Raw genomic sequence first — 69,693 nt, 5'->3', positions numbered from 1 at the left:
TGCCCAATAAACGAATGTAGGAACACTACATCGAGCACTTGATACTCCATCGTGAATTCCACACGGTCCTATTGTTAGCTCCAACACAATATCTCCACTGTGTTTTTTCCTCGCCGTCAAATCCCCGTACGCAGATGCTGTTTTTATGAATTCTTTCCCTGTCAACTTGCAACTTTTCTAGAGTGGAAAGAGGGCAAATGTTGGCACTAGACCCATTATCAATTAACACCCACGTCACCACGGAATCTTCACACTTCAGTGTGAGGTACAAAGCTCTATTATGTTCAGTTCCTTCCAATGGTAACTCGTCATCAGAAAATGTCACCCTATTTACCTCAAAAATCTTATTCGCAATCTTCTCAAGATGATTCACAGTAATTTTATCTGGCACATGAGCTTCATTTAGAATCTTCATCAAGGCCCGGCGGTGTTCGTCCGAATGGATCAATAAAGACAATAATGAGATCTGTGCCGGGGTTTTCCTCAGTTGTTTCACAATCGAATAGTCCTGAGCCTTCATTCTTTTTCAGGAACTCTTCAGCTTCTTCTTCAGTAACGGCTTTCTTTATCGGTGCCGAATTGTCTTTAGCTGCTTTAACCCAAACCAAAAGTTATCAAATAGATAAATCTGACATAATGAGTTTAAATCTAGAACAAATATGGGGTTAAATGTTGCGGACAAACGCACACGCAAGTATACACGGTCGTCAAGTAATAAAGTGACTAAAAGTCGGATGTCGATCCCACGAGGACTTGTGATTAACTATTAACTAAATTAGACTATCCTAATTATCTAAACAAGAATTAAACCTAGAAGTATTTGATTCTAAACTAATTAAAATAAATAAAAACAAATAATGAACTTTTAACAGAGAGAAAGAGCAGATTTTTATGATATCAATGTAATGAAAACGATCTAGGGTTATGGGCTATCTAACATTCCTATTGTATTCTTCAATTTAATTGACTAACCAATTTATCTAGTTTATTGGTTGACAGGGTTAATATTGCTCATAAGAATCTGTCGAATTCTTACTCGCCTATTCAAGCTAACCTAACGCCTATATGTCTATGGAGTTAGAATCAACAAGAACGCATTTATAATTCCTGTAAATCAACCAAGCAAGGCAATTAGGTATATGCCTATCCTAACCGCGAATCCGTTCCCCGATGCCCAGGTTCAAGAACTTGCTCTATTCAATCCTATATGCAATCTAGAATTCCTACTTTCGAGTTCAATCGAGATTCGTAGATAGTATTCAATTGGTGATCAAGCAATCAAATAATTAAGTGCAGGATTAAATAAATAAACCAATATGATAAACTAAGAAATCAAAATCAATATCCGAATAACAATAGTCATGAAAGAACCACAACCCTAGAACGTGAAGTTTAGCTCCACATAGACATGGTAGCAAAACAACAAATCATACAAAGAAACATAAAAATTACTAAGTTTGGTGGAAGAAAAGATGAAACCCGGCCTCCACGGCGGCTCTGTGCTCTTCCTTGGTAAAAAATTCTCTCAAAAACGTTCTCCTATGTATATATACCAAGTAGGGTTGCGCCCAAACAATTATACCTTCTCCAATGTGAAAAAGGACACTTTTTCCGGGTGAGACGCGCGAGCTCGCGCGTCCTTCGCGCATTACTTCGCGCGTAATCCCTAACATTCTGCCTCCAGCTCTTAAACTCGCGCGACTTCGCGCATTAGCTCGCGCATGACTTCGCGCGTGTTTTTCACCCTGTTCGGTTTCGAATTTGGAAAAACGTGAAACATGAAAGTTGTAGACCTTTGAGTTAAATTTCCAACCATATATTGTAGAGCCAAAATGGAGTTCTGAGCAAAAAGTTATATCTATTTTACTAGACAGTGCGCAATCTGCCTACTGGATTCTTCGTTCGCTCTAACTATCATCCGTTGACCCCCAAACACGATCCCGGCTTAATTACTTGAACTTTTACTCAAACTTTAAAGCTCAAAATCACTTGAATTCATTCCATAACATCTACATAGCTCGGAATCACTCCTACAAGGCATAAAACACACCATTAGTGCAAGACACTAGCGATTAAAGCTCAAACTCAATTAAAGTGCAGTAAATTAGAGTGTAATAATCGACTAAAATACGTAATTATAGCATATCATCATTAAATAATAAGTGTTGGAAAAAGCATCTAAGATATAATATCACCCTATTCTTTAAAGAAAAAACTATTTTAACTTTGAGACTCATTCACATGTTAAGCACTTTTGTTCTTCAACAAATATTGGTATTTGCCTAACGTGAATTCAAATATTTTCTTACAATTAAAAACTTAAAACAGAGAAATACTCAAACAAATGTGAAACTGGGAATGCAAATCATACACACGACAAGGATTAAAAACGAGAGGAAACAAACACAAAACATTCACAGAAAAATGATAAAAGAGGAAAAGTTTAGAATCGGACCTCAATAATATTAATAAGAACTCGATTACAACAAACCACGGTGAAATGAATCTCACTGTAAAATAAAAACAGGGACTGAACCTTGAGCCGCGAACCTCGTGGGAAACCGCCGGAACCTCGAAACCTCGCCGAAAAACTCGAACAACAGACTCGAATTATGCTCAATCGAACTCCATTTTTAAGAACCAAAATCAGGGAGGAGAAGGGGCAAGACGACAGAGAAGGAGGAGCAGTAGCCGTCGCCGGTTTTTGGTTGAGCCTGTCGGCGATCAGGTGAGATGGAAAACAAGAGAGGCGGCTGAAGGTCTTTTGAGAAGAAAGGGCGTTGATGGCTGCCGTTCTTTCTTTTGTGAATTCCGGTTCACTTTTCTCTTCCTTTTTAGCGATTTTTAACACCTCTTTTGTGCACAGAAAATGTTCCTTCCGTTGTTCTCTCGTTCTAATGTCTAAAATGCTCTCTGTATTTTTTTATCCTTGCTTTTTGCTCTCTTCCCCTCTTTTCTATCTCTCTTTTATCTTTATTCCCAGATTTTTTGTTTTTTTCCCCTTCGTTCTTTGTGCCTCCTTTTCTTTTCACGTCCTTTTCTTCCTTTTTTTTTGTGAAGTGTACTATTATATAGATGTGTATTTGTGTTATAACTGATGTCAAGAAAGTGGAGAAGTGGGAATTGGGACGTGAGTGTGTGGGGTGGTTTTTTGGAAGATCATGGGTAGGTTGACTCACATTTGAAATTTGAATTTGTTATCAAACTTTTCAAAAGTCACGTAAATGCTTGTTATTTTTTTTTGTTTATTTTCTTTTATAAGTAGAATTTAATTAAACTATTAAGACAACAAATATTAATTAAGTAACTGTAGTCTAACACAATATATGTACATATAAGAAATTAAATATTTACATATACTTTAAGTAATACTAAGAAAGCCTCTATAGCTTACTTAATTTTTTTTTTTGTGATTTTCATTTTCTCTTTACAAATAGAAATAAAATATGTTCTATAACAATATACACACACACACACACACATTAAGATTAGACCTAAAGAAAATATTTACTAAAATAGTATATAGTTTGGGTGTGGTCAAAAATTAGTTGTTCACAGAAGGAACGAAAGGAACTATTCGATCAATGATCCAGAGTTGGTTACGTTATGAATGCACTTGCAATTTCAGAGTATACATATATGTTGATAATCATACATCCGTAGAAGACTCCAATATAAGTTAAAAAGGAAGAATTGAGTCCAAGTTATAGACAAAGAATCGAATTGTTAAAAGATTATATCCTGGATTTTCTATAGCGTCCATGAAGGACTAAAGTAATAGCTAATACCATGAGCTGCAGATCGGAAGATAGCTTACGCCTACACGAAGTTTTATCAAAGGGAAGAGGAAACTAAAGAATTACATCAACGAAGTAAATCAGGAGTCTGAATATTGGACCCAAAAAATTATAGAAATCATGATTAAGAATATTGCAGGATTACTCTTAGATATCAGAGGTACAAGAGAGACAATACAATAGCCATATTTTATAATGGCTCTACGATAAAGCCAGTTAGAAGTGTACCAGCCTCATAAGAAGTCAGTATGAAGCTCTCACCGAATCATGTAAAGAGGTGCAAGTATTTTAATAGAAGTTCAAGTTATGGATGTGAATTATACTATATGGAAGAGAGGTCATGAAAGAGATAGAAGATATGATGTGAGATTTTAAGGTAAGTAAGGTAAAGGTGAACAACGTACGAGATACTCAAATACAGAAGGTTGTGAATAGTCTGTACTTCGTACAAAAGGCTAGAGGTGCTGGGATTCAGTATCCAGGAATGATAGCGACAACATCAGTGGCATAGCATCCAGCCTATGGTTTCTAGGTATCGAGAGGACTAGTTAAGAGAGTAAAGAAGAGTTAGAGACGATGTGATGTCTCGCTTGATGTTCCAGAATAACATAAGGAAATTTATCGTACAAGCAAGTTGACGGAGGTTGTGAGTAGTATAAATGGATATGTGTAGGTCACAAGCTAAAGTATAGTAAAGCGACAAGGTTTTATGACAGGAGTAAGGATAAGAAAGGGTGAGTGAGGAGGTGACAAGAAATATATAAGTCCTCAAGATTAAGCCTATGAAAATAAGAGAGATAATGGTTTCTCTAAGTTACAGAAAGCTCGGTATATCCTGAATGAACTCAAAGGAGTCTAAGACTAGTAGCATTTATAAGAGATGGAATGCTACCCTGGTAGTAGAATGACGGTGTAATTGGGATAGATGAAGGATAACGTTTGGGCCTTCGACTGAGTATTGATTTGAAGAAAAAAAAGAGAAAGGAAGGGATTCATGAATTGTATGGAACTAAAATACCCACGTAAGGTGAATCACATTGGGATTCTATGAAATGTGGTTATGAAAGCATGGTATTGCCCCCAGGTTCGGGGCGTGACAAACCCATAGGTGGATTGGGAAAGTCACTTCAGATATCCCCCGATGAGACGTAAACCATAGTGGCAATATATTACGTAAGAAGTTTCAAGTTATTAGTGGTAGATTGTAGGTCAACATTGAGGTGAATCAACAATAGATGGATAAAAGTTACAAAGTATAAGATGAGATCAGGTCATCAGTCTTAAGATGAACAGCAATCAAGAAGTGTTAAAGGACTTAAATGTATACATATAGGATGAGCAACGAGAGTAACCTGGAGTTTTGTAGCAGACCTCAGTAACGATGAATCGAAGTAAGAATTATGGTATAGTATGACCTACCTAGATGTAGTAAGTCATGCGAACGGATAACCTGGTCTATGAAATAAGGTATAGCAATATTCGTAAGACAAAGTCCCGAGAGAAGAGCTTCAGTATACCTATAGATTCCCAGAGGGACATCTTATTAAGCCATGTATATGTTTACAAAATGAGGCCTAGAGATTGGCTAAAAGCTTGGGGAAAAGGAGAGAAGAGTCACATAGGCACACTTACAAAGTCAGAGTCGTACAGGCTGCATGATAAAAGGGTAGCAACAGTTATGAGAGTAGAAGGATTCCGGCCACAAGTCATGGTGTGAGAAAGAGGCCTAAAGGGGAGAACGCCCTGGCCTTTGGATTTATTCATAGAACAGTTGCCTAGATGGCAAGGAAAGTACTAAAGTATTCGCAAGAGCTATGGGTTATGAGAATGATAAGTGCATCGGTCAACATTCGAGGACGATGTCAAAGGGGGGATGACTCGAAGGGGGGGGGGATGATGTACACCCATNAGCCGAGTAAAAACAAGATAATTAGCAACCATTCCAGAATATCAACATTTTATGCATTCACTAGCTCGATCATCACCTAAATGGGAATGGACAAGATTTATATATGTCACAGCAACGGCGAGGATTCATATATAACTCTCTCGAGCAGATCTAAACTTCGTATTCTGAAAGACTGACAAACCAAGGATATATCCAATCTCCCTAAACAATTACCTTACGCTTCTTCTGTTGTTTGATTCCAGCGCTGCTGTTATCAAAGTTTGTTGATTGTTCAGAAGCATCCCCTAAAGGCAAACTTTTTATCTCGTCATAGAAACTATCTGTCAGCCCAAACAACCTAGCACAATTAAAGGGAAGAGCGATGAATCGAAGTAAGAATTATGGTATAGTATGACCTACCTAGATGTAGTAAGTCATGCGAACGGATAACCTGGTCTATGAAATAAGGTATAGCAATATTCGTAAGACAAAGTCCCGAGAGAAGAGCTTCAGTATACCTATAGATTCCCAGAGGGACATCTTATTAAGCCATGTATATGTTTACAAAATGAGGCCTAGAGATTGGCTAAAAGCTTGGGGAAAAGGAGAGAAGAGTCACATAGGCACACTTACAAAGTCAGAGTCGTACAGGCTGCATGATAAAAGGGTAGCAACAGTTATGAGAGTAGAAGGATTCCGGCCACAAGTCATGGTGTGAGAAAGAGGCCTAAAGGGGAGAACGCCCTGGCCTTTGGATTTATTCATAGAACAGTTGCCTAGATGGCAAGGAAAGTACTAAAGTATTCGCAAGAGCTATGGGTTATGAGAATGATAAGTGCATCGGTCAACATTCGAGGACGAATGTTCCAAAGGGGGGGGAATGACTTCCAAGGGGGGGGGGGGGGTAATGATGTTACACCCCATGTTTTCGTACGTGAAAGTACGCCATAAGTAAGTTGATGGAAGCTCGAAAATGATATGTCACATCCCGTATTTTTGTATATTAAAGTTTCGTCGTAAGTCGACGTAAGTTCGGGAATGAGGTTATTGTGAGATTATAAGCGTTATGCTATTTCAAACAAGATATGACTAAATTTGTGAAGGTGAGAGGGTAAGCAGATCGAAGAAAATGAGTTTCGTCGAAGTTTGTTAATTTGGGATAAAATGCGGTCTGAGCTATAATACCCGGTATCTACAGACTAGTACCATACAAGGTACTACATGACCATAATAGTAAGATGTACAAAGTGTGTTAAGAGTGAGTAGTATTTTAAGTAATTTGAGATAATTCCTAATTATGTGGATAATCGGGTGATTATTGGTTAATTATTAATTTTTAATGAGAGATTAACATGTAATTGGAAATTTATGGATAAAGTTTGTTGGATAAACTTGAGGAACCAACGTGGCAGCAAGGTTTAATGAGATGAGTAACTCTTTACTCACAAATTTAAGGTGGCACATCTAAATGGTTTTGAAGCTTAGTCACCCTAAAAGTGGTGCCCACTCTCTTTGATAAAAGAAACTATCTCCCTAATTCATTAAGGTCCATAATTAGCTAACGGATGGAATTCCCTTTCTCAAGGGGAATTCTTATAAACACTTACAATGTTACAGTAGCGTAAAATGCAATTCTAAGGAAGCCCGGTATAATCTTTCTCAAGAATATCATACGGAGTTTTCCCTATTCCGATCTTGCTGTCACGTGTTTTGTCGCAATTAGCGTGTGTTAGAGGGATTGTCAAGAGAATCAACTCAGGTATGTTAAGGCTATCCCTTCTTTCTTTTTGGCATGATCTATACGACACAAGAGAAACGAGCAAATGCACAACTTCCATAAATTACTCTATTCGTAGAAATGCTAGAGATGTGTATATTCTTATTCTCCCATGTGTCATATTATTCTATCATCTGTTCATGGGTCTCAAAAATACATAAGTTGGTAAAGTTTATTTCATGATATTAATCAGAGGCATAATGGTCAATGGTCTTATGACGTACCGAGAGATTTTATCGACGTATTTCATATGCATTTCATGCATTTATACATGCACATTGACCCATGACCAGATGGCGTTATATACGCGTATATATATATATATATATTATGTATATGGGATATGGGAGATATTATGGCGTTATATACGCACCACCACCTGATCAGCTGGTATACGCTGATGATTTTGCCCACAGTGGCCGAGATGATATGATGGGATGCCCTCAGAGGCTTGATGATGTTATGAACACATGTACCTATGCACGACATGATATTCATACGCATATGCATGACACTATAAGTACTTCATGATTTACCGAGTTATCCGAACTTACAGGTTGAGTCATTTACTCTATATTTCTTCCATGTCTTTTATGTACTTATTTATGTGCCCTACATACTCGGTACATTATTCGTACTGACGTCTCTTTTGCCTGGGGACGCTGCGTTTCATGCCCGCATGTCCTGATAGATAGGTCGAAAGTCCTCCAAGTAGGCCATCGCTCAGCGAAAGATGTTGGTGTGCTCCATTTGCTCCGGAGTTGCTTGTTTGGTCAGTATGATTTAGACGCGTATTGTTTGGTACGGCGGAGCCCTGTCTCGACCTTTATGATAAGTATGTATTCTTAGAGGCTTGTAGACAGATGTCATGTATACGGATTCTTGTATGGCGTTGCTGGCCTATGTTTTGAGTTCACAAATGATCATGTTGGCCTTATAGTCCCGTATGTCACATGTATGATTTTTTATATATCAGGTTGGGTCGTCCTATATTGAGTATTCCCCTATGTCTATTCTGGTTAGCCCATGATGGCTCGTTTGACCCATTTGCCAATGTAATTACAATAAGAAAGATATGTTATGTTGGTACTCAGTCAAGTAAGGTACCGAATGCCCGTCGTGGCCCATCGGTCTGGGTCGTGACATCCGGCTCCTATCCGGCTATAGATGATGTACGTGTTCTCGCCATCTGTGAGAGAACAAGAATGCAATGATTCAAACATCAATGATAGAACAAAATCGCACGAAAGAAAGAAGTGAAATTTTTCCTCAAGCTCCATAGCCTCTAGAATATAAGTACAGACGTTTCCGTACCGATCCTCCAGACACTACTAAGCTTGTTCATGACTCATGAGACCTAGACAACCTAGTGCTCTGATACCAACTTGTCGCGATGCGGAATTCCACCCTTGGGACCGTGATGGCGCCTAACATTTCACTTGCTAGGCAAGCCAATGTTAGCTAGATTATTTTAACCAATTCTTAACAGTTCAAATCAAAATGTTAACAATAACAACCGACTAGTCTGAAATAAGGTGATACACTACTGAACAATGTAATCTAAATACAATCCCAGCAACTAGAGTCACGAATACATGAGCGTCTAGAGTGCTTCAGACAAAGTCTAAATAAACACAACTGTTTGAATCTAGATAAACAGTAGAATAGATAAAGAAGGCGACTTCAAGGCTACGGACGTCGTGAAACCGTACCTCAAGTCTCCTGGATATAGATGGGTCCGAGCAGAAGACCTCTAAACGCCGTTAGGATTAGCACCAGTATCTGCACAATAAGTGCATAACTGTAGCATGAGTACAACCGACATAATGTACTCCGTAAATATCGAGCCTAACCTCGGCGAGGTAGTGACGAGGTTATAACAAGACAGCTACGTAAAATCCTATACAGACATATATACAAAGCAGCAAAATAACAAGTAGAACGATAAAATATTAACTGGGAGGGGACATGCAAAAGGGAAAAAATCATAAAAACAGAAAGTACGATATCACAAAATAACTTCCAAAATAAGCAACCCTATAACCAAGTAAATCACAAATCTGACAATTAAACAGGGTAATGAAATAAAGATGGCACGGTATCACCCTTCGTACTTTTACTCTCGTCCTCACCATGTGATATCATAAATAAAATAGCACGGCATCACTCTTCGTGCTTTTACTCTCCAATCTCTCAATATATGATAATGAATGCAAATAAGGCACGACAAAACCCTTCGAGCTTTTCACTCTTCCTTATCAATCAGAATACAAAAGCAAATAATAAATACAAGGTGGAAAACAATTTCACTTCAATTATATAGCTATGATAACATACTCAACTTTTAAAAGTTCCCAACATCTTCAAAATAAACGATAAATATGAGACGAATAATTAAAAGTAGTAATCTAACCTAAGCATGGAGAACAAGTCAAATAAACAACTTAGAACCAAGAAGTAATTTTTACCTGCATGCTTTAACCAATTACCAATGCATATGTACTCGTCAACTCACATATAGTACACGTAGAAAATAGACCAACAAGTCCTAGTCCTTCAAGTCAAGGTTATCCACAACACCTACCTCACTCCGCAACCCAAGCAATCAACCAACCACGGCTTTGCCTTTTGAATAAGACTCCAAACCAACCAAATCTAGCAAATTATCAATCAAATGGTTCAAAACTACTTTAAAAACTACCCATCAATGAAAAAGGTTAAATTTTGTTCATTTTTTAAAAAATCAACAAAAGTCAACTTCGGGCTCGCTTGGTCAAAACCCTAAGTTCGGATCAAACCCCGATTATCCATTCACCCCCGAGACCGGTTATGTAATTTGTTTTGAAATTCAACCTCAATTTTAGGTCTAGATCTCAATTTTACAAATTCCCTAATTTCTATCTGAATCCCTAGTTTCTACCATGAAAATCCTAGATTTGATACTGAAAACACATGGAAAGTAATGGGTAATTGAAAATAAATGGATTAAAGTTGCTTACCAATAATTTGGGGAAGAAAATTCTCTTGAAAAATCGCCTCTAGAGTGTTTAGGGTTGAGAAATAGTGTAAAATAAGCTAAGTTCCGATTTTTCCATCTTTTACCCAGCTGCAGATGCTGCAATTGTGATGTCTTGTTCGCAATTGCGACCATCGCAAATGTGAAACAAAGGTCGCAAATGCGAACCTTGTATCAGAAGCTCAGATGTCGCAAATGCGACAAAATGTTCGCAAATGCGAACTGCCCCACCTTCGCAAATGCGGATAAATCAAATGCAAAGATACCCAACTTAACACTGCATCGCAATTGCGATGCTAGAGTGTCACGCCCCAAATCTAGGGAGGCGTGGCTGGCACCCGGTGTCGTGCTGGCCCGAGCGAACCACTCTTTAACTCATGATCGTTTGACCAAAACTATAACATACATAGGTCGAGTTAGCTGAACTCATTCCTTTTGTAACTATCATGGGCCCACATGGCCACGACTCATAATGTACAACTGTAAGTGGGCAACACTGTATCAATAAGCTATCGTTCTTAAAACATGAATACGTATGGGCCGTCAAGGCCTCTGACATACTGTACAAACTGAACCTCTGTCTACAAAGCCTCTAAGATTATTTAACATCAAATGGGACAGGGTACCGGCCTACCCATAAGTCTGTAGCAAAACTCTGACACGATGACTCATAGACTTGGCTGCACTCCGAATGAGGTGGAGTCTTACCGATCCTTCGCTGAATGCCAATCTCGTCTACTATGAGGGCTCGTCAAAATGATTATCTATACCTGCAGGCATGGATGCAGCGTCCCCAACAAAAGGACGTCAGTACGAATAATGTACTGAGTATTTAAGGCAGAACTGAAACATAACAATAAGCCAACATTAATTAAAGACGTATAAGAATCAACCTGAATCTGTGAAGTGCCACGGTATATGCATACTTATTATACCATATATAATACTTCTCTTTGAGACTATTTCTGTTATCCATATCGTACGATGCATGACTGCCTAACTAATCAGTGGTAACTGCTCGAGCGGTCGTCGTATAGTGGTAAATGTATGACTGCCCAAGCGGTGGTAAATAACGATACATAACTGCCCGAGCGGTGGTAAATAACGATACATAACTGCCCAACCGGTGGTAACTGCCCGACCGGCCGTAGCCCGGTATGCATGTCTGCCCGACTGGCCGTAGCACGATAGTAAATGAATATACATGACTGCCCAACCAGCCGTAGCACGATGGTAAATATGTAACTGCCTAACCGGCCGTAGCACGGTGGTAAATGCATATGCATGAAGATGCATGTATTACTATATTATAAGTATTAACATCTTTATCAAATACCTCAATAGAGACTTAGGAACATACTTAGACATGCTTGAATATCACTTTACAGGAATGAATAACATAGACATCCTTAACTACTAAGAGTAGAACCACTTATGAAATAGCATTAAGTTTACGTATTGTTACTTGGATCATTCCAAAAGAAAGAAGGGATAGCCTTAACATACCTGAGCCGGTTCTCTTAACAATCCCTCTAACACACGTCAATTGTGACAACACATAACGGCGGATCGAAGTAGGAGAAAATCCGTATGATATTCTTGAGAAAGATGTACCGTACTCCCTTAGAATTAAAAATCCCGCCTTGCTATAATATTAAGCTATTTCATGTGAATTGATTAAGCAAATCACATTTGCAAGAAAATCACTCTAAATCACGTTGTTGGCTACAGAGATACATTATTATTTTATTAAAACATCCATGTAAAAATACATATATTTTTTCAATTTCTAATTTTCCTAATCTCATATGAAGAGTACAAATTTTCGTACGCCTAATTCTTAAAATGGTAAAAAGATAACCTTCTTTTCTTGTGAGAAAATAATTTCTATCTTTGCAATAAAGAAAATCTCATAAACTTTCTCATACTATGAGTATAATTTAAAGCATATTCGAAAGTAGTAATATTAATAATTACTATATAAAATCATATTTTTCAAACTTTTTTCTACAATAAATGTTCCACTCAAAATAAATACCATTTCAAGATGTATCTAACGGTATCAATGTTGTTAAACTTACGGAGTCTTACAATAACATAGTCGCAAATCCTCTATAACCTCATGAATTGTCTTAGTCTCTTTAAGCTCATGTGGATTACTACGACTCATCCTACTATTAAAGTACGGGATGTAACATAGAGTCACAAATGCAGATAGACCATCCATCGCAAATGTGACTCCTTCTTCGCAATTGCGAAGTCCCAGCCCATGCTCGCAAATGCGAACTATTGTTCGCAAAAGTGAGGCTCGCAATTGCGAGGTCTGACCTCGCAAGTGCGAGATCTGCAACTGAATACCAGAAACAAAAATGCACCAGCAGTCTTCAACCAACTCAAACTCATTCGAAACGCGTCCGAAACTCACCCGGGCCCCTCGGGCTCCAAATCAAATATGCATACAAGTATAATATCATCATATGAATTCGCTCGTGCGCTCAAATCACCAAAATAACATCTAAGACTACAAATTAACCCTCAACACACATGACATTTCAAAAGAAAACTCAAGAACACTAAAATCACAACTAAGCGTGCGAATCATATCAAATCAACTCTGAATTGCATCGAGTTTTGCAAACAAGTTTCAAATAGCAAAACGGACCTATACCAAGTCCTAGAACCAAAATCCGAACCCAGTAACTATAAAGTCAACCTATGGTCAAACCTAAGAAATTTTTGAACCTTCAAATCACTAGCTTTCGGCAAAACAAGCCAAATCAAGTTAAGGACTTCAGAATTCAATTTCGGGCTTACGCCCAAGTCCAAAATCACGATACGGACCCACCGGAATTGTCAAAATACTAATTCGGGATCGTTTACACAAAATATTGGCAATAGTCAACTCAAGTTATTTTTAAAACCAAAATCATGTATTCTTCAAATTTTCACATAAAATCTTTTCAGAAAATACACTGACTGCGCACGCAAATCGTGATATCAAATATAGCTAATAGAGGACTTGGAACACGAAAATAATGGCTAGTACTCAAAATGACCTATCGAATCGTCACAATCCGCTATTATGACTATTATTATCATTACTAGGAAAGGTGCAAATTTGGCCCTATATGCTATCTAAATTGCTTAATTTTACTGTCCGTTAGACTTTTGATCACATTCATACGCTTGTCGCGTCTTATATTTGCGGACATGAAAAGAGCTTCAGTGTAAAATAGGTGGACTTCACGTGTTTAAATTCTTCAAGAAGAAAGGTTAAAATTTACCCTCAACTTTTCATTACGTTTTAAAATTACCTTCAGCTTAGAGCTTTGTTTGATGTCTAAGGCAAAAACAGAGTAAATTTTATGTATAGTCATTTAACTTTTAGCTTCATTACACAAAAGTTATTATTCTTTTTTTATCACACAAAAGTCATTTAACATTGCTCCGGTTATCACAAAAATCATTTTGGTCGGATTTGACAAAGTTCCTACCTGAAAAGTGACGTGACAACCTTAATTAGTGTTTTATACTCCCTCCGTTTCAATTTATGTGAAACTATTTCCTTTTTAGTCCGTGCCCAAAAAAAAGACTCATTTCCTTATTTGGAATAATTTATAGCCACACGAAATATATGTGCCTCATTTTACACCACAAGTTCGAAAGTCTTCTTTCTTTTCTTAAACTCTACGCCCAGTCAAATGGGTTCACATAAATTAAAATGGAGGGAGTATTGATTAAGCAAGTTAAATATAGTATTAACTCATGCCTTGAGCCAGTTGTCCGGATGGAGTTCATTTTTCTCCATAGGCCGCACCTGTCATCATTTACCGGGCGATGTGCACAAATAGCCACTAACAGCTCATGTCTTTATTTTAAAGCCAGTGTTTTAAATGTCTTTAGCCTTTAGCCACTAGTTTAATAAACTTTAACTGGCCAAACAAAAATACCCTTCTGCTCATGTCCTTAACTTCAGGACTTCAGGACTACATGTCCTTAACTTTTGAACTTGAAACTCTAAGTTCAGGACTTCAGGATTACATGTCCTTAACTTTTGAACTTGGAACTCTAAGTTCAGGACTTCAAGGCTACATGTCCTTAACTTTTGAACTTGAAACTCAAACTTCAAGACCAAGCGTCCTTAACTTTTGAACTTGTAAGTCAAAGTTAAGGACCTGTTGTCCTTAACTTTTCAACTTGTAACTGTAAGTTAAGTACTGCTTGTCCTTAACTTTTGAACGTGTAACTGTAAGTTAAGGACTGTCTGTCCTTAACTTTTGAACTTGGAAATCAAAGTTAAGGACCTATTGTCCTTAACTTTTGAACTTGTAACTGTAAGTTAAGGACTGCTTGTCCTTAACTTTTGAACGTGTAACTGTAAGTTAAGGACTGTCTGTCCTTAACTTTTGAACTTGGAAATCAAAGTTAAGGACCTATTGTCCTTAACTTTTGAACTTGTAACTGTAAGTTAAGGACTGCTTGTCCTTAACTTTTGAACGTGTAACTGTAAGTTAAGGACTGTCTGTCCTTAACTTTTAAACTTGGAAATCAAAGTTAAGGACCTATTGTCCTTAACTTTTAAACTTGTAACTCTAAATTCAGGACTACATGTCCTTAACTTTTTAACTTGGAACTCGAAGTTCAGGACTACCTGTCCTTAATATCTGTGATGTGGCTCTAAATTAAGGACCAAGTGTCCTTAACTTGCAATATTAACATCCAAGAATTTATTCTAACTGCTTATCACTTCTCATTTCTGATTCTGGCTAATATTGCTTAAACAAAAAGTACAAAATCAAAGTATTTTTTACGAGAAAATTTAAGATTTGGATGCATAGCACCAAGCATGCGAAGAACAAGATGAAGATTAGACTCTTTTCTTATGGAGTAATCCTCCACTATACCATTCTCCAGTTGCTTCCCGTATTATCCGTATGACTTGAGAAATCACCAGAAGATTCTCTAGATCTCAACTTCACGTGATCTCTGCTAGCTTGTGCATTAATGGCGGCAACTGCATGTACTTTTACCCAGAATTGAGAGATAAATATATAATAATTTCCTGAAGTGTAACTGTTACCTTTATGAAGGAAGGGTAAAACAGTCTTTTCCCTATTAGTAGTGGCTATTTTTGCTGAGCATTATAATTAGTGGATAAAAATTAAAGACATTCTTAATTAGTGGCTACTACACGCCATTTCTACTCATTTACCTACGCCTTGACCCATTTTAAGTGCAGCTTAAGAAAATTTTTAATTCATTCAATGAAACTATTTAAAATGCAAAAATGGGATACCTTAAACTGCAAAATAAAAAAGGGACTAAATAAAGTGAAACCATCAGTGCATTGTAATATATGTCAAAGTGTTGGCTATTAAGCAAGACCAACCCAAAAAAATACTGCCAAATAAGCCAACATAAACAATTAGAATGCATCGCATAGTTGGAAACTACAATACACACATTCTGTGCCATTCAAACTGTATATTTAATACAAAAACACATTCATTCCTTTTGGCACGAACTAAAAAGGAAATAGGTTCACATAAATTAAAACGGAGTGAGTATAAAACACTAATTAAGGTTGTCACGTCACTTTTCAGGTGGGAACTTTGTCAAATCAGGCCAAAATAATTTTTGTGATAACCGGAGCAAAGTTAAATGACTTTTGTGTGACAAAAGAAAAAATAATGACTTTTATGTAATGAAGCTAAAAGTTAGATGACCATACAAAAAATTTACTCGCAAAAACAAGACTTTTATTAACTATATTTGATCAAAAGTTTAACACATGGTGAAGTCAATCAATTTCAAATAGTACAGGAGCAATTTTGACTCTTTTCCCTTATTACTATTGACTAGGACAATGACAATTAGATAAGGAAAGATTAAATTTGGTATACTAAGCATGAAATAAGATAAGTTTATCAAGTACCAAAACTCCAAGAGAAAAGTAATTAAATTCTCTCTCTCTCTAGATCTCTCTTCTTTTTTATTTGAAGTTCTGATACCTGCCTTTTATATATTATAGGCATCTTTTGCTCAGAGATGAGGGAGATGCTATTTCCTAGCTTTCCGATATTCTAATAATAATGGGAATTTATTTCATTTTAAATGGTCTACCACAATTTAAATACTTTGTTCCATATATGAATAGTACTTATCAAACATATTTGTGCACATCCTATATCTTAATTTATAAAATTTATTTGATACCTTAGATATGTGGTTTCCCACAAGACACATATTCAAGTATTTAATATAGTCTTTCCCTTTTAATTTCTTTTGGCGAAGGGAACATATTCATATAATATGCAGTATCATTATCATAAATTCTTATGATTTAAATAACATCTTATATGCAATGCATTTCCCTCCTTATCATAAAAGCCATTTGATCTGAAGATGTGCCATTATAAGCTTATTCCTTCTTATCCATATTACTTTTGAAATGAAAATCTTCAAATGTGATTTTCGTTTGACTATATCAATTTTTGTTTTATTCTCTAATAATTTTTTGTAGATCGCCACATTCCCCTGGGAAAAGGATTCTTTCCATCTATTTTTGCTGAGGCAATAACTTTTTTCCTTTAGATGCATTTGGTATAAGGTAAAATGTTTTCCACTAAAATTATTTTATGTGGGAAATGTTATCTTATAAAATTATTTGGTCAAAAATTATTTTGAAGCGTTTGGTTTAGTATTAAAATAAATGGAGAGTAATAAAGCACGTGGATAACGGTGTGTTAATGATTTTGAGTTTAAAAGACTTACATTAATGTTTATCTGTTGGTTGAAGTATAGCGATTATCTTGCGACCTTAATTTAATTCTCTCTCATTTTAGTCAAGGCATTAAAATTAAATAAACTGCGTGGATGCTAAATAGGAAAGCAGAGTAGATTAAAAATTATCACATCCTAATAGAACGAGGAAATAAAAGAAAATTATATTTCACATGCCGATATAAAAGGCATAAATCAATCATAATTTCCCTTGTATAAAGGAAAAGATAAAAAAATTCTACAAGTAAAAGAAAGGCACGAAGGGAAAGCAAGGAAGAGATAGGTTATTAAATAAAGAGAAATTTTCATAAACCACTATTATTATTGGGAATTACCAGCTATGTCTATTTATAGGTAGCTCATTATAAAAATTGGCCAAATGATAAAATATTACTAATATTAGCCAAATTAGCCAATTAGCTATTTGTAGCAAAAAAATATCAAATTTTTGCTTTGTTTTGAGTGGGTGTTATTAGAATAGATTGGACACAACTTAGGGACCTTGAATATCAGTTTTGGGATGATTTGGTGAAGTTTTGAGGTGGTTTGAATTGAAAATTCGGTAAAAACTGAACATGAAAAAAATGATATGTGTATCACACTGTGTATCATTTGTGTATCACATATGTATCACATTTGTATCTATTTTGTATCACAGGTATATCCATGTATACATGTGTGTGAGATACATGCGTGATACATGTGTCGCAGAAGACCTTTTTGAACTTGATTTAATTACGAATTTTGATACAAAACCATTCCAAATCACCTCCAATCTTCCTCAAATTTTGTATATTGACTTATCTATATATTTTAAATGAATTTCAACTATACCCATTGATAAGGTTGTATGTGGTCCCGGGCCCGGGCCTAAATAGGCTAAACGAGCCTGGGCTTAGCGGTCCCGGGCTCTGGCGGTCCCGGGCTTCGCGGTCCCGGGCTTCGTGGGCTCAACGGGTAGGACCAGCCCGTGACGGGCCTAAGCCCATATGGTCCTAGGCTAAATGGGCCGGGCTCGTGGGCTTAGCGGGCCTAACGGGCTTTTTTTATTTCCGGGCTTTTTTTTTAATTTTTTTTATTTAGGGCAATTTCTTGTAAACCATATGTGTATGTATATATATAAATTGGTCTTATGCATGGCTATATAAATATATGTGGTATATATAATATAGAAATCTAATTATTAAAGTGTTTGACGAAAATGTAAAATAACAAATCAATAGTAAAACTAAATTGGCATGCATAATAAATTAATAACAAAGTACAACATGAAGCATAAATACGTCTAATAATTTTAAAATAACACAAATTGTTGAAAAATCTTAAAGACGAATTTGCGGATAAATACCCTCAACACAATACTTATATGCCTCCTTAAAATGCCTGTGGTACACCCTGAACGAAAATTTAAGACTCTTCCACAGTTCTTGCACTTTAATATTTGGCCTTCTTCATATACTTCAAGCACTTCATAGTATTGCGACACAAATAAGCGCACTATTTCCGAACGAGGCATGATTTAACTTGAAAATTGAGATTGAGACTTGAAGTCTTGAAAATTGGAGATTGAGAGTTGAGAGAAATTTAGATTGAGAAATGAGTATTGAGTATTGAAATGAAGAAGAGGGAGGGGGGTACTTATAGTGTTAGAGAAGGTTAGTTTTGTAAATTTTAAAAAAAATGGCTATTTGTGCAATTAATATGACCGTTGGTGGTCATTGGGGGTGGGGCCCTCATTTTGAAAAATCTTGTTTTGTAGTATATATAGTACTACTTCTTCATGTAAATATAATATATATAGTATACTAGTATAGTGTACTATATATTGTATGTTATGTATATATATTCCCCTATATATTTTCTTGTAGTATATATTGTATGTTATGTATATATATTCCCTTATATATTTTCTTGTAGTATATATTGTATGTTATGTATATATATTCCATTATATAATTTGTTGTAGTATAAATTGTATGTTATGTATATATATTCCCTTATATATTTTCTTGTAGTATATATTGTATGTTATGTATATATATTCCATTATATAATTTGTTGTAGTATAAATTGTATGTTATGTATATATATTCCCTTATATATTTTCTTGTAGTACATATTGTATGTTATGTATATATATTCCATTATATAATTTGTTGTAGTATATATTGTATGTTATGTATATATATTATAGCTTATAAATAATTGCAAGTTAAAGACAAAAAAATATTGCGAAGAGATATTCAAGGCCAAGGGTATGTTTTATAATTTTTATTACCAAAAATGGCATATCTTTCTTAGTCTTCTTCCCCCCAATGGAATGAGCACAACAAGGTACTAATACCACCATTAAAAGGAAAAAAAACTAAAGAAGATATGCCAAAGTACAAGTTACACCATAATCTACATTGTATCTCTTACAAATCTCATAAATCCTTCAAGGTTCGGAGGAGGTTCCGTTGGTGGTGGCGGAAAAGAAGCTTGTTCATCACCGCTTCCGGGCGAAGCAGCATCCTCCGCAAGTTCCGCTATCATTTCTTCATAAGCTTCGTCTATCTCCGGTTGTGATTCTGCAAGTCCAAAGTTTCTTCTTTCCGAGCGGATCCAATCTCTGAATAGTACTGATTTTTCCAAGCTCTCCCTCATAGACGCTCTATGATCACCTATTTGAAGTCTTGCTTGACTGAAAGCGCTCTCTGATGCAACTGTTGAAGCTTGAATAGATAAAATATCTCGAGCCATCCTTGCAAGAACCGGAAAATGTTTTTCCCTTGTCTTCCACCATTCCAAAAGATCAAAGGTGCCGTCTGGATTCTCCTTTTCAAGTCCCTGCGACAAATAAACTTGAAGCTCATTTAGATGTGAAGTCTCATCAAAATTATTGATGTTTATGCGCCAGCAATTTCCCACAAGTTTTACACCTAGCCTTATTTTGTTCTCTTACTTGAGTAAAAAAATTCCAAACTAATGATGTTTCTAGGCGTTTAGAAGGTTGTCTATTAAAAGTAGGGGTTTCTACAGGTGGGTCGGGCGGGGCATCAGTTGGGTTATTAACAGGACTAGTAGGTGAATCATCTAAATCCGGTTGGGTTTCATCTACATCCTCATTTTCCTCATCATTTTCTAAGATAGTTTGATTAGGATAAAGAGCATTCATAACTTCTTCATTTAATTGTTCACCTTGTGCAACATTATGGCAAAATTCACTATCGGAAAATTGAAAACAAGGGTTATCACTATCAAGAATAATAGGAGCAGCAGGACGGGTAATAGGTCTGGGTCGGGGAGCCGGGGGAAGGGTAGTAGGTTGGAGACTACTTTCACCAATTTTAGCTTTTCCCTTACCACTAAACATTTTTTTCAAAGAAAATGCCATATTAATTACAATTATGCAAACTAAACACACAAAAATATATTCTTAAAAGTTAAGAGTTGGAACGAGTTTACCGAATTGCCGAACAACTTCTTGAAAATTGAAAATCGTTGAAGACTTGAAGACTTGAATACTTCAGTTCACCAACTTCACAATTTTTCACGAAATTGCAATAATAAAATAATCAATTATAGAAGAGAAATTAGATATAGATTGAGAGAGATTGAGATAGATTGATGAATTGGTGAGTAAAAATGAAAGAATGAGGGGGTATTTATAGTTGAGAATTGGGGAAAAGTGTAATTATATAAAGTTTGGGGTTAAAATAAAGTTTGGGGGCCAAATGACTATTTTTTAAAGTTCCAAACGGTTGAAAATTAAAGGCTAACGGCTAGATTTTAAAATCTAACCGTTGGCTATTTTTAAAAAAAAAAAAATTTTTTTTTAAAAAAATAGCCGTTGGAGCCCGTTAGGACCGTTAGGCCCGGTTGAACCGGCCCAGGACTGCCTGCCGGTCCCGGGCTTAGCGGTCCCGGTCTCGTGGGCCTCGTGTACGCGACCGGCCCGTCACGGGCTTCCTACCCATTTAGGGACCGGCCCACCAGGACCGGCCCGCCGGGACCGTTTAGCCCGTTAGGACCGTGGGCCCGGTCCGGGCCCGGTCCCAGACCGGCCCACCAAACAGCCTTACCCATTGAAAAAGTTCCTTTTTTGTTTAGATTTTTAGAATATTGTATATATTTTTTGTATTTCATCACCTTATTTGCTACCTCATCCATAAAATTTCCGTTCCGTCTTGTATCTAGTGTTGCTAATCACACTTAAAAATATGGAAGGTGATTTTTGCATGTGATTCTTTGAGAGAAAGAACCCTATTATTTGGTTTTTCAATTTTTATTGGCTAGTTTTGGTAAGTCTATGATTAATGGCTAGAGGTTGTTAAGTTAAAATTTATTTGGGACATTTGTGTAAGTTTCCCATTATTATTTTGGGTCTAAAACAACAAGAATCGATGTGGCTTTCGTTTGCCCAACATAATGAGCCCTAATTCTAAACTGGACTTAGGCCCAAAATCCAACATTTCATAACCAGAACGGCAGAACCTGAGCCCAAACCTGCAATTCAAGCTTAACTAAAAGGCCCAACCGATTCAGCTTTATGCCACTTAAGGAAGGGCAAGTTACATATTTAGCCGGTCAATCAAAAATAATTATATTTGTTAGGCAAATATACAAAAACTATATAGATTATATGTATATTATACATTAATATATAAAACTATATATTTTGTCGGATATTAAGCGGCTATACTGTGTAGTATCTGCAAATATTGAACCTCATTACTTGCAAAGTTTATTTTAACCATGAGTTTTTTTAAACCAGATGTCAGTATTTGAACTTCAAACAAAAAACTAAAATATTGATTTGAAAGTTTCATCACTTCAAGTTTACTGATAATTTTTATAAAAAAAAAAAAAAAAAAAAAGCACAATTCATCCTCCCGGCCTATTGTGTGTTTTTCAGATTTGGGTTTGTCAATTGACATTGATGAGGTTGTTTATATAAAGTTGTAATGATATACATAAAAATAAAAAAAAATAAAAAAAGAGACTTCGATCACTCGTTTTGTTGTCTGATTGTCTCTCTGCCTTGGGATTCAAGTCACGGGATTACCTCCTTTCTTGGGCCTTCAAGCCTAACTTGACCTAGATTTACTAGGTCCATATATTGATAGCTCTCAAGCCACTAATTCCAATTATATATTTCTACATAAGTGAAATATATAAACGGCCCCTTTAAATTGTCTAAAACGATCAGATAGACACCTCAACTGATCTCATTATCAATTAGACTTTCTCTCGATTGAAATGCGACCTCGTGGACATTCGAGTCCAATATATCACAAGCATGAAACACACCGCGCTTACGTGCAAAAAGAACGAATTATAAAATAACACGTGTATTTTAAAAATTAAAAAAGAAGAAAATAAGTTAAAAAAAAAAAAAAAAGTAGAAAATCATCCCCTTTTCTCCACCTCCATTCGGCTCTTTCTCGTCACCCCATAGTCTTCTCCTCTTCTCTCCACCATGCAACTACCAATGACCACTGGTATTCATAATTATTTGTCTAGTTTCTCCAATTTTATGACTTCTTAGGTCAAAGGTGATTTTGGGGTGGTGGAAAGGAAATGAATAAGTAGAAACGGAGCGAAAGGGTCAACGGTCATATATGGCTGTTGGTTATGCCAAAGAAATATTTTTTGTGTGTGTATGAGGAAGGAAAGAAGGTGGCTGTTGGTGGTCTGGATTTCGCCGGCGACGATTGTAATGGCGGTTTTTGGGAGAAGTGAGGAGATGGTGGCTGAAGGGAGTTACGGGCCGAAGGAGAGGTGGCGACTGAATTAGGCAGGTTTGATTTTTTATGCCATTTTCCAGAAAAATTTGTCACTATGCTCTCGAGCTTTACCGATAATAATATTGGATTGTTTACAAATAAAATTGGATTTTTTCCATGAAAACAGGACATGGTAGTAATTTGATTTCATTGATAATTGGGACTATTTCAATTTATTTTTAACTTCTACTCCTATTTCATTGAACTTTATGGATACTTTTTGAAAGATGTGTATAACGATTCGGTCGGTCCTTTTGAGAGTTGTAGCCTCGTTCCCCCATTTATTGCTCGTTTTATGCTTTATAGTTGTTATGTGACTTGTCGGGATAGTTGGTTCGTGTCCGGAGAGGTTTCAGAAGGAATTGAGACACTTAGTCTCAAGGTTGGAGGCTTAAGTTGAAAAGGTTGACCAGATGTTAGACTTGTGTGTAAACGACTCCGGGATGGAGTTTTGATGGTTCTGTTAGCTCCGTTAGGTGATTTTGGACTTAGGCATGTGTCCAGATTGTGATTTGGAGGTCCGTAGTTGAATTAGACTTGAAATGGCGAAAGTTAAAAATTTAAAAGTTTGACCGAGGGTTGACTTTGTGGTTACCGGGATCGGATTGGGGTTCCGGGAGTTGGAGTATTGTTTGATCGTTCGCGAAGCTTGGGGTCAAGAAGGCATCGCGTTCGCGAGTGGCACCTCACGTTCGCGTAGAAGACTTTGGGCAGCAGATTGATTTGTGCTACGCGAACACGAGAAGAGGGCCGCGTTCGCGAAGAAGGGTCACCTGGGCAGACTTAAATATTTCAAAAATGAGGGTTTGAGTTCATAACATAAATTTGATTTTGGGAGCTCGGTGGAGACGATTCTTGGAGAGATTTTCAAGTAGGTGATTGGGGTAAGTGATTCTTACTTAGTATTGGTTAAATTCCATGTTTATGTCTTTGATTTCATCATTTAATTAGTCATTGAGGGTGAAAACTGGGGAAAATGGAGGAAAGTTCTTAGGCCGAATTTTGAGAATTTGACCGAGATTTTGGTATCGGATTTGAGTAATTTTGGTATGGGTGGACTCGTGGTTGAATGGGTGTACGAATTTTATGACTTTTACCCGATTCCATAAACGTGGGGCCGGGGGCCGACTTTTGAGTTGACTTTTTGACTTTTGTAAGAGCTTAGTATTTTCTTATGGAATTGATTCCTCTAGCTCGTGTTGATTGTATAGAATTGTTTGTAGCTGGATTTGAGGTATTTGGAGGCCGTTTCGCGAGCCAAGGGCTTGTTCGTGTTATGTGGTTGGTGTTGAAGTGACACATGTACTAAGTGACGGGCATTTAGGCATGCACCGTAAGAGTTGGGACTTGGTCGATTCCATGGCCTTGAATAGTTGTAAATTCTTGCTGTTACCCGTATTTCCACCATGTGATAAAACAATTGGCTTGTCAGTCATGCTAGAAATCCTGTTTAGGTTACATGTTGAACTATTTTGCTTAACCTGCCATTTTATACTTAGTCACAGCTATTGTTTGCATAATACATCTCAGTCTCTGTTGTCCTCATTTACTACGTCATGTCGTTATTGTTTGGGCTGAATAACACGATTCTGGTGAGCCCGAGAGACTGGAAAAATTAGTGAATGAGTGAGACTTAGGGTCTATTGTTAGTAATATTTATGGGATCGGGTTGCACGCCGCAACAGACTTTATTGATTGATGCCAGGATTGGGCTTATCATAGCGCTTGGGCTGGATCGGCCCCTCCGGAGTCTGCACATCCACAGTGGGCGCAATGCTAAAAACTATTTATATTTGGGCAGGATCTGCGTTGGTTTATTGCATTCGGGCTGGATCTGCCCTGGGCATCTGCCCTGTTATGTGTTAAGTTTTGTCGTAAAATTCTGAAAGCATGTCTATATTCTTGTTAAAAGCATGTCTAGATTTCTTATACCTTCACTTGTAGACTATGAATTTCTGAAATATCACTGTTATATTTTCTGTAACTTTCCATACTATTAAATGTTGAAAGTGAACTGCAATAATTGGACTTGTACTCATGCTACACCATGCACCTCGTGTGCATATCCAGGTATTTTCGGTCATGACGGTTGCTGATTTGCAGAGTCCAGACCTTCGGAGATTATCGAGGTAGCTGCTTGGCGTTCGCAGACCTTGACTCTCCTCTCTTATCTTTCAGTTTGTTTATTCAGTTTTACTTCCTAGGCAATATGCCAGACTTTTGTGATTTCGTAAATGCTCATATACTCAGTGACACCCCTATTTTAGGAAGGATTTATGTATTGAGTTATGATTTTTACTATTTTGTTTTTAAAAGATTTTCCTTTAATTGAGCTGATTTTAGTATCTTTCAAAGATTTAGCGTGTTGGAAATGTCTAAGTAGTCGGCTTGCCTAGTACTAGGATAAACGCTATCACGACGGGTTGGTTTTGGGTCGTGACAATGTGAGATCCTCCTTTCTGATAACAATGAAGATGTTGGAGAGGAAACTTTCGGATGGGTGATAGAGTGAAAGGATTTGCTTGGTATGCTTTTTTATATATTGATGGAGGCAACTATAATAATGGTGGAGGAAGTGGGTAGAATTCTTATAATAGTGGTAGTAGCTGTGGTGGAGATGGTAGCCGTAGTTTGAGGTTGAAGGAGACAAAGGCCCAAAATTTGAGGTGCCAATTTTCCTATATTGGCTTGCTCTTTGGGCTGCCATAGCAATTTGAATGCGTGGAGTTGATTGATAAGTAATTGTGACAATGTGTATTGGAAGAAGTTGTCAGTGCTTATTTGGAAGAAACTTTTTAGTTGTTCTTATTTTCCATAGAAGTAACAAAATTTGAAGAATTGAAGTGTGAAAATAAAGGTAAGTGAGGTCCACATAAAGTATGGTTAATTTTAGAAAAAAGAACTAAATTTTCAGGGCTTCACGCGCTCAAAGATGAATATAAAACACATATTTTGTCATGTCAGTGTAAGGGGTTTACGAGATCGCACTTCAATCAAGAAGAAGTGTCTAATTAGTAATAAGCTCAGTTAAAATATCTGTCCGTTATTGTAAACAAATTAAAAAGGTCATTTATGTATTTGGCCTTCGGCATATATATGACATGCACACACGCAAAGTAACAATATAGGTGTGTGTCTTGCTCTTTCAGGTCAAATTATAATTTGTTCTAAAATATTCAATATCTTAGAAATAAAGAAGCACTTACTGTTATTTTTATGAATGCATCCTAACAGTTTCAATGAAGTGAATTTTAATTAAGTGTGATGTTTAAGATAGATAAAGAATAATTTAGATAAACATATTTATATTTAAGGTTATTAAATATTTTTATAAATGAGTGTGTAAAAACCGTTAAAATATAAATATATGAATAAAAGGTAGTAAAAACAATATATATAATAAAAGTTTAAGTTATATATACTTATTTTTTATTTATATTATTAGGTTATCCAATGAGAGGTGTCGTGGTACATGTTATTTGCAGACAATATTGTTCTGATTGTTGAGATACGAGACGGTGTTAACGAAATGTTAGAGATTTGGAGGCAGATCCTGGAGTCTAAAGGTTTCAAGTTGAGCAGTACCAAGACAGAATACTTAGAGTGCAAGTTCAGTGGTACGACTCAGGCTGTAGACGAAGAAGTGAGGCTCGACTCTCAAGACATCCCTAGGAAAGAGAGTTTTAAATATCTTGGGTCAGTTATACAAGGGAATAGAGAGATCGACGAGGATGTTACATACCGTAGTGGGGCGAGATGGATGAAATGGAGGCTCACTTCAGGTATATTGTGTGATGAGACTGTGCCACCTAAATTGAAAGATAAGTTTTATAGAGCGGTGGTCAGACCGACTATGTTATATGGGGTGGAGTGTTGGCCAGTCAAGAACTCTCATGCCCAAAAGATGAAGGTGGCTGAAATAAGGATGTTGAGATGGATGTGCGTGCGTACTGGGATAGATAGAATTAGAAATAAAGTTATTCGGGACAAGGTGGGTGTGGCTCCTGTGGAGGACAAGATGCGGGAGGCGATACTTAGATGGTTCGGACATGTGAATAGGAGATTCACAGATGCACCGGTGAGGAGGTGTGAGAGGTTGGCCCTGGAGGGCCTAAGGAGAGGTAGAGGTAGACCGAATAAGTATTGGGGAGAGGTGATTAGACATGATATGGCATTGCTCCAGCTCACTGAGGACATGCACATGGATGGGAAGGTGTTGAGGTTGAGAATAAAGGTAAAGGGTTAGGATAAGTCACCTAGCATTGTTCTTGTTTGTAACAGTAGCTTCAGTACACGGGTTAGCGTTATTTATTTATTTTCGTATTCCTTGATTTCTATATTTTCTTGTCGTTGCTTTCGTTCCGGCCTTCTGATTACAATTTCAGTTTTAGTTTTGTATCTTTGTATTTTTTCTTCGGTTTTCTAATTGCCGTGCTTGCTGATGCCCTTCTTTTATTTTTCCTAAGCCGAGGGTCTTCCGGAAACAGTCTCTCTGCCTTCTTGAAGGTAGGGATAAGGTCTGCGTTCATACTATCCTCCCCAGACTCCACTTGTGGAATTACACTAGGTCTATTATTGTTGTTGTTGTTATTGTATTATTAGGTTATCCAAAGGACATCTTAAGTCTCCTTAAAATATAAGATTGGTAATTTTCAAAATAAGACAAGTACCCTACGACAATAGGTAAAGATAATTTTTCTACCTTTGGTTTGTTATATATCTGTATTGCTGAAAATAAATTAAATAATAATCTTTCTGAAAACAAAAATAGAAAGTTAATAGAAATTAAATTCTGAAAAACAGTAAACTTCTTCAAAATAAATTCTGAAAACGTTGTAGGAAAAAATCGAGCCCACTGAATACACAGTGTGTCCTTAAGGAAATTATTCCCCTCAAGTACCCAAGGTTCTGGAATATATCCTCCCAGGATAGAACGATTTAACTCACCAGTGTATCGGTACCTAAACCTCTGGTGATCGGCGAACCACTCGATGGTCGTAAAACACACTGGAATATTTTGTGCAGAAGAAGAAGAAGATTCAGAAAATTTAGTAAGTAAATATTCTGGGATTTGAAGGTGTATTTATAGCCAACTTGGTGCAGTTTCTGAAGAGGTTTGCAACCTTTCAGAACAGCCATAGCTGTTGGAACAGGTGTGACACTATTTCAGAACAGCCATGGCTGTTCAAAATATTGTGGGAAATATAAAACGGATTTAAAATAATCCAGGAAAGAAAAACGGGCCGGACCGGATCGGGTCGCGGGTCATGGGTTATTTTGGATTGAATTTCCATTAATTAATTTAATTAATTAATTAATTAATATTTAAAAAGAATTTTGTCCAAAAAGATTAATCAATTGATCTTTGACAAATCCGAAGCCGAAGCCGACCGAGTGACGACAATGGCAGCGCAAGGCTTGCCTTCTTCTTAACTCTTTAAGAGCTAAAAGATGAGCTTCTCTTTATATGCACAAAGATTTTCTTTCCTTCTACCAATGAGGGACAAAGTACATAAGTGAAATGAACTCATTCAAAATTTCACTTCTCTCTATTTCTTTTCCCACCATTTTCCATTCACACCTCTTTTGTTATTATTTATTAATAACAAACCCAACATGGTTTGCTACGTCATGTCCATGTTTCCCACCCACATTATAGTGAGGAAGTCTTTGCTTGTTGAATCTATTAAGCTAATCAAAACATTTGAATATGTTATATCCAATGGTTTGATGTATTCTGTCTGAATGACTATATGCATTCATATGGATTCGCTCCTAACGAGTAACGACCTATGTCATCTACACAATATTTATGTTGTATATGATATTTTTTTCCTCTAGTAGATATAAGGGCGGATGCAACTTAGAAGTACCCGGTTTATCAAAACCTACTACATTTAGTGTGTAGCATAAATTTAGGTGCAAAAATTTATTAAAATTACAGCAATTAATAAATATGAACTCCTAATTTAAAAAATAATATATTATGTGCTAAAAACTTTAAAGTTAAACTCATAAAATATTAAATCCTAAATAGTGGACTTTTGTTTGTTATTATGACCATTATCAGGGTCTTTAGTTAATGTGGTACATGGGTCAAGAAAATTATTTTTTTGGGGGGAAAATGACATTGTATAGTCACTTTTAAATAATAGTCGGAATATATATATATATATATATAAATAAATATATATATATATATATGTACAAAAATATATAAATTTTATGCACCTGGACCATAGGTTAAAAGTGATCTTTGACTCCTTTTTTTGGGTACAAATTTAAGCAGTTTATTCGCTTTAATAATGGAATTCTGTCAAGCCTATTTTGACACAATCTATTTCCAACACATGTTAACTATGATACATGACTAAAAATTGGAGCAATTTATGTTATATATCTACTAAAGACAAACTAATTATCCGTTTTTATCTACTCTCAAAATAGTTACACTATACACCTAGCCGATCAAAACTATTTACCCGTGTACCCATTTTTCTTGTTTATTCTTCTACTGCAATTATGCAGTTTAAAGTTGTCTTGTACTTTTTCCCTATATTTTTCTTCTCCCTTTCTCTTTCTTCACTTTCACTAATTGGATTATATCACTCCCTATAATCTCTGATCAATCCACTTTTTCTATCCTCTCTTTTTCATGTATTCCAGAAAAACAAAGCTAGAAAGTAAATCTATAAAAAACATTAGGGTTTCAATAGTTTCTTCTCAAAATTCTCAATCTCATTGAGTTCGATAGATTTTGACTTTCTTTATATGAGATTTTTATTCAACGTCACGCGTGATCCTCGTACTAATCACCTAAAATACTCGATTACTTAATTGGATGTTGTGCTCAAAGTTGTTTTAAGAGATTTTCTTGTTAAACTCTTTTTCAAACTCCTGATCTGGACTTTTGTGTGTGTGTGTTTGAAGACCCACCATTGTTGAGATTGAAACTTTTGAATTTAAAATTCCTTTTAAAAGTTTTGTTGTTTGATTCGAAGTGGGTGTTATAAAATATTATTTATGGTACCTTTTGGGAAGTTCATATTGAAATTTCGTCGCATTTGAAGCTTATTTGAGGTGATTCGAATCGAATTTTTCAACTGAAAATTATAAAAGAAAAATACAGTAACCCAATAGTATACCACTGCAATATATATATACTATAAAAGTATACTACTATATTATACATTTTATTGTAGCATAATGCAACAATATACTATAATAGTATATAATTTACTGTAATAATATACAATATATGACAATATTATACCGTAATAGTATACAATATATTGCTATAATTGGATCCTTTTTCAGCTTTTTGAAATATCCATGTCCTTTTTCAAAATTTAGACAAAGCTCTCATTTGTTTTTCAAATACTTTTCTTAATTAACTATTTAACGAAATTCCATGGAGGTATTATTCATTGCATAAGCTCTCATTGAGTTAATTATATTATGTGACAATTGAGTTTATCTCAGCTTAATAATTGAATTATAAAAAAAAAATTAAACTCTTTGCGTGCAATTGTATACTCTGTTGATATAGCTATATCCTATACTGGTATCATATGTTAGTTGAAATATTTTTTGGTTGTATTAGCTACATTTAATTGGTATACTATTTGATTTTTCTTTAGTAATAGTAGAATAGTATAGTATCTTGAATTTGTTAAATTTTCCTGTATGCATGTGTATTATGTAATCATTTTGATTTTTTCTTTATGCGTTTGTTTTATATAATAGTATTATAGTACAATATCTTGAAATACATTCTTATATTAATATGCGGTACACTATTTTTTTTTTGTTTTGNGTAATAGTACTATAGTCATATATAGTTGCCTGAATTAACTAGTAGAATTATATACTCTATTGGTATAATTATATGTCATATTGGTATCATATGGTAGTTGGAATACTTTTGGTTGTTTTAGCTGCATTTTTAAGTGAATTTTATTCTGAAATGATTTATATGATCATGTTTTGCTGTATTGAATTTTCTTGTACCTATGGATATAGATTTTATAGTTATGTGCAGTTGTTGGAACGACCCCGTACAACTATATACCCTATTAGTATAGTACTATATTGGTATCATATGATAGTTGAATTATTTTTTGGTTGTATTAGCTGCATTTAATTGGTATACTAATTGATTTTCTTTTAATAATAGTAATATAGTACAATATCTTGAAATACTTTATTTTATTAATAATGTGGTACACTATTTTTTTATTTTTCTCTTTATGCACGTGTGCTATGTAATAGTAGTATAGTCATATAATTGCCGGAAATTAACCAGTAAATCTGTATACCATGTTGGTATAGTTATATACCATATTGGTATCATATGGTAGTTTGAACTTTTTTTGGTTGTTTTAGCTACATTTTTAAGTGATTACTATTATGAAATTATTTATATGAACATGATTTACACTGATGGAATTTTTTTGTACCGATGGACATAGATTATGTATATTATGAAATAATTTTTATTGTTATAGGCAATTGTTGGAACGACCCCATACAACTATATACCCTGTTAGTATACAAAATGAGCAAGTTGCTTTGCGAATATTTAGCTTGCAATGCGAGCATGTAATTTTCTCATACTTTTATTGCATCCTTTAAAGTTTTAGTATAGTAGTATAGTCGCAGATAGTTGTAGCAATATTCTAGAGCAATCATATACTCTGTTGGTATACATGTATACCATATTGGTATCATATGGTACGAGAAGTCTTTTTTGCTACTTATACTTTTATTACATTTTTCAATATTTTATTATCATTTCTATTCTGATTAGTACATATGAAGATTTGGTGGCTGTAGATTATATTTTCTTGCTCCATAACTGGTTGTGTTACTGCTAATAGTAGATTGTGTATTGATATTTGTAGGGAAGGAGATCAAGGTCTGCATGGAAATCACGTGTGGATTCTTAGAATTTGATTATGTAATTTATGGTGCTCAGCAGCAGTCAGTGTGATATTCAGTGATTTAGATCAAATGACAATTGATATTATTTTAGTTTAATAATTGGATTTAAAAAATAAGAAAAAAGACAAAGATATATTATACTAATTATATTAAAAAAAGGTGAATAAATATTTACTATATCAGTTATTTTTTCTTATTGTACAAAAAAAAATAATAAAAAATAGTGAAAACAGTAAATGAAATTAGATTATGAAGAAAAAAAGAATATAAAAAAAGAAGTCAAATGAAATTAGAAAAGGAAAAAGAAAAAAATAAGAAGAAAACGAGATAAAAAAAAGGAAAAAAGAAAGAAAAAAAGAAAAAAAAGAAAAGAAACATCGAAATAAAAAAAATTCAAGAAAAAAAATTTCCCCACAAAATTTAGTGCGATAGGAAATATAATTAATTTGATATAAAAAAACAAATATAATTTTGTTTTTACGGTCAACTGTGTCATTCTCCCAAAAAAAATTGAGGACTAAAACAATGTTTATATTTTCTCGTTAACTATTGACACCGCAAATAAACGAGCAAATCTCCGGTTCTCTCCACGAATATCCACCCGCTCCCGGTCGCCGCCGCACTCCTTTCCCTAAACCCCAAAACTCCGGCAGCAGCAGAGAGCAAATCAACACAAAAGAAGGTAACCCAATTGCAGAAGAAGTTAAAAGAATGGCCTCGCCAGCTGCTCTTCGAGATTTGCAGCGTGACCTAGAGAACAAAGCCAACGATCTTAGCAAACTGCAAAAAGGCATAATCTTTTCTTTCCTTAATCCTCCTCCCTTTTGTTTTCTTACTAAAAGAAAACTGTATCATTCATATATTAATTGTGATGTATTTACAGATATATCAAAGAACCACCAAATCAGAAAGAAGTACACTATTCAACTAGGTGAAAATGAACTTGTTCTCAAGGTATTATTATTAATTATTTTATTATTCATATGCTTATATGGGCGTGTTTGTTTTTTGCAATATTTGGGATATTGAGACATTTTTTTTGTTGAGTTGGGTGTGTAGGAATTGGATCTATTGAATGAAGATGCGAATGTTTACAAGTTGATAGGGCCAGTGCTTGTGAAGCAGGACTTGGCTGAGGCAAGAGCCAATGTCAAAAAGCGAATTGAATACATTTCTGATGAACTGTATGTCATTTATTTTGATTTAAGACTTTTTTTCTTTTTGGGCACTTTGTGGTTTCTGAATGTGGTTTGATGATTGTAGTGTTGCTTTCTTGAGCAAGTGTATAAGATTGTTGTTTATTGGAAGAGGTTTGTAGTTCTAAAAATAGTTTGAATGGAGTCATGTTATAAGTGATGATTCATATAGCTGACCTCAACCTGTTTAGGACTAAGGCGTAGCAGTTCTTGTTGTAAAATAGTTCTTTGTAATTCTTCAATCAGTAAAAGAATTGCAAGGGCTTATACAAAATCTTTTTATTAGATTTTTAGGGATTTCTTAATAATACTAACTTAATACCCTCTTCCATTTGACATCGTCCATGATATCCCGACTCATTGCGCTTCTTATTTATCTAAGCCTTTGTACTTAAGTGGATGGTCTTCTATGTGGGTTTTATCGGCTCTTATATTGCTGGACTGAGATCCAGTAAAGAAACAGAAGCGACATAGTTCATTAAGCAGATTATGTGAAATATGACTTGGACTTGCTCTAGTTGACATAGCATATCATATCTTTAATTGGATGTAGAATAACAAATATATTTGAATGAAAATAGGATATGAAAGAAGCCCAAATTCCAATTTCTTTAAACCTTATGCAGGAGGTTTTAGTTTCGGAACAGAAATAGTGATGTGCTGTAAGGACTAAATTCAAATTCCCTGTATTATAGGCGCTGATGAACTAGTGGTAGGGGTGAACCTGTAGAATATGATATCTTATAGCAAAGTAACTATTTAGGTCTCTGTTGTGGGGATTATGGCAGTCTAAGTATGCTAAGGCAATGAACAGTTGCAGCTGATGCTAAAGGGTGTCTTTTGAGAATCAACCAGACCATGACTGTTTATACTATTTGTTAACATTTGATAAAGAAAAGTTCAATCTGTAACATAATTAATCTACTTTCTTAATCTCTTAATGTTATCCTCAATTGGCAAATGAATTTAGAGTATCAAATTCACTCTTAGAAAGAGGAAAAGTGCAAAATAATTTGGGACCGGAGTAACTATTTATATTGTTTCATGGGTCAATTAAGTTTTTATAACTCAGTGCAGGTTCTTTTCCTATCCATGCTGTATCCCCTAATGTTTTGCGTCTGTTTTAGTGTTTGATTCGGCATTGTCTATGCTACTTACATTGTGATTCCAAACTGTTAAAACCTGTATCTAAGGAGCTTTCGCCTGTTTCCCTTTCCTTTCAAGTTGCTAATCTATAACTTGACCTCTTGTCCTCTTTAAGCTTTCAACTTAAAATAAGGTTTTCTCTTGATTTTCAGCGGTTTCAGTCTAATAAAAGCTCTACCAAATTTATAAAAAAATAAACAGATACAAGTTCCGCTAAGTAACAAAAGGCTTTCACATGGCTATGCTATAAAGTTGGAAGTGAATATTTATTTATTCCAATTACTGGTACTGATAATTTAGTAAGTGAGGGTTATGATTGTAAAAACATCCGGAGTTAGGACATAGTTTTCTGCTGGCTTTTCCATCCATAGCTCTGTCACAACCCAAAAATGGGGTGAGACGTGGCCGACACTCGGTACCTGCCACCAGGATCAAGCGAACCTATATGACATGTTAAATACCCAATTCGTACCCTTGTATCTCAATTCATTTAAATAATTACAATATTAAATGAGTAAAGCGAGATACTTACCATTTGAATTAAAGTGAGACATATCGTATCACAAGACATAACTAAACATGCCATTCGAATGCCATACGAGTACCCATACCCAAAAGAATACAAATATCATCTATGAAGCCACTATGATGCTACAGACGAAATAATAAGTTACCAGAAAAGCTTGCACGATACAAAAAGAAGACAATGGAAATACATCAATATGAATCCCACGATATCAAATTGGGTTCACTAAGAGTAATGAAGCTGCAGGAATCGTAGCCCGTACATTGACGATCTTGCATCTAACCGACCGCTAAACCTGGCACCATTAAATAAATGATGTTTGAGTATGGATACTTAGTTATGCGTCATCGCGGCCACTCGTGATAGTGTTAGAGTTATACATATATAAAGAAAGTATCAAATGCATAAGTGAGGGATAGCGTCCATGAAAATGTCATAAGGTTGTAAGCTATGTTGCTCTGACTCTTCAAAAATATCGTCGGGTTCATGTCGGATCCTCCAAAAGTAGTGCATCTTTGGAAGATCCGACACGGATTCGGCAGTATTTTGGAGAGTCCGCGCAACATAGGTTTTAAGTCCTAAAAGCGCGCTAAGGAATGTTAAATATATTGTTTTGCATGCCAATAAAGATGACAGACATGAAAAATATTCTACAAACAAGTTAATATACGTGTAGCATGGTTTGGGGTACATGGATGGGGTATGAATATTTAATTGTGTTGAAAATGGAAAAGAAATCACAAAAGGTCAAAATTGGAAATTCATGGGGTGCCTATCGTACCCAGTGTTATTAAAAGCGCACGCTTCTCGCTTAAAGCGCAAAAGCGAGGCGAGGCGACTGACCTGCGCTTTTCTGCCCTAAAGCGCGACTCACATGAATAAGCGCACGCTTTTCCCTAAAAAAGCGTTTGTAAAAAAAAAAACTTGCAAATACACTTGCACACAATGCTTCCAGACATCTGCTTCTCTGCTGCAAGCGACGACTACACTGTTCGAATAAGTTTCTCTTCTCTTCTTCTCTTCTTCTTCTTCTTCTTCGGTTCTTTCTTCTCTTCTCTTCCTCTTCTGATTTTCTTCAGTTCACTGTTCGGCTCCTTTTTCTCTTCTTCTTTCTATTTTTTTTTCCAGTTTTTATTGCTTTGTTCTGCCCTAATTTATGCTCTGTTTCTTTTCTGTGCGCTTTGTTTTTTTGTTATTTTCTGCCCTAATTTGGAGATCTTGTTGAAGAATAGGATGTTGCTCCTTCTGTGATTTTGTTTTGCATTTGCTTAATATGTTATGACTTTTGAGGATTATTGACTATCTAATTTTAGTATCTGTTATTTATTTCTTGATTTAAGAATTGAAACATTTGCTTAATATGTTATTTTTATTGAGTTCTTGGTCATTTATCTATGCGTATTTAAAAATTTTTATTTATGCGTTAAATTGCGTTTCACATTAAAAAAGCGCGCGCTTCGCTTCGCGCTTCTCGCTTTGGTGAAGCGAGGCCTCCTCGCTTTTTTTTTCGCTTCTCGCTTTCCAAAACACTGATCGTACCCCATCGCATGCTAATTGAAATTTTGCCAAAGTTTATATGATAATATTCTACCAAGTGCATAAGAGCCACACCAGATGAACTTGTGGCACACTATATCGCCAACAAATGGGGCAAGTTCAACCCCTATACATATCTCTTTCCTTAGTTAGAAAGTGAGTTACAAATATGAGATTTGTGTTGCAATAAGTGTTGTTTTATATAAACCCATTACTTGGGTCACGAAATGGGCATCAAAAGATCAGCTTATTCCTACTAAGCGAGGTCCAAAGCTACAACTCTTATATGGCCTCACCCCCTATGATTGACATTTCCATACAAAGCCAAAGAAAATAGCTAAGTGTGGAACCAATAATGCGATCATGGCCAATCTCATCTTAAGCAAATTCAGGGTAAGTTTTATCTTACATTTTGTGTTAATTAAAGTTAGTTAACACCTATATTAGCCCCATTACACATTTGGATTGACTAAATTCCAATAAGAACTTCTAAAACACCCACAAGAACTCAAGTTAGGGCTTGCTTTGGAAGAGGTAATTTCTTCATCCCATTCTTGACTATAATTATGGATTGACTATTGAGTATTTGGAAGGTATGAAGTAGAAATTACCGTTTTATTGAACTTCTAAGCGAGGTCTTAAAATGGATTTATCCAAGTTAGGGCTAAATTGAGGAAGAAAATGAATAGCGTTGTGTTTATATAAACGATGTTGTTTGGGTTTCTAATGAAGCGACTAGACTCCATAACGTATATAATGAACGAATTGGAGCTAAAAATAAAGAATTTACCTTCAATGAAAGAAAATGGATTTTTTCGAAAACTTTTAGAATAGTGCAAGACAGTTTATTGATTAAATTAGTATCACTGTGATACTTGGTTGATGAATATGATTTCGTTTATGTAGATTGAGTCGTTTGGGTCGGTCTGACCTTTAACATTTGGAGCTAACGGTTGGTATAGTAAAACGACTTTGAGATATGCCGAGCTTTAAAACTTCTTGTGTGTTTTTAAATTAACTCGTGCTTGGAAAATAATATCTCAAATGAGATTCCATGGATTTATGGGACAAGTTTGCATGGTTTGCTCTTTGGTTGGGTTTAAATGACAAAAATGTCTAAATGGCTATGTCCTGAACTTTATAAAAGTACTTATGGGCTATGGCTATTATGAAATTCATGGGGTATCCTGTAGTATATTATGGTTTGTTGATTACAAATTCATAGCATGATATTAACTAAAAGAATGTTGAAACCCTTTGCTCTTGGTTTTCATTAAATTAGTAAAGTGAAAGACTTGATTTAATGAAAGGGATTCAGCCAAATGCCATGGCTTATGAAATGAAAATAAAAAGAAAATTGCAAATGCTATTGTTGTGATTCCTCATCTAGTCGAGATGAAGATTGGGCCTATGGGTTCTGTACCCTAGTGTACCATAGCTCATTCGGTCAAGAGGAAGATCAGGATCGTGGTTTCTGTACCCCGACATAACAATGCTTATCCGGTCAAGAGGAAGATCGTGACTGTGAGTTCTATACCCCGATGTACCAATGATTATTCGGTCGAGAGAAAGATCGATTCTGTGGGTTCTGTACCCCGTCATTGCTTATCCGGTCGGGAGGAAGATCGGGCATGTGGTTGCTGTACCCCGATGTGCCATGGCATACCGTAAAGAAAATTTTGAAGGGGAGCCTTGGGCGCAACTTGGTAAAGTTGCTGCCATGTGACCAGGAGGTCACGGGTTCGGCCGTGGAAACAGTCTTGCAAAAATGCAGGGTAAGGTTGATAATAGACCCTTGTGGTCCGGCCCTTCCCCGGACCCCGCACATAGCGGGAGCTTAGTGCACCAGGCTGCCCTTTTTTAGACATTGAGATTACAAGTTAAATAACACTTGATATGCCTTAATGATTATAACAACTCTTGTCACACTTGATAGCTGAAAAAATATTTCAGATATCGTAATGATCCGAACGCTGCTTGTCACACTTGATATCTATAAATAATTCATAGCATGGAATCTTATTTGTAATATTAATTTCAAAGCAGGAGTCAATTTCGAAAACACACAGGAAGTTTGAAGCTCGGCATATGTCAAACTCTCTTTACTTTACCAACCGTTAGCTCCAAATGTTAAAGAACGCATCAATCCATCCAAACAACTTCAATCTACATAAAGAACTTATATTCATCAGTTAAGTATCATAACAATACTAATTTAATCAATAAAGTTTCCAAAAAATTCGTATTTTTCCGTTGAAGGTCGATTTTTAGCTCCAATTCGTCCATTATATGTGTTATGGAGTCTAGTCGCTTCATTAGAACCCCCTGCAATAAAATCGTCGGTTCATATAAACCCGACCCACACTATTCATCTTCTTTCTCAATTTAGCGCTAGCTTGAACATAACCAATTTCAAGATCTTGCTTAGAACTTCAATAAAATAGTAATTTCTTCTTCACCATTCCTTCCAAATACTCAACTCATAATTATATTCAAGAAAGGGGTGAAGAAATTACCTCTTCCGACTAGCCAAGCCCTAACTTGAGTTCTTGCGGGTATTCTCGAAATTCTTGTTAGAATTTAGCCAATCCAAATGTGTAATGGAGTTAATATAGGTGTTAATCAACACAAGTTATTAGACAAAACTTATCTTGATTGTGCTTAAGATGAAATTTGTCGTGACCCCCATTACACTTAGCTGTTCTCTTTGGCTTTGCAATCGGAATGTTGATTACTGGGATGGGGGCATATAAGAGCTATGTTTGTATTCTGAACCATGTTACATGTATATTAACGTGTTCGTAGATTATTTTCCTTGTCCGTCACCTTTATTGGCACACAAAACAATATCTTTGATATTCCCTAGCGCGCTTTAAGGATTTAAAACATTGCGAAATTATCAGGAAGGCTACAAGCTTATTTCTCATGCGCGTCACCATTTTTTGATGAAGTTCTCATGTGTGTCACCATTTAAGCTGTTGCTTGAAACCCTGGGGGTGGGGGGAGGTAGGAAATAATCAAAATATTGCTGCACTAGTGGTTAGTTATATTTCCTATTGGTAGTAGCTATTGTTGGCAGTACAAAAACTGTATGGTCGTATAAATCAATCAACTATGCTCAATCCTAAATTAGTTGGGTTACATATATGAATTCTTGGTATCCAATCTGTAGACGGTCTATTTAATTGATGAAAGAATTACAGACTTTCCAGTTAAGTTTGTGTTGCCTTTAGATAACAGACACAAAGTGAAGATTCTACTATGTTAAGTGGCAGATCGACTACACTGTCCCAGCAGCCAACAGCTCTTTTCCCCTGCTAGAACTTCACTCAGATTTTGTTTTTGTTGAAAGTTCCATATATCGCTACTAAGAACCTCTTATGACTTTAGAAAGTCAATTTTTGAACACCAAGGCAACGAGTATAAAAACTGGTTGAAATCTGGAATTATGGTGCCTTAGTTGCTGTATCTCCACATAAGGACACCTATAACTCTACGTAACATAGTGTAGAGGATAAAGTAGTCAGGACTACATAGGTGCCGAACATATTCACGTCTGTCATCATCTTTTTACCAAATCATCCTAAATGTCGTGTCCATGCTTTCAACCAGCTTTTGAAGCTTGTAGGATTAGCCCCTTTGAGTGTATTCCATTCATTTGGTATTTGTTGCAGTCGGCCAAGTTAAAAAGACAACATATCTATGTTTATAGTAATGGGTGCTCCGTGGAAAGAAAAAAATGAGATGAACTCTGAGCTCACTTGTTGAATGATTACTATTTGCTTTTATCATGTATGTAGTATCCTCGGAATTATTACCATCCTTGGGGAACCAAATTAACGGAATATGGTCCAAATAGGCTTACGACAATTGCGCCCCCCCCCCCCCCCCTCCCAACCCAAAGTTTTTGACTTGAAAATAGGACTTCTTTTTGTAAAAAAAGTGGAGAACGGATGCATATCCTTATTTTATCCATGATTCCTTGTCCTAGATTTTAGTGCTTTGGCAAAACCCAACCCTTCAAACAGGCACTTGTTACCCAAGACTTGTACCAGGAGTGCGGAAGAGTTTAGTGCATGGTTTTGATATAATGCATGAGCTGAACATGGCTTTTTTTTTTGTTTGGTTTTCCAGGAAGTCTTATAAAGATTGTGCATTTCTAAGTGTATTTAGTAAATTTAAGCAGATTTAAGCAGCAAATGGTAGTCAGTAGATAATAAATCATTTAATTTTCCTTTGATGCTTCAGTAGTTCTTGTTAGTTGTTACGGTTTTTTGGTCATGTAATGATTACTCTCATTCTGTCATTTAACAGAAAGCGATTAGATATTACTCTTCAAGACTTGGAAGAAAAGCAGAACAGCAAAAAGGAAACGGTTGGTTCACTTCTCAATTTACGTATTATCTTTTCCCCCCCCTCATTCTGCACAAAGTGATAACTTCTACTATGACTATCAATTTGATGTTTTAAGAACTACAAGGAAAATTGTAATGATGATGAAAAAATTTGCTTGCCTTAGACGTTATTCATTGTATGAGCACATTTCTCTTAGATTTGCTGCTTTACAGTGACTATGGAGTAACAAATTGCAGATAGCATTATTAATAATTTTATCGGAACTTCTTGGTCGAAAATTACATTAAAAGGGAACATTTCACTCCTTTTTGTTTCTGAATCAATTTACGATTAATTTGTCATTGGTAAAGTATACATGTGTCCGCCACTGCCGACTATATGTTGAATTAAGAGAGTCAACGTGCTCAAACCTGCTTAATTGTTATTTGGGTAGAGAATTCTGTCAGCAGTAATAAAGAAAGACCCAGAGAGTTTTGTTGTACCTGAAAAATCACTTGGAAATTGCTAAAGCTGATCAGATCTCACACTGGAGTTTCTACATCATTCATTTTCTTATTTTATTATTTTATCTGTTTCCACTTACCCAGTTCTTGGAATTCCTTTGAATCCTGTCCAGGATTAGAAACTTTATATTTGCAAACTGTTTTCAAGATTTTGGAGGACGTAGCAAGAGGCTAAGTAAATCGAGTCAATGTAGAGCTCTTATAAATGGCCTTCTTACACTCTGTTGGATAAACTACTTTACCTTTATCTTGGGAAGGAGCTGAGACTTCGGTGGAAGGCTCAAGTCCATATAACAATCTTAGGGATTCTGAGTCAGATTTCTTAGACATTTAGTGCATGACTTCCGTTTTTTGTGTGAGTTCAAGATGTTTTGCTAGTATGAACAAAGAATACAATCTTCCTATCGATATAAACTAGTAATTTCATTCGTCTTATCATAGTGTCGTCATATAAAGTAAGTTTGTGGGAGTTTCGCAGTTGCAATTAGAATTGGCCTAGCTGATTTCTGGTTCTTTTATAAATTAAAGGGAAATATTACTCATCATCCTGCTTGGTTGAGAGTTGAACCTTTACGTGGGTAACATATCGTGGTCTTATTTCTAAATATACATTGGATTAGTAGGAAAATAGAGAAAAGTGCTTAGAAATGACATTTTTGTGTATAATGTTTTTTGCAAGAGCATATATTCAAATAACGTTTTTTCCAGACTTTCAGTTTCCTCTTCCTTTCTCTCCCTTCTCCCTTTTGCCACACGGAAAAAGGGGGCTGGCACTTTTCATTTACGTTAGGACAAGTTCATTCTCTTATTTATTTACTTGAAATCAATATTTTTCACTCTTTGGCCTCTGTTTTTTTCATGTATCTCCTGATCGTTTACTGAATCTCCCTGGCTACTATGTTATCCAACTCCAGCCACTTAGGGAGCTGAACTGTATTACTATGATTTCGACGTATATTGAGGCTTTAGTTTGAAAATTTAATATCAAAATATTGAAAAAATCTAGTTTGTTTGGTGATTTGTCTTGCTTCCTGCTAAAGTCATTAGGTGCATTGTGCAGTTCACTCCACTATTTGTATTGCCCTGATTCATTTGTTTGTTGTTACACTCGTCATTTTCCAGATTCTGAAGTTACAACAAAAGATTCAGTCTCTCCAAGCTGGAAAAGGCAAGGCCTAATGCGCGCCTCTGGTGGTACACTACACTATTGGTCGGTTGATTTTGATCCGTATTAAATGCAGGATTACAGTGTCTTGTCGTCCCAGACACTCAGACGTTTACCGTATTGTTCGATTGGCTTTAGTAGATCCATGGTTTTGTACTTTGTATGATCTTGAATTACATCTGCTGATTAATTTTCTATCTAGCTACAACTCTTCTTCTATGTATGATTATTATCGTGGCCGCAAGCATTATTTCAATGACAAGGTTCTGAGGTAAAAACGGAAAGCTATACCTGGTCGAAAGTTTTCACAATATTCTGAAGGAAAAATAACCAACTTTTCTATGTTACATTTACCTGGTTGTCATTATAAGATACAAAAAATGCTTCTATTGACTGATCTAACGAAACTAGTCCAGCAAATAAGCAGATGGTTCGATACCATCTACCTATCATTTTATGCAGGTGAAGTAAGAGCAAAGAAGAGGGTTCGCATCTTTCTTTGCGAGAAACCATATTTTCATGTCTTGCATTGCCACAACGTAAACGTGTTCTTTAATTGTATGAAGATCTTTTTTGCGTTAAGTTGTGTACATCTAGACTATTTCGCTGAGTACGTGCTATCTTTCAACTAGTATTTTTTGCCTTCGCTGGAGTTTTAACATGCGCCGAGAGCGTGTTCTTCTGCGATCCGGTTACAAAGTGGCGGAGATATTCCTCCAACATACCATTGAACCGCTCCGTCTGGTCCTCCGATTGCGGATGAAAACTTGAGTTGTGACTCAATTTTGACCCCAGGCACTTAAAGAGTTGGGTCCAAAAGTTGCTAGTGAAGCGTGAGTCGCGATCACTAACAATGTCTTTGGGCAAGCCCCAATATTTGACGACATGAGAAGAAGAGTCGAGCTGTATCTTCTGCTGATATATATTGTGGGGCTGCAATAAAGGTGGCATACTCGGAAAACCGGTCCACCACAACCAAGATAGTTGTGAGATCTTCGACCTTGGGCAATCTGGTGATGAAATCCAGAGAAACGCTTTCCCAAGGTCTTTCTGGGACAGCTACTGGTTCCAAGAGTCCTGCTTGCGTCAAGCGATCTGACTTGTCCTTCTGGCATACTAGACAAGTCTTCACATACTGAGTGACATCATCGGCTATTTGAGGCCAATAATAGGCACGATGAGGTAACGCCATAGTGCGTTCTTCACCGGGATGGCCGGCCCACAGAGTATCATGACATTCCGCTAGAAGAGTCCTCCGCAGATCTCCTCCTTTCGGAACATAAAGTCGGTTCCCTTTGAATTTCAGAAAACCATCTTCCATGTAGAACTGGCGAGTCTTGCCCTGCCCTACCAAATCAACCAAATACTGAGCAGCAGGATCCTTGGTGAGTAGATCCTGTATCTGGTCCTTGATGGAGGTGGCTACTTCGCTACCCCTTAGGGTGGCGAGTAGGCACACCGATGCTAGATCAGCTCTCCGACTGAGTGCATCGGCAACATGATTGGTCTTTCCACTGCGGTACTCCATATTGAAGTGGAATTCAGCTAGGAGTTCCTGCCACCTGGACTGTCGACCATTCAGCTTCGGCTGGGTCATGAAATGGCTGACAGCTGTGTTGTCTGTCTTGACCACAAACGGGGTTCCCAGCAGATAATGCCTCCAAAGGCGCAAGCTGTGGACGACAGGCAATAGCTCTTTCTCATGAGCAGCATAGCGCCGCTCTGCATCCTTCAGCTTCCGACACTCGTACGCTACAGGGTGCCCTTCTTGTAGCAAGACTCCGCCGAGGGCATAGTCAGATGCATCCGTTTGTACCTCGAACGGCTTGGCCAAATCAGGGAGGGCCAAGACGGGGCTACTAGACATAGCCGCTTTTAATGCGCTGAAGGCCTCCGCTCTCCTTGGTCCCAAATCCCAAGGTGTGACCTTCTTGAGGAGTTCTGTCAATGACACTGCGATAAGGGAGTAGTTCTTCACAAACCGCTGGTAGAAGTTGCATAGGCCAAGGAACGCCTTCAAGGCGTGGACATCCTTAGGTGGCGGCCAATCTGTGATGGCCTGAATCTTTTGTTGGTCCATCTTGATGCGTCCTTCCTCGATGACATGTCCGAGGAAGTCAATTTGCTTCTGAGCAAAGGACCATTTGGATAGCTTCGTATATAGTTCATGCTCCCGCAAACGAGCTAGGACCTTCCGCAAGTGCACTAGGTGTTCTTCCAATGTTTGGCTATATACCACAATGTCATCCAAGTAGACCACCACGAATTCTTCAATGTACTCTCGAAAGACTTGGTTCATCAGAGTGCAAAATGTAGCTGGAGCATTAGTCAAGCCGAACGGCATGACAAGGAAGTCGTACGACCCATATCTTGTTACATAGGTCGTCTTGTGTTCATCACCCTCTGCGATCCGAACTTGCCAGTAACCTGTCTTGAGGTCTATCTTGGTGAACACCGTCGCACCACCCAGTCTATCGAACAAGTCTGCCATTAAAGGAATAGGGTAATTGTTCTTCACGGTGATTTAGTTTAGAGCTCGATAATCCACACAGAGTCGCAGGCTGCCATCATGTTTCTTTTGGAATAGAACAGGGGACCCATATGGGGACTTGGAAGGTACAATGATCCCTGTATCTAGCATTTCCGTCAAATGTCTCCGACGCTCGGTGAGTTCGGGTTGTGACATTCTGTAAGGCGCCCGGGCAGGTGGCTTCGCGCCCGGCACCAACTCAATTTCATGGTCCACAGTGCGCCTAGGCGGGAGCCGCTTTGGCATGTCTTGTGGCATGACATCTTCAAACTCCAGTAGTAACTCCTTCACGGGTTCAGGAATGGGACCCGAGGAGCGTTCTATATCTTCAATGCAGAGGTTGTCAGGAACGTAGGTTCATTCCTTTTGGCCCCCTTCTTCAACTGCAAGGTCGAGATGTTCTCAACGGCCATCTTCATGGGCAGGCACGGGATAATGCAGGGCTTGGCCCTATTGGTTCCCATCATCAGTAGCATGTCTGCAAATGGTACAGGCATGGTGTTGGTTTGCCTTTGGAATTCCAGCCCAACAATCAGCTTGAAGTCATCTATGATCACCACTCGCAGGTTGAATTTTCCTTCGTAAGCGCCAAGCTTCACCGGTACTTCTTTAGCTATTCCACCCACTGGCTGGGGAGGTGAGTTGATAGCCTTGACACTACCTTTACCTTTCCCTACAACTAGTCCAAGGCGCTCCACCTGAGTCGAGGCTAAGTAGTTGTGTGTAGCACCCGTGTCTATCATAGCCCCAATGGGCTTGCCATTCACCTTCATCTCAACGAACATTAAGGTCCTCTCTTGTTTAAGAGGAGTCTCTTCATTCACCTTCTTTTTCCTTTCTTGGTGACGGGACATGGGTCCTTCTTCTTACGGATACCAGCACTGGTCTCCGCTAATGCCTCAGAAATGGAACCAACAATTGCATTGAAGGCACCTACTGGTTTAGTCTAGTCCGCATTGTCTGAGTCGTCATCAGTCCCATCATCAATAGCCTGATGGGCGTTCATCTGTGCATGTGGGAACTCATTGTTCCAATGTGGTCCGCCGCAATGACGGCATCCTGAAGGAGGCTTTCTCCCCCGGTCATTGTTGTTTGACGCAGCACTGTTGCTGCCGGAGGAAGGAGCTCTAGATTTGTTTGAGTTCCGATCTCCCCCACTTTTGCTAGGGCCACCATTGCTAGGCTGGCCCCCTTTGAATCCCGCTCGGGCAGGCGGCTGGGGCCTGTCCTTCCGAGCTTCCATTTGATAGTCCCAAGGCATTCAGCTGCTTGGATCGCCTTGGGAAGGGTATCTACCCTCTGTCTTTGTAGCTCCACACGGGCATAAGGTTTCAAACCTTCCAGGAAGGTGAAGAGTTTGTCTTTGTCCCCCATGTCGCGTATGCTTAGCATGAGCGTGGAGAATCCCCGCACGTAGTCCCGCACTGATTTTGTCTGGCGGAGCTCCCGTAGTTTTCTCCTTGCATTGTATTCAACATTTTCGGGGAAGAACTATAGGCGTATGGCTACCTTCAGTTCTGCCCATGTCTCGAGAGCATATTCACCGGCCTTGATGGCTTCGTAATTCACCCGCCACCAGAGTTTAGCATCACCTTGAAGATACATGGCAGCAGTTGCTACCTTTTTAGCTTCCTCCAGTCCCCCAACAGCATCGAAATACTGTTCGACGTCAAAGATGAAGTTCTCTACTTCCTTGGCATTCCTAGCTCCACTGTATGGCTTTGGCTCAGGAATTTTCAGTTTCTGTGTCGCGGAAGCGGGGTTCACAGCGTCCCCGATTTGGTTTCCACCTCCTCGGAGTAGGCCTTGTAAAGCAGCGTTGACAACATTGAGCTGGTCTGTCAATTTGTCAATAGTTTGTTGCATGGCAGTCACCCTGTCTGCCTCTTGTGCCCTGTAGGCTAAATCCTCGGTGCGCTCCTGTTGGAGTCCCTCGAATTTCCCAAAAATTTTGGCTGCCTCTGTGGCTGCCGTCTGTCGGTCTCCCTCGGAGTCGCGACTGATGTTTTCAATTTCAACTTCGGCCTGGAGCACCCTGCGGTCCAGGTCGTCCAACCTTTGCACTAGGCTGGTTCTTAGTTCAGGCACCGTATCCACAATAAGCCGTAATACCTCAACCGTCCCTTCGAGAGCCGCAATGCGGTCCCCTTGATTCACCATGGTCAGAAATGGTGGTAATGTCAATACGTTCCCTCGTTCGATGTCGAACCTGGCTCTGATACCAACTGTTACGCGGCGCCTTCCTGAGATTCTTTGGAAGGGCGACGTAAGGCTAAGCAACTGATGGCAGTGCAGTTGCTGTCTGCCAACTAAGGTCCTCTCCGTACGCTACACGAGATTGTCAGTGCTGTACGGGAAAATCAATGTCAAGAGCAATTGAGAGAACATAAATGAAAATTGAGAATGAAAGAAAGCTTGATTGCATTAATGAAAGCTATTACAGAAAAGCAACGCGGTGTCGAGGGGGAGAGACCCCAGTACAGAGAATTGCTTGCTTGCTAGAAAGTTTTGATTGCTTGATCCCCCCTAATAATGCTTAAAAAAAATAATCCAAAACTATAAGACTAGACTTGACTAAGCTAGAGAAACATAATGGAAGTACATGAAATAAAACTACTCTATATTTACAATGAAAATGACTTAGTTTTCTATAAGGCAGTAGCAGGTCCATTGTCAGCAGCATTGTCTTTGGCATCACGGTCTGCGCGCGCGGTGCTGTTGGAATCTGCCTGTGGCTTGGCACTGGCGAGGGATATCGGTGGGGCGACAGAGGCACCTGCGCGCTTGTCACTTGGCGTGGCCAAGACCACAGGGCCGTCCGTGGCGCTAGACATTGGGAGGCTTGCTAGGACGCCACGGGGCACGCCCAAGGGGTCATGGGGCATGGCTGGAAAGCCGCCCATGACATTAATCACGAACAACGCATATTAGCCTAACATGCGCCGAGAGCATCGATCTTAGAGAGTTTTTTCTAAATTATTCAGTCATTTGGTATTGCTTCAATTGGTTTCCCTCTAGCTTCAATTTATTTGCCTTCTCTGCTCTATATTTGGTTGTATCATATGGAGCTTAGTTTGAATTATGTCAATTATATGATAGTGTCATGAATCGAAAATCAGTTTTATTTGTCTTGGTTTTGCTTTCCTATTTTATCTGTGGATAACTGTCTTTTTTCTTAAAAATGTCAGGCCATTCTCCGGACCCTGCGCACAACGGGAGCTTAGTGCACCGGGCTGCCATTTTTAAAAAAAAAAATAACAATAGCAGTTCAATGATTATGTGCCTTTGTTGTTCTCTATTCTGTTGGCAAGATTGTTGTTCTAGTTCCTATGCTTGTGCTAGAAGGAATAAACAGGTTCTCTTAACTATGGTTAGAAACAAAGCTTTTTATTTCTTTTTAAGTTGAGACTGTTATTCGATTTGCTTTCTTTCATCTTAACATGCTCCTCTTTTATGACTCTACTAGCTTGGAACTCGCTGTGAGCCAAATAAAGTCATGTATATATATATAAGTCATATTTATACTATATTAAAAGCACGAAGGCCCTTAGCGAAATGTCGTTCGAATTTGCTTATCTTCCTAATATTTAGGACTTCTAAATCAACTAAAATTTTATTTATTATATCTTTCTTTATTTAAATTTGTAGAAAATAACTTTAAAATTAATTAAAATATATATGTACATTTAATAACTCACTACGTTGGAAAACATTGTAAGGAAAGGATTCTAACGGCAATAATCTATCTATATAGAATAGGAAAGGCAAAACAATATTAGAATGCCAAGTGGCACAACCACAATTCAATAAGTGTTAAATTTTAGGACAAACTTCCAATACATTTGGAAATTCAAAATAATTTAAAACAGAAAATAATTTGAATTTTTACCTTCCCACTTAACTACAACATGGACTTCCACGTTGGATTTAAACTCTTTTTGGGCATTTTTAAATTTTTTTTACTAAACCTTAAAATTAAAAAAAATTACTCCAAGTCTAAATCATTAAATTTACTTTTTCAAATGTTGCGAGAATGTAGTGAAATACTTTTTAAAAATTAATTTACATATTTGATTTTGTACTTTTTAAAATTATTTATTAAACCTGAAAATTCAAGAACATAATAATTACTCCAAGTCTAACTTATTAAATATACTTTCTCAGACGTTGCGAGAATGTGGTGAAATAGTTTTAAAAAATTATAGTACATATTTGATACTATATCTTATCATCTAAAAGACAACACGGTAATAAGCTTAATAGCCTGTTTGGGGGTTTGTGTTCTTTTCCCCTTAAAAAAATTTATTACGCCAAAATCTCCCACGTTTATAAATGTCCCATGTTTGTTGGAAATGGGAGAAATTTATTCGTTCAGTTACTTTATTTTTATAAAACTTGGCAATTACGAATAAATAAAAACTTCTTTCCATTGTTGGAATCGGCAATTTTTACAATTTATTTACGAAAAAAAAGTATATATTATTAAAATGAAAGGAAAAGCCTTCACAGGTCATTATCAATTCACATAAAATAAAATATATAATAATGAAATAATCACAACAAACATAGTAAAGAATGTAAAAATTAAAACTTTCTATTGAAAATAATTCTATATTTCTATCTATATATATAATAGGAGAGGCAAAACAAGGAGAGGATGATAAGTGTCATGACCAGGAAAATTCTATTTTTTAAAACCACAATATATCTTATATAATATGAGAGGCAAAACAAGGAGAGGATGATAAGAAAAAATTCAATTTTAAAAAAGCAAAATCTATCTATATCAAACAAGCATATGATGATAAGTTCATCACCAGAAAAATCCAAATTTTTGAAAAGCAAAATAAATAAATTATAGGAGAGGCAAAACTATGGATATCGATTGCATTTACATGTTCATAAAATAATACCATTCACATGCTTCTTTGTGTATATCGTATTTTCCAAGCAATATTTTCTAATAAAAGTTATGTTTAATATTCTCGCGCAACGCGCGGGTATGAATACTAGTTGTTACCAATAACCATGGCAAATGATTTTATTGTGCCATATTATTGTGCCAAGTGTCACAACCAAATATTAACATGTGTAAAGTTTTAGGACCAACCTCCAATAAATTTGGAGATTCAAAAAAACTTAAAATAAAATAAAAAACTTACAAAATTTATTCACATCATGGAGTCCACGTTTTTGGGCATATATTTATTGAAACTGAAAACTAAAAAAAAATTACAATTACTCCAATTCCAAAAAATAGACTCCTAAATTTTTTATTAGTTTTTAATTTATTATAAACCTAAATTCGCCAAAAAAACTTTTACAAAATTTTTACATAGAAATAGGAAAAAAGAAAAACTAAAACGCTTCACGAGCGTCTAATCAGTTCAAAAAGAATTGACACCCACGTTGTTTTATTAGTTTTTTATTTAGTTTATTAAAACCTGAAAATTCGATAAAAAATAGAAAATTTTACAAACAGGAAGAAAAGAAAAAAAAACACTCCACGATCGTCTTTGCAAACGTGGGTATCAAAACCTAACTCCATAACTTAAAAGCTGTTTCCTACACTGATACTGTCCCAAACGTCTGCTCCTCCTTTTATTTTCTTTTCCGTTCCCTTTTTTTTTTTTGCTCAAAATACACAACTTTACAAATATGGTTACAACACTTCATAAAATCAGTCAAATTTCAAGCAACTCAAAATAATCTCAAAGTTAGAGCCCTTCGAATGTGGGAAATTCCGGATCGTTTCAAGCCTGAAATACCAAATTTCATAGAGTTGATTTTACAAGATGCAAAGGTAACATTTACATAGTTTTAAAGTTTCTCTTCTTTCCTGGTTTAATGGATATATTTTCCACAATAAATTGTATTAATTAAACGATTATGTGTAGAACCGGTATTCTATTTCTGTTTCTGAAAGTTTATCATCTGAAAGTTTTTTTTTATTTCTTTAGGACGAGCATGTAGAAGTTTTGCTTATATATGAAACAATTTTGTGTAGTACAAATATTACTCTATCTATTTCTTAAAGTTGGATTCACAATTGTGTTTACCAGACAACAAATCAAAAACTAGGACAACAATCTGAGGCTGACATTAAAACAGATGATAATTTCCAAGGAAACAATCTAGGACAATAATTCTCATTTCAAATAAGTGACATACATATGCATCGTGCTTCAATATCAATATTTAAGGTCACCCGTCTAATTTTTCTAATGTACTGTAGGGCTAATTCCCATACATGAAGATCTGGATAGCAACTTATCTGCTGATGTTGATAAAAAAAATACGGCGCACAGGTGCAGAATTCCCTCCTTATCCTTTTTTGTTATTTATGTTTGTGCAAATATGCATCTTCAAATGATTGAGTTGCAGGTCTTCAATCTCAATATTTAAGTCTATCATGTTTATTTCTCTCATGTATTGTAGGGTCAGTTCACATAAACGAAGATATGAATGCTAAGAGATCTACTCATTTTGATTAAAAAAATATACAAAGCCCAATTAGGATACTAGATAAGTAATGCTTTAAAAAATCTCATAGCGGGAGCTTAGTGTACCGGGTTGCCCTTTTTGTAGTATTTACTAATAAAGTTTTGGAACAATACAACAATATCCTGCAGAGTAAATGTTGGTGTTCAAATATAACTTCAGTCACCTGTGTTTGATGGCTAATGTATCACGGTGAGTGCGATATATCGAGCACTAAAATTTTGTAAGATGCATAATATCTAGAATTGCTTCAACGTTTTAGTATATATTAGTGTTCATTATATATTTATTTTTATTGTATCATAGTTGTAAATATAACTTGTGGTCCATTCTTTGAACATTTATACAAATACTCGTTTGAACTCAGTTTTAAATTTCTGTCATTATACATTTATATCTTTGCGCGTCCCGACTAAAAAATAATACAGCTCGCTGCAGGCACGTCGAAATTATGATCTGCTTATGCCATTGGAAAGAGGACTTCTTCAACTACATTATATACACAAATTAGGTTAAGATTCTCTGTATATTTGTACAGATATTTCTTGAACTCAATTTTCATTTTCTATCGTTGTGCTTTTAACAACTTTGCGCTTTCTGACAAGAAAAATTCTATTTTGCCGGTGCATCATCTCTTTGTAATAGCATAGTATTTTTATTTTAACACTTTTATTTTCTTTTGCTCGCACTTCTACAGAGTTACCAGTTGAGTCAATATCAAGCTACCATGGTGCACTTGAAATATCAGAAAATTTCATATCCATATATCATAAAATTACGAATGATTTCAATTGAAAGTCAATTCGATCTCCAGTGATTGGTGGTTTACCCATAATGAGTAATCTCTTAACTTTTTGCTTCACCTTTAAAAATGATCAACAAAGGAGGCATTCAATGTTCTCGAAAGTTTATTCATTAAGGCTACTAACATGAAGGTTCTTGTGTTCAAATCATCCACTCATGATCAGACAATTACGTCTGCTAGCCCCAAAGTGAAGATCAACCCATATGAAGTCAGGTAATTTGTGAATACCAATATTTTTATTTTTGGAGGTTCTACAGATGAAGAAAATCACAGATAACAGTCGCGATGAGGTTTATATGTATTGAGTAATTTTTATTAACTTCAAATTAACTATTTTGCTATTATTGGTTTTGTACAAAAATTCTAGCGTATTTTCAGACCTTATGAAGTAAGTTTTTGGTTTCGCATGATTGTGGTTAGTTTAAGAAGCATTATGATGATCTTGACATAAAAAGTTTTATGCAACAATGTGGAAATTTATTTCTTTTATAAAATTATTTTTAGTAAGTTTTGAAAAGATTATTGCAAAGCTTAATGGTTGGTGCTGACCTGTGTAGTTTTATTTGCTTGATTGATGGAATTGTTAGTTCTGATATTTCTTCAGTTGTTCGATTTTTATTGTGTGATAATTTTTTTTACAGCCGAATTTGAATGCATATAAGAGCTTAAGGAGGCTTTAACTGATGAATTTGTCTATGCAGACTCTCAAAACAACTAAATTCGGCTCCACTTCACTCTTCACATTAAGTCCTTCATTATTTATTTATTTTTTGTTCAAAATACCATGTTATAATAACTGTGGAAAGACATCCATTTTAACGTGAAAATCTGTACATTTTCTCTTAAGCAAAAATATGCTTCAACATTATTACATAATATTCTTTATCTACTCCCTTTTATTGTAAAAATTTATTCACGCTCAATGTTTTCTTTGAGGTATTCCTATTGAATGTATTTATTCTATTGTTGATTTCTTATCAGGTGTCAGTTTGTGCAATGAATGATCTTTCGCAATAACACATTCAAGTACATGTCTCTCCTCATTAACATTAGTTGGTGCACTTGATCTCAAGAAATTCTATTCCATGTTAAGATGTAAATGTTCGTTAGTCCTTTGAGACTCTTGGTGAAAACCGGTTCTTTTAAGTTCAGCGTGTGCTTCAGGTATGTGCCATTGGCATCTCTTTATTGATCTCCTGAAATGCTGCACCTGAATATATTGTCGTTTAATGTTGTGATTTTAAGGTATAAGGGTGTAAAGACAGAATTTTGAATGATAAATTATGTTTTTTTTAAGGAGTTGCAATTTGAAGTTTGAAAATTTGATGCATTTACAGTCTTTCTTTGTGTGGAGATGTTAAGAAGAACCGGTACCATGGAAAAGAGCTGCATTTTTATGTATTCGAAAAGTTTCAGGGTTGAACTGGGAAGGCGGACTTTTAATAGGTTGAAGTATAAAAGTATTTTTCTTAGGTAGCAATTATTGATGGCTATATGTTGAATGAAAATTTTGATGAAGCTTTGAAACTCTATAAAGACATGTAAATGGAAGGTGGAGAACCCATCCAACTTTTTTATGAATGTTCAAACTCCGCAAAATCAAAATTCTTTCATGCTCCTTTATGTATACGGTATTCCTGTGCAACGCGCGGGCACGAATACTAGTTGTTACTAATAACGGTTGTGGTGAACCGGTAAGGAGTCCTTCGTCCTTAACTAGAGGTTTCGGGTTCAAGCCCAGGGTACGAAATCGCCTTTATTAGGGACCATCTTACCCCCGACGTGGGACTTCCCGATGCGAATTCAGATTTAGTCGGGCCTCAATGTGGGTACCGGACACCGGATGGGAAAACCAGAAACAAAATTTATAATTGTTAAGGTTGAATTTCTTGGTTTAGTGTAAACACCACTGCGGGTATGCTAAGTGTCTGATCATGTTAAAGTTTGGAAAAAAATATAAGCACTTGGTGTTTACACCAAATCAATGAAGAAGACGTATTTTTCATTCACACATTTATCATTTAACCATGGTTAAGGAATATGTATTCCGCCTTCAATTTGCAATTGCTGAGATATCTCTTGGTTTGGTGTAAACATTAGACGCGATTAGGTATTTACCATCAAATTTTCTCATGAAACATGCAGCAAAGTTGAAAAACTTCAAAGAAGCAAAAAAAATATAGAAAAGACTATTAAAAGAATCAATTTCACTATTGTAATTTTGAGGTTCTGATTACAAAGAATGTATTGTATTTGCTGTTCTTTCTTATGAACATTGAGCCAACAATAAAAACTTCAAGGACAAATGTGATGAAAAATTCACCAAAAAATCAATTCCCTTGTTCGCTTTCCTTACATATCAAGAATAGAAAGAAAATAGAACTAAAAGAATAATTTGAATCGATTGTGTAATAAAAGTTAACTCAAGGGTCTTTCAGAAACAGTCTCTCTACCTTCCCAGGGTAGGGGTAAGGTCTGCGTACATTTCGGTGTCTGGGTTTGTTGTTGTTCTCGTGTAATAAAAGTTAAGGGAACTGAAATGAACCTCCAATTTCAGTGGTACCTGCAGGGGGATTGATTGCAACCCAAAGGAGTGAAATGGTGATGGCAATAAGTCCGGACCAAACGAAAACAATCGTTGGTGTTCTTCCTCGTCGTCCCATCAGTCCTTTCGCGAAAGGATAGAGATGCGCCAACACCCAAAAGCTGAAGAAAACGCCACCTAGCAAACGGCTCCATTGTGGTATCGTGCTATATATTGTCCGGCTGAAACCAACTGCAATCGCGACTAAGTTTACCATCATGATTGTAATAGGTGGAATCATCAAGGATGTCCATTTGATGATATAAAGATCAGCAAATTCATCGTCGTTTTCATCACCAGCAGATTTCGATGTTAGAGTGAATGAAATCTCAATGCCAGCAACCACTTTTAGCAGCCCCTGAAGTACAGCAGCAAGATGAGCACTTGTTCCTCCGATTAACCAAAACTGCTCGTTACGCCACCATTCTTCCAAAGCAATGCCAGACCACTTGATCTCAAGAATAGCAAGCATGCAGAGAGTTAATGAGATGACAAGGAGATACACGAGAAAGGTGATATTAAGGCTCTGGACGATGAATTGACCGGAGAAAAGTGAGAGTGCCGGGAGGAAGCAGTAGACAATCAGGAATATTGAAGTGAACGGGTAGATGCCAACGTTGAGGTAGGCGATCCGTTGTAAAATCTTCATCTTCGGACTAGCCAAAAAAGCATTATTTCGCGAGAAGAAGATTTCGACAGAACCAGTAGCCCATCGTAGGACTTGGTGAAGCCTGTCAGTCAGATTGATTGGTGCAGTGCCGCGGAATGCATCTCTTTTCGTCACACAATATATAGATCTCCAACCCCTATTGTGCATCCTATAACCTGTTACCACATCTTCAGTGACTGAGCCATAAATCCATCCAACTCTGTTTCCCCATTCGGTTTTGTCTTCGTACCAACACGAAATGACACTGATTGCTTCGGCAACAGTGGAAGCATCAAGAAGTTCTCTTGGAATAGTTAGTGCACCAGGAGGTCGTCCGTTCTTTACAGCAGGGTGATCGGCCAGTGGTCTACCTTGGAATTCGGCCACTGGGATTGATTCAACGAGGACATTAGAGTTGCCAAATCTTTTAGGAAACAAAGCAAGATCCATTTCCTCATCATCAATGTCACCCATTCTAAGCGCCCTCTTTTCATCAGCAACGCTGGCTTTATTCTTGCGCCGACCAAAGCAACAGCTGCAGCAACCAGGGTGGTAGTCCTTTGCTCGTGGTGGGTCAAAACCATAAAGAGCAATCCTTCGGAAGAGGCAACCGGTCCCCACATAAACTGGACCTTGAAGGCCGTCCAGGGCACGCATATTCACATCAAAGAAAACAGTATTGTGATTTGCATAGCGATCAGAAGGATCAATCCCCTCAAACCGCTGAGGAAACTGGACATAACAAATACGATCCCCACCTCGGTCCATCATAAAACACATGCCTTCCCTAATTGCCTGTGAGTTGTAGATGTAGTGGTCACAGTCAAGGTTTAAAATAAAAGGGCCATTGGACATGACAGCTGATGCTCGGACCAATGCGTTCATGGCTCCAGCCTTCTTGTTGTGATCATAACCAGGACGTTTCTCACGAGAAACATATACCAGCATGGGGAGCCGAATATCAACTTCTGTAAAATCAATCATATTGCCGTCAGCAGTTGTACCACCGTGCAACGATTCGTCACTTGGAGGCTTTAGCATCACCTACAATTAGCAAGGAACCAAAATGATAAAGCGGTCTAATAATTGTGAATCAAAGACTTTTAGAGGGCAGTCTGGTGTACAAAGCATCCCGCGTTCACGCAAGGTTGGGGAATGGGTCGCACCCTAAAGGGTGTGATGTAGGCAGCCTAACCTAACACAAGCATTAGTGGCTGATTCCACGGCTCAAACCCGTGACCTATAAGTTACACGAAGACAACCTTACCATTGTTACAAGGTTCCCCTTTGAATAAAAGACATTTAGGCAAAAAGAATTAGGCAACAAAATCGACGACCCCCAAACTCTTAAAGAAAATGGGATGACAGCATTATTAGACGCTATAAACAAGCATGATCTGTACCTGTATGATTCCTGCATGATCACCCTTAGAGTGCTCGGGAGCAGCTACCATCCATGTTCCAGGCCAGTGAGTTCCATCTGCCATCCAAGTGGCTTTAGTTATCTTGATAGGTTCCAAAGGTTCGTCCCCGGCTCTCTCTCTTTGAAGCTTCAAAGCCTTGATTTCCTCTCGAGCATTATAGGCATCAGAACGCCGACGAATTGAATCAGGAAGGCCATTGATACGAACCTTAAATTCATCGTATTCACGCTTAACACGTCTACGGTCCTTGACGAAATCTTGACGTACTTTGTTCTTGTAAGGGTCTCTCTTCAAGCTGAAGTAACTCTCTGGATTCCTTGGTTCAATATCATGTTTACGACAAAAAGGGACCCAAATGTTGGCAAAACTTGCAGCTTCCGCCATCGCTTCAAAAGTCAAAAGAGCACCTCCATCATCGGATACATAGCAAGAAAGTTTTTCCACAGGGTAATCCGTTGCAAGAATAGACAGTATTGTATTTGATGTAACTAGCGGTGGCTCTTTCTCTGGATCTGCTGTAGAAACAAATACATCCATTCCTGGAAGATCAGATTTTCCAGTGGGATTGGCAGGGGATGGAGTTTCAAACTTTTCTTTTAATACACTAAGATCAGTAGCACGATTGACGGGGCATAACTTTGGAAGCTGGTCGAGTAGCCACGAAAATGCAAACCAAATCTCACAGATTATGGACATATACCACAACCATATAGCATCATTGTTGGGATGACTGACCCTCCATTGAAGAAAAAGTCCGAGTACAACAATACGAATTAAGATCAAAAGCCTGAAAACATGGAGATATTTCAAGACAGTTCCTGAACTTACAAAATCACAAGAATAAGATACTTATCTCACCATCTAAATATGTATATTCTAGATATAAACACATTAACAGAAAGGACATCAAAGTCCTTCAATACATCAGACCTCGTAAAAGTTCACTATGCATTGGAGAATCACGTTATGTCAAGTGGCAGAGCCAGGAATTTTACTAAGGGGTGTCAAAATATAAAAAAATAGGGGGAGTCAACATATAGTATATACACATAAATATAAATTTTTAACCTAGCTAAACAGTGTAAATTTTCGGCGAAGGGATGTCAGTTGGCACCCCTTAGCATAAGGTGGCTCCGCCACTGGCTATGTCAACCTACAACATAGGAGTATTCAATGTATTCAATAAAGGAAAAATAATTGGATCCTGTCTCTCAAACACTGTAAGCATTAAGCACATTAACAAAAGTTGATAACGTATGCGATGAAGTCCCCCTACAAGTTATTCTAGATTGATCAAAGTATACTAGAAGGAAATATTGGTACATAAAACTTATTTAGCTTTAGTCATTGAATGAAGGGGCAATAGTGAAACATCAGAGAGCAGAGCCAAACAAGTTAAAAGAATATGGCACTATGCAATTGGATTTAAAGTCATTCATTCAATATTAGCGCTTAAAATACATGTAGCAGAGAAGACAAATAAATAGTTGTTGAAACTACTTGGAACTAGAAATTACCGGTATGGGCTGAGAATTGCAGCAGGTATGTTCAGCTTACGTGTAAGTGGCCTCCACGGCTTGTTGAGAAGTTCAGAATGCTCGCCAATGCCATTGTCCTTATCATTTCCAAATCCCTCATCCTGTGGCCATATAGCATTCCCATATCCATATGTTCCTTTCGTCTCAAATAACCATCTATTGTGATCAAAATCCCCGGTTTGACTCCTCATCAACCCCGAGTCGCTCCTTACGATGGCTGACTTATTAGCTGATCTCATCACTGATAACCTCCTATCCATTTTAGACATCCCATCATTTGAAGGTAAAGAAAAATGTTGTCTAGAGGGATCAACATCATTTTCAGTCAAATCAGTGTTCTTGTATGGCTCTTTACAACCGGGACAAATCCCATCACCAGTTTTCACTGCATCAACATAACAATCTTGGCAAATTTTAAAATCACATTCGCAAGGAAGAATATCTTCACCCCTCCCATCACTCATGACTTTTCCATCACAGCCTTGTATAGCGCAAGATGATCCTTTAGTACCAGCCATCTGAGGATGATTGGTTTCCGAGTCAATCACCTTATCCATCATATGTGCACGAGTTGCACTGTTATAACCACCACTAAACAAGGAATTCGACACGTACTGTTCTTCAACCCGTCGTGAAATGGAAGGATCAAAAGGTTGATTGTCAGGTGTCGGAGGCATATGCACTGTGTAGTTTGCAAACTCAAGAGCGCTAATCTCACTATCCAGGGAGTCCCTAGATAAGTTCACATAACGGCCGGAAGAAGTCCTCCTGGCAAAGGTCACACCCGGAGGCTTAGCCTGCTGTGAATCTGAAGGTTTGAAAGATCTTCCAGCCATTTTGCTAAAATTTGTGCAAACAAGATTTCACCAGAACCTGAAATTGCTCAAAGGCAATAAAGTAAACAAGAGAATTTTAGCTAGCTATAAATATAGAGACTCATTTACTCTAAAATGCAAACAACACTTCCATTTGAAACAGCAAAAAAGAAGAGTTGGAAAGGGACAAAACAATGAAAAATCTTCTAATAGAACAAAAAGTAAAGGGCAGCCCGGTACACTAAGCTCCAGCTATGCGGGGGTCCAGGGAAGAATTGGACCACAAGGGTCTACCTTACCCTGCATTTATGCAAGAGGCTGTTTCCAATAGGACAACGAAAAAAAATTATGACCCAACCCTTTGTTGCTCGGACCCTCCAAAAGTACTACTGTACTCGTGTCGGATCCTCCATAAATGCACTATTATTGGAGTGTCCGACAGCACTTTAGAGTTCGAGGAACATAGACCCAACCCTTTTCCTCTTCCACAATATCTCAAGCCATTTCCATCTATTCATTTGTTTAACAGATTGCATTTTTCAGTCCAAAACACAAGAAAAATATAAATTACAACCAAAATCAGAAACACCAGAAAAATACCTATAATCTTGATGAGGTACAACAAGAACAAAGGATCAAGATTTTCCTACACCATCTCCAAGAAAGTCCAAAGCTTTCCAAAAACCCAAATATTTTGCCCCAAAACCAAAGAAAGAATGGAAATTCAGATGCTTTTTTCAATACAAACCAAATGATATACATATGAACTATATTGACATGCATAAGTAGTGAGATATGTGACCTCCACTCCTTGTCCAATACACATAAACAACTACAACAAATTTTAACATATAATATTAAACAATCTGCCTACCAAAGGCGTGTAAGAAACATTCAAAGCAAATGCTAATAAAAAATTCCAGATTCTCAACAACATGCAGCAGCACATACATACATGTATACAAACATTACAAATTTTACAACTGTAACAAAAAACTTTAATGGGGTCCCATCAAAATGTTACAACCAGACTTAGTCCATAAACTATCCAATAAAATTAACTATTCTTAATTAAGTAGTTAATATTCCACATTAAAATAAATATCCCATTAACCATCTTTATGACTTGGTATTAGCAGTAGGAAAAAAAAAGAACTTTAATTAACAGTTACCAACCTCAGAATTGAATAAAAATGAACCCCAGATGAGAAAGATTCAAACTTTATAAAGAAAATAATTGAAAGACTCAATTTTTGACACCTTCAAAATGAAGTAAATAGCAGCCGGCTATTTACAACCCAAAAAACACAATATCTAAATATTCATAAGTTCCAAGAATATGTCTATATATATGTTAGAAAATATATATACATATATTTGTGTGTGTATAATATATACATATGTGTGTGTGTGAGAAGTTAGAAAGGAAAGAGACAGACTAAATAAAAGAGTCACCTTTTATGTGACAGGAAAAAGAAACAGTCTTCTTTTTGGTTGTTTGAAAATCTTAAGAAAAATATGGAAATGGAGATTTGATGGATTTTTTTACCTTATATGTATGTAGTTATTATTATTAAGATTTTATTAGGTAATTTATTTAGAGAAAGAGAATGTGAATTTAATGCTAGCTATAGAAGATGTTCATATTTATAGCTTTTACCGCTGCTTTATTTCCTTGCCGAGTAAGGGGAAGAAATAATATTTTTGGGGGGTAGAGAGATAGAAAGCGGAAATATAGGGGATCCAAAAGTAATTTTCGAGAATTTAGGGGGTCGTGCTGAAACACGCTTTACGCGGCGAAATCTTTTTGGTGGGATACTTTCACAATCTTTACAAGTTACAACTGGAACCAGTAATATGGAGAAAAGTAGTAAATGAAAAAAAAAAAATTATTATTAAGATTTTATTAGGTAATCTATGCTGGGAGTGCCCTTACCTTAAACCTTAAGTAGCTCACTATATCCTGAGCAATAGCATCTAAGGGGTCGTTTGGTTAGTGTCACACCTCCTTTTTACACACCTACCCCGAAGGATAATGTATAAGGGAGTTTTTCCATTTAAAGTGACATTATTCGAAATGGGATTATTTATTTATTTTTAGAGTCGCCACTTGGGATAGGATTGGCTTTTGGTGTCCCAAGTCACCGGTTTAACTTGAATCCCAGATCGAGGAAAATTTCGACTTCCCATTTGGAGTCTGCGAACCAGAAATTTTGAATAAGGAATTCTGTTGACCCGAGGGAAGGTGTTAGGCACCCCCGGATCCCGTGGTTCTAGCACGGTCGCTTAATTATTATAATTGGCTAAAAATCTGATTTTAATACATGTTTTAACTTATGTGCTTTTTAAATTTAAACCGCTATTATTATTATTTTTAAAGAGAATTGCAACGTCGTGAAAACGCATCTCAAACCACGTCACATAAATGCACCCGCGATTTTTGACACATTCCCACTTCGTTGAGATTTGGACTTGGGTCACATAAATGTGCACCCGAGTTTAGGAAAGTATATTATTAAAATGCGCGCCTAAAGCAACTAACGTATTGATAACTTTGCGGGAGGCCATGAAAATTCGCTAAATGGCACGTCCTGGGAGGTTCACACAATATTCAAACGAATTGTTGAAACATGATAATAGACCTTGAAGATATTTGAAAGTTTACACATAACGGATAGGACATGATATAGTTCAACAATCCAGTTTATTAATATTTAAGCTAAACATGAATTGCAAACTAATCTACACTACTAGATCTGAAACAAACGAATAGGACATGATATAGTTCAACAGTCCAGTTTATTAATACACATAAAACAAACTTATTATAAGAATCTCTTTTGCACACAAGTTTCAGGAAGAAGAAGCCTAAACACTGCCTATTATAATGCTAAGTATGAGATGTAAACTACAGTAAAATAACAGGAAGATCAATTTGAAGCATCCTTCATTCAATCCATTTCAAATCCATTACATATTCAGCAACTGATCCTCAACTTGAGCTAGGAGAATACCTGGGAATGAGAAGGAAACAACGAAGAGGTAAGAGGCAGCAAATTCAGTAACAGCAGTAACGGGGACAGTATTTCAGCAGTGAAATCGCCCAGAAATGATCGAGAGAAATCCAATTGAATCAAATTTGAAACCAAGCAATGTCAATAGAAACCAATTATCAAAGATCCAACCCAAACTGAACCAAAACAACCCAATACCCAACCGATTCAACTCATTTTTGGCTTCTGCTCTTCAGGAATTGTTTGGAAGATGAAAATCTCAAAAGACCTCAATAGAACAGTATTTTTTGTAGAATTTTCTGCTATTTTAAGCTCTTAGAATTTGTAAGCTCTTCAATCTCTCAGAAATTTGATCCCTCAAACTTTAGGTTCTCAAATTTTAGGCTCTCCAATCTCTGAAAAACTTTTGGCCCTAAAATCTGACTTGCAAGGCAAGAATGGTATGCCTTTATAGGCAAGTAATTAGGGTAGCCCTGCTCATTTTTTGTTTGCCCCTTAGGTCCTTTTTTATTTATGTTTTTTGCTTAAAAGTCCCTAGGATTCTGACTTATTTTCCAAGTTATACTACCCACAACCTGAAATTCAAATTAAAACCCCACACTAGAGGCTTCTGGGGGCTTCCTATTTCTGTTACTGCAAGATTCCCTAACCTAGAGTTCTTAAACTAACCTTTAAGACCCCAATATTTACCCCTGAAACCAAGCCAATGTGAATCAGATTGCCCCAAGCCCTAAACCAAGCCCATGAGTCTGTATACTAACAGCCCAAGCCTAAAAAAAAAAGAAAAAAAAAGAGACCAAGAAAGCTGTTTCGTCAAGCCCTTTAGTAAAATTTCCTACTGAAACTATATAATCCCAAACAACAAAAAATCAAACTCAATCAAAAACAAATTCAGTAATATATTAATCCTAATCAAACTTGAACAAACTAAAATTGCTGATTCTAATCAACTATCACTGATTCAAACACACAAAATACAAGAAACAAAGAAAACAAGAAGCAAAACGAAGTAAAGAATAAAGGAAGAAAAGTACGGGTCTAACCTTAAGCAATCGACAAAGGCGACGAACTTAGTTGGACAGTGTTGACTTGGCCGGAATCCGGTGATCTTCGAAATGAACCAAAAATGACACTAATCAATTGTTCTTACTGAGAACAATTGACTGGCATAATTTTTTGGCTTGAATCGAGCCTTGAAAACATTGGAAATCAGAAGGGGAGAACGGATTAGGGTTTTGTTTCTTTCATTTAAAACTCGAGGATGTCTGGGGTGATTTGAAGGTGAACACTTACAGATCCATAATGAGGAGAAGGAGACGAGGCTGTGGTGAAATTTTGGGGGCGAATGGAGGATCGCCGGCGGCGGAGGCGATTTCCGGCCGCCGGTTTGCGGTGGTAGACGGCAGAGTTAGGGTTTCCAGTGAGAGGTTTGAGAGAGACGAAGGGGGGAGGGGAAGCTGAGGGGGGCAGGGTAGGTTAAGACATATATATATAAAATCATCCCGGCTTCAGGACCGTTAGATTAAAGAACCTCAACGGTCCTGATTAAAAGTCACTGAAATAGGGTCGTTTTGGGAATTGGGTGCTGGACCGGGTATTTTTGGGCTGGGTCTGGGCATTTTGGACGGGTTCAGGGAGCTTTGATTTGGGACGATGACTTGTATTTAGGTCTGGTCCAAAACTTAGATGTTAAAAGGCCCAATTTTTCCTCTTTGCTTTATTTTTCTGTTTTTTCATTTAATTCCCTTTTTTGGATATTTTTCCTTTTCCTTTTAAAATAAAAACCTGAAATAAAATTCTAAGGACCTAATTAAGATAATTAACCTTAAATGATGATTACTACAATTAATTGAAACAAATTAAACGAAGTTAACCAAAATTCGAGCTAAAAATTAATTTTTATGATTTTTTTTTTTTGTAAAACTCTAATTACTAATTACTCTAATAATATGCAAAATTAAATCCTAAATGCTCATGCAATATTTTATATTTTTAATGAATTATCGTGCACACACAAATAAAAATACACACAAATTAACGCAATTAAATCCTAAAATAAAATAATAAAAGAAAAATTACTAATCTAAGAAGTCTATAGGAATAATTCAAGTCGAGGCAAAAATACATGTGCTCACACTCAATGGGCGAATNTTTTCATTTAACTCCTTTTCTTTTATTTATTTTCTTTTCTCTTTTTTTTTTCAAAACTAAAATTGAACCTAAAAAATTAATTCAACCTACCTAATTAAGCTATTATTAAAACTACTACTAAAATACCAATTTAAAGGAAACTAATAAACCTCAAAGCTAAAATTTAAACCAAACCAAACAAATCAATTTTAATTACTAATTGATCTAAAAAAATGTAAAATTAAATCCTAAATGCCAATGCAATATTTTTATGTTTTGTATGAATTATCTAACTAATCATGCTCATACCAATGCAAATACACACACAAAATTACGCAATTAAATCCTAAAAATCAAATAATAAAAGGAAAATCCTAATTTTAAGAATTCTGTAGGAGTAATTCAAGTGAGGCAAAAATCACGTGCTCACAGCTGCCCCTCTTTGCTCGGAGACACGAAGGGTTTTCGGGCAAAGATAAATGAGCAAATATGAGAGATTTTTGCCCGCTCGGCACTCCATGAGAAGCAATTTTGAAAACCGTCTGACCGAACCCTGCTTCAAAGGTTGCCTACATATCCTTGGCTGAAAAGGAATCAGGCCAGTGTAGTTCTGGAAGGTTTGGTAGCTGGGACTACCAGGAGCTGTGATTTCACTGCTGTTGCTGTTGCTACTGCTTGCTGACCTCCTTATTACACCAAAAGGAAAATCAAAGCTAAGCTAGCTATGCCTATCAACTATGAGTTACAAGATTCCTATCTATAATTCTCTTGAAGCTTGATCTTGAGTCTTAGCTAATTTTGCTGTGGACTCCGATCTAAATCTTGATGCTCGCAAGTTATAGGTGTTGTTTCTTTCTGCAGCATTGGGTCAAAGCAGGATCGGCGGAGCTTATGCCTTCAATCAAATTTTGAGCAATCCGCACCTTTGTTTGCTTTCAACATTTGAGTTCATTTCTTTTTGTTCTTTTCTTCTTTTCTTAATTCTGGATTGAGGCTAATTCCATCGGTCATCTCGCACCCTATGTCTTGAGGTCAACCTGCTTAAGATACCAAAACAAACAAACGAACGAAATTTTCTGCCCCAGTTTTCACTAGGAAAATTTCGTGAGTTAGTTGTGACACAAATCTAAGCAATGAAATCAGGATTGTGTATCCTTGTGAATGAATCCAAGTTATGCTGGAAAATGATCGGGTTATGTCGGAAAAAGAAAAAATGGGGCCTCGGGTTATGCCGGGACGGAAAGAAAAGGGCTCCTTGGGTTATGCCAGGGAGATCCTCGGGTTATGCCGGGATTTGGAAAGAAAAAGCTCCTTGGGTTATGCCAGGGAGATCCTCGGGTTATGCCGGGATTTGGTAAGAAAAGGACGTCCTTGGGTAGTGACCGAGGGAGTACGTCGTCGGGTTAGTGCCGGGTAGTTGGAAAAGTAAAAGTACGTCCGTTGGGTTAAGTCGGACCGAAGGGAGAACGTACCGTCGGGTTAAGTGGTACCGGGTAGTTTAAGGAAAGTAAAAACGTCGTTACCGTTAGGGTATACGGACCGAAGGGACGTAACGTCCGTACGGGTTACGTGGTACCGGGTAGTTAGGAAAGTAAAACGTCGTACCGTTAGGGTAGTCGGACCGAGGGACGTAACGTTCCGTAGGGTTACGTGGTACGGGTAGTTAAGGGAAAACGTAAAACGGTCCCGGTAGGGTTGTAGCCGGAAGGGGTATACCGGTCGGTTACGTGGTCCGGTAGGTTTAGGAAAACGGTAAAAACGTCCGTAGGGTTATCGGTACGAGGGTACGACGTCCGGTTACGGTACGTCGTCGGAAGGTTCGTTAAGGTAAACGAAAAGTCGTACCGTTGGTAGTTCGACGTGGGGAACTGTACCGTTGGGTACGTACGGTCCGGGGTTAGGAAAAAAGGTAAAACGTAAGGTCGTAGGGTGGTACGTAACGTAGACGAAAACGTCGGGTAGTAGTCGACGAGTGTACGTAGAGTACGTACGTACGTACGTACGTAGTACGTCGTACGTACGTACGTAGTACGTACGTAACGTACGTACGTACGTAGTACGGTACGTACGTACGTACGTACGTACGTACGTACGTACCGTACCGGTAGGGGGGGGCCGGTAACCGTCCACGAAAGGTGTTCCGTACTGAAAGTGAGCAGACGACGGGTATTCGGGTGACTCGATAGGGATGTTAGAAGTACCCCCAGTACTTGGGAACAATTCAGGAAAGCCAGAGATAGCACTTGGAGGCTCCCTGCCATTAGTCCATGCGTCCCACATCTCCATGAGTCGGAGACGTAGTATTCGGTTCTCTTCCGCTGTGACAGACTCAGATGCCGGGATCCCCGAGATGGGGCTGTCCTCAGAGATGGGGACTGCGGGCAAAGTCATTTCTGCAGACATTTCCACACTTCCTTTCGATCTGGTAAAGTATTGATGCGATGCCAACTTACCACAACCAACCACCGTTTCTAAAAGCTAGGCTGGAATTGACAGCAACACACGGTTAGTTTGAGACAAGTAACAGATAGGTAATCGCACATTGGGGTGTGATGCACCTATACAGATAACTGGGTGTCTACATGTTTGCAACGGTTGCATGTGTCATCCCGGCTTTTCTTTTTCTATTTTCACTTCTTTTGATTTCTACTCTTTGTTTTTCTTGCTTTTCTTTCTCTTTCTATTTTTCTCTCATTTTTCTTTTCCCTCTGTTTTTCATTTTCTGCTTTTCCCTTTTCTTTTGCCATGGTTTTTCTCTCGATTCCTTATTCTCTTCTTTTGCGTTTCTTTTCCTCTCTTGTTTTTCCTTTATTTCCTTCCCTCGTATTCCTTTTTTTTCTTTTCTTTTTCTTAGGGTTATGGTCGAATCCTATGGAGATTGCCTACGTATCATGACCCCGCATGAATCAGACCAAGTGTAGTTCTTGCAAATAAGCTAACTCTCTTTTTTTCGGAATTTTGAAAGAAATGCTTTAAAAGAAAAAAGGGAAATATGTATTTTTTAATTTTTGATTTTGATTTTTTTTTTTGCTTTTTTTTTTGAAAGAAAGACTTCTAAGAATTCTTTTTCTTTTTATTGGAACTTTGGGAATTTTTCAGAAGTAAAAAGAAATATTTTTGTTTTTTTTTTCTTTTTTTTTTATTTTGAAAGTTGCCTCTTAATTTCGGAAAAGGGACTTTTACAAAAATGTTTGGATTTTTGAGCAAAAATATTTTCGGACACAATTGTTTCAAAATTTGTATTTTTTTATGTTTTTTTTAAATGAAAGAATGACATCTAAGGAGTATTTTAATGATTTATTTTGACCTAAAAGGAAATGTGGCTATTTTTCAAAAAATTTATTTAAGCAAAACAAAGACTCGATTTTGCAGATACGGNAAAAGACTTCTAAAGAAGAAAAGAGTATTTTTGGATTTTTGTTTCTGATTTCTTTTTGGATTTTTGGAAAAATACTTCAAAATGAAGGAAACCTGTATTTTTGGATTTTGATTTTTGTGAAAGACATTAGAAAGAAGGAAACCGTTTTTTAGTTTTAAAAACTTCTTTTTTTTGTTTTTTTTTGTTTAAAAAATTATCTAAGGAAAGATTTCTAAAGAAAGAAAATATTTTTGGATTTTTTGAAAATTGGGGTCGGAACCGATGAGGTTTGCCTACGTATCTCACATCCGGTGAGAATCAGACCCGCGTAGTTCGGGCAGATTTGCTAAAATTAAAAATGTATTTTTGAACAACAATTTTCTTCCTTTTTTTTCAAATATTTTTCTCTTTTCTTTTTTTTCTATTTTTCACAAATCCGACAGCATTTTGGTACTATTTGGGCATCGGGGTTTTTCTCAAATGGTCACCCTCACTTAGTCCTAACACTGCTTATATTTCTCAATTTTCACTCATTTAGTCAAGCCGATCAACATGCAAAGCCGAGCAAATAAATGCGCAAGTAGCACGTAAGATGCATCAGGATGGTCAATTCATTTCAGGTCACCTGTCCTAGACGGACCCAACCCTATGTTGAGTCCCCCTAAGTCAAATGCACATGATGCAAACAAACGTCGTACTAGGATCCGGCATCAGGTTGAGTTATTCTAGGTTCAAAACCTGAGTATATGTTCTAGACTGTGTACCTGAGTGGACAACTCGAGTCGAGGAGGGGGCTACGTACCGGGAACCAAAAGGCCATCCGGCTTAGTAACTTGTCCGGCCTCATTCTTATTTTAAGGTATTGACACTAACAGAATAGAGAGTCTCAACCAGTGAGCACATCCCCGGAGATGAGAAGAGAAGAGTTTCGTAACAATTTTATATATACAATTCAGATAATATCAAAGCGGTAAAGCATTTAGCACATATAGCATGGAACATGTAGAAAAATCAGATAAAGCCAAATATAACAATTATACTAAGCTCGAATTCTTGAACCCTGAATCGAAATTCTGGGTTCGTGTCCCCAGCAGAGTCGCCAGAGCTGTCACACGTCCTTTTTACACACCTACCCCGAAGGATAATGTATAAGGGAGTTTTTCCATTTAAAGTGACATTATTCGAAATGGGATTATTTATTTATTTACTTTTAGAGTCGCCACTTGGGATAGGATTTGCTTTTGGTGTCCCAAGTCACCGGTTTAACTTGAATCCCAGATCGAGGAAAATTTCGACTTCCCATTTGGAGTCTGCGAACCAGAAATTCTGAATAAGGAATTCTGTTGACCCGAGGGAAGATGTTAGGCACCCCCGGATCCTGTGATTCTAGCACGGTCGCTTAAATTATTATAATTGGCTAAAAAACTGATTTTAATACATGTTTTAACTTATGTGCTTTTTAAATTTAAACCCCTTTTATTATTATTATTTTTAAAGAGAATTGTAACGTCGTGAAAACGCGTCTCGAACCACGTCACATAAATGCACCCGCGATTTTTGACACATTCCGACTTCGTTGAGATTTGGATTTGGGTCACATAAATGTGCACCCGAGTTTAGGAAAGTATATTATTAAAATGCGCGCCTAAAGCAACTAACGTGTTGATAACTTTGCGGGAGGCCATGAAAATTCGCTAAATGGCACGTCCCGAGTTCTAAGTATTTTAATGGAAGTATTTAAAGGGGGGCCACGCAATTTATGATTTTTGTTTGGCGCGGCGCACATTGATTTCATTTTTAAAGGATACTAGACTAAGACTTGAAGGGCCATGGACTATTGTGTTCAATGCCCGGAAATTGAATCTACTGTCTGATAACAATTCTGCACAAGGGATTGGGCCATAACCTATTTTGTATTTTTTCTAATATGACTTGTCCTTAACCT

The 69,693-nt window shown here is 37.0% G+C and overlaps 2 protein-coding genes across 3 annotated transcripts; one reads left to right on the top strand and one right to left on the bottom strand.

Annotated features, from left to right (window-relative positions):
* The first annotated feature begins 32,490 nt into the window (after nt 1-32,490).
* LOC109212200 (prefoldin subunit 6) lies at nt 32,491-42,747 on the top strand. Its single transcript, XM_019375826.1, has 5 exons — nt 32,491-32,762; nt 32,856-32,926; nt 33,032-33,156; nt 40,691-40,751; nt 42,358-42,747. Exons 1-5 carry the CDS (start codon nt 32,684-32,686, stop codon nt 42,412-42,414), a joined length of 393 nt encoding a protein of 130 aa, XP_019231371.1. The 5' UTR covers nt 32,491-32,683; the 3' UTR covers nt 42,415-42,747.
* Nucleotides 42,748-54,428: 11,681 nt separating this feature from the next.
* On the bottom strand, nt 54,429-60,572 carry LOC109212199 (cellulose synthase-like protein D3). 2 transcript variants are annotated; one of them, XM_019375825.1, is made up of 4 exons: nt 60,423-60,572; nt 58,411-59,304; nt 56,873-57,680; nt 54,429-56,513 (listed from the first exon to the last, which is right to left on the bottom strand). In XM_019375825.1, exons 2-4 carry the CDS (start codon nt 59,265-59,267, stop codon nt 54,762-54,764), a joined length of 3,417 nt encoding a protein of 1,138 aa, XP_019231370.1. In that variant the 5' UTR covers nt 59,268-59,304; nt 60,423-60,572; the 3' UTR covers nt 54,429-54,761. The 2 variants fall into 2 exon arrangements, with proteins under 2 accessions (XP_019231370.1, XP_019231368.1); XM_019375823.1 differs by lacking the exon at nt 60,423-60,572 and adding an exon at nt 59,847-60,366.
* Nucleotides 60,573-69,693: the final 9,121 nt, after the last annotated feature.

Source organism: Nicotiana attenuata, unplaced genomic scaffold, assembly GCF_001879085.1.
Source record: "Nicotiana attenuata strain UT unplaced genomic scaffold, NIATTr2, whole genome shotgun sequence".
NCBI classification, from domain to species: domain Eukaryota; kingdom Viridiplantae; phylum Streptophyta; class Magnoliopsida; order Solanales; family Solanaceae; genus Nicotiana; species Nicotiana attenuata.
Note: the sequence above shows the minus strand (reverse complement) of the source record. Positions and strands in the feature narration are given on the sequence as shown.

Bases quoted from the DNA above. Each gene is read 5' to 3' on its own strand.
- LOC109212199 (XM_019375825.1), bottom strand. From the start codon at position 59,267: ATGGCTGGAAGATCTTTCAAACCTTCAGATTCACAGCAGGCTAAGCCT. The intron at 57,681-58,410 runs GTAATTTCTAGT...CCATGTTTTCAG, and splicing joins GCAATTCTCAGCCCATACCG to GCTTTTGATCTTAATTCGTA. The intron at 56,514-56,872 runs GTACAGATCATG...TGCTAATTGTAG, and splicing joins ATCATGCAGGAATCATACAG to GTGATGCTAAAGCCTCCAAG.
- LOC109212200 (XM_019375826.1), top strand. From the start codon at position 32,684: ATGGCCTCGCCAGCTGCTCTTCGAGATTTGCAGCGTGACCTAGAGAAC. The intron at 32,927-33,031 runs GTATTATTATTA...TTGGGTGTGTAG, and splicing joins AAAATGAACTTGTTCTCAAG to GAATTGGATCTATTGAATGA. The intron at 33,157-40,690 runs GTATGTCATTTA...GTCATTTAACAG, and splicing joins GAATACATTTCTGATGAACT to AAAGCGATTAGATATTACTC.